General features: G+C 41.0%; 1 protein-coding gene across 1 annotated transcript; it reads right to left on the reverse strand.

The window, feature by feature from the left end:
* Nucleotides 1-14,763: 14,763 nt before the first annotated feature.
* LOC142150594 (NXPE family member 3-like) lies at nucleotides 14,764-59,477 on the reverse strand. The gene is made up of 5 exons (XM_075205793.1): nucleotides 58,983-59,477; nucleotides 57,801-58,021; nucleotides 36,243-36,313; nucleotides 27,430-27,645; nucleotides 14,764-15,296 (listed from the first exon to the last, which is right to left on the reverse strand). Exons 1-5 carry the CDS (start codon nucleotides 59,475-59,477, stop codon nucleotides 14,764-14,766), a joined length of 1,536 nt encoding a protein of 511 aa, XP_075061894.1.
* Between the last annotated feature and the right edge of the window lie 10,606 nt (nucleotides 59,478-70,083).

Here is a 70,083-nt window from a genome sequence, read left to right on the forward strand (position 1 = left end):
GGAGGACACCCCAAAAACACTGAGGTGTGCTACAAATTATTTAGTAGATACTGCTGACAGATATGACTTTTGACAGCCAGAAATATTAATGCACAATTAGGGAGGACACCCCAAAAACACTGAGGAGTGCTAAAAATTATTGAGTAGATACTGCTGACAGATATGACTTTTGACAGCCAGAAATATTAATGCACAATTAGGGAGGACACCCCAAAAACACTGAGGAGTGCTAAAAATTATTGAGTAGATACTGCTGACAGATATGACTTTTGACAGCCAGAAATATTAATGCACAATTAGGGAGGACACCCCAAAAACACTGAGGAGTGCTAAAAATTATTGAGTAGATACTGCTGACAGATATGACTTTTGACAGCCAGAAATATTAATGCACAATTAGGGAGGACACCCCAAAAACACTGAGGAGTGCTAAAAATTATTGAGTAGATACTGCTGACAGATATGACTTTTGACAGCCAGAAATATTAATGCACAATTAGGGAGGACACCCCAAAAACACTGAGGAGTGCTAAAAATTATTGAGTAGATACTGCTGACAGATATGACTTTTGACAGCCAGAAATATTAATGCACAATTAGGGAGGACACCCCAAAAACACTGAGGAGTGCTAAAAATTATTGAGTAGATACTGCTGACAGATATGACTTTTGACAGCCAGAAATATTAATGCACAATTAGGGAGGACACCCCAAAAACACTGAGGAGTGCTAAAAATTATTGAGTAGATACTGCTGACAGATATGACTTTTGACAGCCAGAAATATTAATGCACAATTAGGGAGGACACCCCAAAAACACTGAGGAGTGCTAAAAATTATTGAGTAGATACTGCTGACAGATATGACTTTTGACAGCCAGAAATATTAATGCACAATTAGGGAGGACACCCCAAAAACACTGAGGAGTGCTAAAAATTATTGAGTAGATACTGCTGACAGATATGACTTTTGACAGCCAGAAATATTAATGCACAATTAGGGAGGACACCCCAAAAACACTGAGGTGTGCTACAAATTATTGAGTAGATACTGCTGACAGATATGACTTTTGACAGCCAGAAATATTAATGCACAATTAGGGAGGACACCCCAAAAACACTGAGGAGTGCTAAAAATTATTGAGTAGATACTGCTGACAGATATGACTTTTGACAGCCAGAAATATTAATGCACAATTAGGGAGGACACCCCAAAAACACTGAGGTGTGCTACAAATTATTTAGTAGATACTGCTGACAGATATGACTTTTGACAGCCAGAAATATTAATGCACAATTATGGGGGACACCCCAAAAGCGCTGGGGAGTGCCAAATATGAAGAAAAAATAATAAACCTCTATCCTCCTCTCTGCACTAGCGATTTTGGTTAGAGCAATTGCAAGAACAATATGGTATTCTCTGTCCCTGCTCTAATTAGCCTATGACTACACCCTGCTCTCTCCCTCTGTCAAATGGCGATGGATTGCTGTGGAGGCGTGTATTTATAAAGTTGAAGTATCGCGAGAACCGAGTCCCGAGATCCGACGACGTCACAATGACGTTCGGCCTCGATTTGGATTCGGAATGGGCGGGAGAGTACCGAGCTGCTCAGCTCGGTACTCGGATACCCAAAGTTCGGGTGGGTTCGGTTCTCGGAGAACCGGACCCGCCCATCTCTAATCACAATAAAACTAAGGTGTAGCAAAATAAATCTAAGACACACACCATGACAGGCAATGTCTGATTTAAATTACATACATAATAAATGGCTTAATGCTTTGAGAGTATGGCATAATAAGGTACTAAAAACATCAAACAGTAATGACAAGCTTTGGAAATTTTTTACTTTGTAGGCAATATATGTTATTCGACATTTATTATGTAAACATTTATTTTATATCGATTATATTTATTGTAAGCATTTGTTGTGTTTTATTTAGGATTTGAGGGCAATATATGTAATTCGAGATTTGGTGTTGTGAGGGTATAAAATAATTAATAGTTATTAAGATGTACAAATATATGTGTGAAATGCCTTAAAATACTACATACTACAGATGCAGGTCTACGCCTTGAAGAAAAACAAGTATTTCCTATAGAACACATAATAGCAGGATGCCAGACTGAAGGAAACGGCCGGGAGGAAAAGCACGTAATGCTGAACAAAAGATGTTGCCTTATATGTATTATTGTTGCAAAGAAATATTTGCTGAGCTAAAGAGATTTCCTTATATGTACTTGTTGTTAACCAGTTAATGCTGGACCCTAGGTATAAATAAAGGGCCAGTCTGCAAAGACCCTCAGAGCTGATTTTGAAACTGCAACACCATGTTTGTGTTTCACTTCTTCACTCTGCTGTTGACAGCAAAATACCACATAGGAAATCAGGTTATCAGAGATCGATAATGAGGGCACCATGCCTTGGTACCCCGACAGTGTGTAGGCATTTATTTTCTGTAGATTATATTGATTATAGGTATTTGTTGTGTCGTTCTTTAGGTTTTGTAGGCTTTATATGCATGTAGGCATATTATGTGTAGGAATATTTCAAACCTTTTTATATTGCATTTAAATTATCTCTATCATCATTATGTCCATGTCGGTATTCTCGCAGATTTCTCTCTGCATTCGGTCTTCCCAGTGCCAGATTTTCATACCCAAACCACACCAGGTACCTCTTTATAAGCACACACCTTTTCATTAACACAGTTGTATTATTATAAAACAATCCTGTTCTTTACACACCAGAGTACAGTGTACACTCTATACTAGAGCCAAAAATCATTGTAAGTATGTAAATTCTGCAAAAGTATGACATTCTACTCTATTCTTATATTTAGAACATTTATTTATTATTACTAATATTATTATAATTTGTCACAAACACACTCCCCGGATAAAACTTGACCTGAATATGCACCATGATAATAAGCTGCATAATAATGTTCCTCATGATATCCCTTATTAGAGTGTCTTTTGTGCTGGGGACAGAAACTATTCTCAGGTCAACTGCTCTTGAAATTAAATAGGCAGGGTTCCCACCTAAACTTATCTGCGGAGTTCATGCTTCACTGGCCTCCAATGAGCATGCATGATTAAATAAGCATGACACTCTTACCCATCCATCCTATAAATACTCATTGTAAAGATGCCATAAGTATGTAACATTACTATTATGTATCCCCTCATCTCACAGCTCAGTCTTACTATCCACAACATCCCCCTAGTACTTACCATTCCGACACACCCCATACAGAATAGCAGCACCCACCGTTGTATCATGCTTGATGGCAAGGTAAGAGGTAAACGTCCTGTGTAACGCAGATGTGTTGTGTTAAGGAAGTTTCTTAGCTCCACCTGTATACCTCTCCCATTTAGAGATAATTATCTGCAACATACGTGTTACAGACTGCAGAATAGCGATAAGGACTACAAAAACAGTTTATTGCAGCCAATCCAAATTAAAGGGAACTCCACATTAATTAAAAGAATATAAATCATACCCCAAATTGATAATAAGATAATTTTATAATAATTGATATCCATGTATCTGATGTCTTTTGGTGTGAAAATGAGCGAGTGAAAGGTTTATTTGTGAGCTGAATGTTTACATGATCAGTACAAAGTTATTACTCACTACAATAGAGATTGACGGGGAGTCTGACTACAGTTTTTTAGGCTACATGTAAATGGACAGCAATTTTACATCTTGAAGGAGGGCAAGACAGTGATAGAAACCAAATTTTTCGTGATCCAATATAACACTTATAAACCATTGACAACAGATAAGAACCACTCGGACTATGTTTATTCCTAAAACCTCAGAAACTTTTTTATCTAGATTTAGGATCACCTTATGCTTATTCTGAGCATGTTAAATTCTCCCACCATATTGGCATCTACCATCTGTGTTAGAAGGTTATTATATCTATCTACTACCCATTCTATAAAGTATTTCTTCCTCAAATTTTTCCAAAATCTGCCACCCTTAAGTATTAGTGCATGTCCTTTTGTTCATGCTCTGTATAAAACTTTCCTCCTCTATCTTGCTAAAACCCTTTCATATTTAAAGAATTTAACATATTCTTATCTCCTTTCTTTGTTTCAACCTATACATATTGAGATCAGTTAACAATTTTGGTAAGTCTTGTTACATAGATGATATTCTTACATCAAAGTGAAGTGCCAGAAAGCTGTGTACTCAGAATTAGTTCCTGTCAGCATGCCCCTCTCATCGAAAATGTGCACATTCCGTTTTTAGGTAAGTCTGTATTATATTATAGTCGCTTTTGTAGTAATTGGATTTTTTTTTGTAGGGATCTTGGTTGTCAGGCTTTTGGTAATCGGGAAAGCGTACCCAACCTCTTCAACCAATATCATATCTATTTTGAACCCAATTATATGCATCTTATGTATTTATAAGCTTTCCAGATGGAACATCATTAATGAGTTTACTAAAATTTAGATAAGCTACTTCTACACCTTCACCTTGATCATTATCCACCTAAAAAATCATCACCATCGCCATCTTCCACTAGTAAATCCATGCTGCTTAGGATCTTGTATGTTCCTGCATTTTAGATATTCTACAATTCTTTTTTTGCAGTATTTCTATTAATTTCCCCACCACAGGTGTCGGACTAACTGGTCTGTATTGACAGCCTCTACTCTACTTCCACTTTTGTGACGCAGGACTAAACTTGCTCTTTTTCAGCACTCTGAGACTATACATTTTAATAATGACTAAATTGAATATTTGTGTTAATAGCATAACCAGCTCCCCTTTCAGCTCTTTTAGTATTCTAGCATGTATCCCACCTGGCTTCATTGGCTTGTTTACAGTTTTGAGAGTTATTATTTTATTATTATTGCGGGTTTGTAAGGCGCCACAGTGCTCCACAGTACCGTGCAGTAGGAATAAAAGTACATACATAAAAAAGGGACATACAAGGTAGACAAAATAAATGCAGACATGAAAACAATAAGTATGAAGGACCTTGCTCATTAGAAAACTTATAAGTGGAAGAAGAGGGCACAGCTGAAACAAGAGGAGCAAATGTATTTCATATTGGATATTGGGACAGTTTAGAGGGTGCATTAGTGTGAATAATGTTATCAGGGATAATGTCACCTCCTAAAAAGATATGGGTTTTCAAAGTGCTTTCAAAGATTTTAAAGCCGTTGGAAAGACTGATTGAGCGAGTTAGGGAATTCCATAAGTGGGGAGCAAAGCGGGAGAAGTCTTGTAGGTGGGAGTGAGAGGTGATTATCAGAGACGAGACAATGCGCAGGTCACAGGTAGATCTCAGAGGGCAGAAGAAAGAGTATTTTGATATGAGATTTGAGATGTATGCAGGGGTATTGTTGTTGAGGGCTTTGTAGGAAAACGTGAGTAATTTGAATTTGATTCTAGAGGACACAGGAAGCCAGTGTACTGATTTGCAAAATGGTGCCGCAGATGTGGAGCGCTGAGAGAGGAAGATCAGTCGTGCAGCAGCAAGAGTTCTGTCAAGATCTTCTACTCTGTAAATGGACTCATGTCTACCTTCACATCTACATACCAGCTGCTTAATGGAATTGCCCTTCCTTCTCCTTCTACTGTAAATACTGATTGAAATTCATATTTATATGATCTGCCATGTCCTTCTGTCCAATCACAAGATTTTCTCCCCATCTCTACTCTTACTATTCCTGCTTTTGTTTTTCTCCTCTCACTTATATTTATTAAGACACTTTTTAGCAGAATATATCTAATACAAGTGAAGGGCTATATATAGTGGTGTATCAAGACAAAATACATGGGAATGGTACCCTAGTGAAAACAATGAATATAATAAATGACTGCTATGGAACATCATTAAGAAGATCTTTGTAGTACATTTGACCATATAAGAGCAACTATTCTCTTACCCTGATTTCTTTCTTGGTATCCCTGCACCCACTCATTTGATCATCTCCCATTCTATCCCACCCTACTCACTTAGTCTTTCACCATGTCTCCTTGCTTCTGTCCAATACTCATCCTTACTCCTTGCCATCATTTCTATCCCAGACACAGCCCACATCCACACATCAGCAATCTCATCTATGTCTTCCCACTTCCCTCTCTCCCTTTATTCTGTGCTCTCTGGAATTCCATATCCATCCACAACAAACTGCCCTCTAACCATGACCTCTTCATCTCCAACTCTCTTAAGCCAGATTTCTGTTATGGCAAAAAAGTTTCTTACACTGATACTGCTTTCTCTGCTGCTCTCTCCTATGGGGGCCTATCTTTCACCCACTCCATCAAACCTGATGACAGTCCAGGCGTCAGGATGAGCATCCTCTTATCCTCCAATTGTACATTTCGCGTTATGTCACCTGAGTCCTCCCTTTCATTCTCCTCCTTTAAAGTCCACTCTATCCATCTCTTCTACCCTATCCATCTCCGTGTCCCAGTCATCTACTGTCCCCCTGGTCCCACTTCCCAATTTCTTGATAAATGTGCTGCCTGGCTTCCCCGCTTCCTCTCCTCAGACCTCACCTCCATCATTCTAGGTTACTTTAACATCTCCATTTACAATCCCACAGACTCAACATCCTTGAAAGTTCTTGCCCTTTCTTCCTCCTTTGGCCTCTCCCAATGGACCTCTTCCCCCAGCCACTGCGTCACTACCTTGACCTTGTTTTCTCCCACTCTCCGACCACTATAATCGTCTCAGCATCTACCATTCTGACAACTCCCTCCTTGACCTTCTCCAGTATGGATTCCACCTCCTCCATGCGACAGATACAGCCTTGACCAAAGTCACCAACGACCTTCTCTCAGCTAAATCCAGTGGCCACTTCTCTCTGCTTTTTCTCCTGGACCTCTTTGTGGCCTTTGACACAGTTACTTCGGCCTTCAGTACCACCTCTATGTCGATGACACTCATCTCTACCTCTCATTTCCTTCCTTTCTCGGGTGTCCAGTTGCCTCTCATCATATCCTCCTGGATGTTCTTATGCTTTCTCAAACTTAACATGGCCAAAACTGAACTCATTGTCTTCCCTCCATCAAGAGTCTCCTCTTATCCCTTTCTAACTATCACTGTTGACAACACCATTATTTCCTCTGTTCCTCAACTCTGCTGCCTAAGACTTCTCCCTCTCCTTCTCCCCTTATTTTCAATTTCTTACCCAATCTTGTAATTTCCAGCTCTGCAACATTGCCCGTATCAGTCCCTTCCTCTCCCAGGTTGCCACCAAAACTCTAATGTACTCATTGATCATTTCTCATATCGACTATTGAAACCTTCTACTTACTTCTCTCGCTCCTCTTTGATCTATGCTTATTTCTGCAGCTAGACTTATCTTCTTCTCTCAGGGGCAGTAGAGTGGGAGAGAGCCTTGTAAGAGGTGGTGAGGAGTTTGAAAAATAATTCTGTAGGGGAAGGGGAGCCAGTGTAGGGCAAGGCAGAGAGGGGAGGCAGAGGAGGAGCGGCGTGAGAGGTAGATGAGTCTTGCGGCCGCATTGAGTATAGAGTGGAGGGGCGAGAGACGGGAGTGGGGGAGGCCAGTGAGGAGGAGGTTGCAGTAATCCAGGCGGGAGATGATGAGTGCGTGTATGATGGTTTTGGTGGCCTCCTGAGAGAGAAAGGGACGGATGCGGGCGATGTTGCATAGTTGGAAGCGACAGGCTTGGGCAAGAGAATGAATGTGGGGGGCAAAAGAGAGAGAGGAGTCAAGGGTGACACCCAAGCAGCGGAGTTGGGTGACAGAGGAGATGGTAGTGCTGTTAACAACAATGGAGAGGTCATGGTGGGATGGGAGGATGGGAGGAGGAAAGACTATGAGTTCAGTTTTGGAAATGTTGATTTTGAGAAAGCGCTCCGACATCCAGGAGGAGATGGCGGCGAGGCAGTCAGATACCTGAGCGAGGAGGGTGGAGGAAAGATCAGGTGAAGAGATGTAAAGTTGAATGTCGTCAGCATAAAGGTGATACTGAAGGCAAAAGGAGGAGATGAGGGCACCAAGGGAGGAAGTATAGAGAGAAAAGAGTAGAGGGCCGAGAACGGAGCCCTGTGGGACTCCTACAGCGAGAGTAGTACACATATTTCATTAATTAAGCACATTTAGTTTCTTAGATTTCTATACCAAAATAGTCAATCAAAGCAGCTTTTTCACACTCCAGCCAATAAAAAAGACACCGTTGATTGGTTACATCCGGACAGGTCCCCAGCCTATCATTTGCTTTGTGTCTCCGCTCGGAGTACGTCATGATCTACAATTATACATAGCTCCTACTCCTAGATTCACCCAATAATGGTCTACATAGGATAAAATCTGTATCCATATGTTTAACCTTCAAATGTATAACCTTACATTTATCCACCTTGAATTGTCATCCTGCTGCCTAATGGCCCAATTATTCAGGTCCCTTTCTAAGTATACGACAAGTTGTATGGACTGTATTATACTGCAAAATTTTGTGTCATTTACAAGCATAGAGAAAATCCTATTAATTCCAGCTACATCATTTATGAACAAATTGAGCTGCATTGGTCCCAAGTAAGTGTTAAACATAAAAAAGATATATAGAAGAGCGCTGATAATAAAATTAATATATATTTTATTAAGACAATATATTAAAAATAACGTTCATGAATATACATATACAGTCTAATATTTATGCTCAGCATAACAGAAAAGAATGATTGTAGATGTTTCCAAACAAAATATTGTCCTTAGGTAGTAGTGTCCATTGGTATGGCATACAAAAGTGACTCCAATATTCCCAGGGTAAATTGTTCCTATAATATACCGCAGAGCAGTCCTAATTAAGACTATAAATAATATAGGCAGTTCACAAGTGTAGATGACTCATAAGGAGAGCCTCAAAAAATCCTATTGAGTAGATCTTGAGAAAACACAGTCTCTGTATTGAAGAGGTTTGCAATCCTTATCCACATTATATGGACTCACCTGCTGTACCTTATAATACTAATCTGGTGTCTCCTTTGAAAATCCTGCTGGGGCCTGGAACTTGATGAGTCACAATAGCTTTACACAGATAGAACTCTCACAGACAGTGCCATAAGTTGACAATATCACTGTTATGCCGACAATACATTTTTCTCCACCTTCAACTAGGCAGTTTCATCAGAGGTAAATCTTGTTACATAGCAGCACCTTTAAATATCCTAAACTTCAGTCTTTAAACCAATCAGGTATTGACACACTCATTACATCATTGCAACAGGATACCATAGTACTTTCATTGGTTGCCATAAAAACTCTCATAATGAGCATTGACCTTTTCACAGGCAAACATGCAGGGAATAGCAGATGGCATAGCAGATGACTCACTCCTGATTTAAGTAGGGGCAGGTATTGTTCTGTGGCTATACAGCAGAATTTGTTTAAACAGGAGAGATCACAATCCAAACACATTTACATTTAAATACATTATGCAGTCCTCTGTAATTAAACATATTGCTCACAGCTAAACAGAGACAAGAGATCCCCTGGTGTGATATACATTCATACAGGACTGGTGGACAATAATCCTTTTTCCAAGGCTGGAACAATGGACTAGTCTGCAAGATAACAAACCATGTCGGCAGACATTACAACTACTTTCAAAATAAAATACATATATATAAGCTTAAATATGACTGACAAATATGGGTAACCAGAGGGCTAGAAAATTATATAGTCCACAGTTTGTGAGAAACGAGGTGCAGATAGGTTGAGGGGATATTAATACCTCGTTTCCCCACATTGTGGAAATGTTGTTTTGGGATAAAGTTCATTGTCATGGCAAAGAGGGACTTTGAAATTAATTGCAATTCATCTGATAATCACTCTTCATGACATTCTGGAGCATATGCACATTGCCACCATAAAAACTGAGGCAGCAGACTTTGTGAAAAATAATATTTGTGCCATTCTCACAACTGTTGGCCATGATTGTAGTGCTACACAGAAACAGGTCAGAAATCCATAGGTGTGGGAGCCCAATTCTTTGTTTGCCCCCTCTCCTCCCCCAATTCACAAGGCCCAATGATAAGTAGCATGGGATGTTGCAGAAGGGCAGGGAGGGTATTTTATTTGTATTGATTTTATTATCTGCTCTAGTTAATGTCTGATAAAACTGGATATTTTTAAGCCTAAATTGCAATTAATTTAGGGGCTATAAAACTTCCAATCTTTTTTGAAACTTCCGCACATTGCCGGTGATTTTGCCCTTCAAGACGTCAGATTTATTATCCAGCTGTATGGATGGTGAAAAGTGAAATGGATGGAGGAGAGACCACTCTTGATTGACTGCTCGTCTATTAAGTAGACTGGCTTACCGAACATTAGCCCATTTACGACGGGAGTTCCTCAGGAGTATATTGGTTGGTTTCAAAGGTTTCTTTTTTATATATGGCTTCATCTAAGGGGCTCTGTTAATTGTGTTTATATGTAATGGGTTGTTATTACTTATTATTTAATAGGCATTATAATTATCTATCAATTAAATGGGACACTATCACTAACAATTAAATAGCCAGGGTCACTATTGTTTATTTTGTACTAGGAGCGGCCCAATGCTACTCTGCAATGGTCAGGGCATACCTAGGTGAGTTAGCAATTATACACTGATGTCCACATTATACTTCTATCAGCATATAATTGCTAACTGCAGGCTAATAAATATGATAATGTTGTGTAACAAAAGGAGGCATTTAGCTGGCAATATGCAGAGAAAGCAGGGAAGTAGAGTAAAACATTTGTGCAGTAATGGACCTAGAGTGAAGACTTATGTATGAAAAGCAATAGTTTAAATTTGGTTAAACTTACATGATCAGAAATCCTTCCTCTCAGCAAACAGACAGGGCGTGTCTGGTTGTGCAAACAGAGCCAGTGATGGGTGTTTTCTTTTAAAGAGAAGGTGGGTGTGTCAACTGTCCATCAAGCTAAGGCTGGGGGAGGAGCATCATGTATAAAAGCTTGTTTGTTTCATTTGTTCAGAGAGACCAATTGCTGGGATAGCTGGCTGGTCCTGAGAGAGAGCTGGTCTATGTATAGCTAGCGTTTAGGGTCTCCATGATTGCTGTGCAAGTATACGGTGTCAAAATATTTACCATCCTGACAATAAAGCACCATAAAAAGGAAGAAATTGTTCGCGTGTGCTTCTGCAGTAGCGGGCTCTTGCCACAGTTGCTATTATTAATACTTAATATATTTGATCTATATTTTAGTATATTTTAGTACTTTAGCTATTGCATGATTTATATTATATTCTATGTATTCTGAATTAGTTTATACTTTCTCAAGATATCTGTCAGGCTAGCTCATGAATGGATGAGTGAGATCCTGCTGTCCCAACTGGTATTGGCTAGACTTCCCTTGAAGCGTGGAGTCTAACAAGGTGGAACGTATTCACTTGAAACTCCTGCAAAGGAATTTGGACTTCAGCGGCTTCCACCCTGCAGGTCGTGGCCCTCCAGGGAAGTTTCCTGTGAGACTGTTGGAGAACAGATTTAATAGCAGAAGAAATCCAACTCGGACATCAAATGGTGATAATAAAGATTACCACTTTATTGTAAAATATAATACAAAGTTCACTGAAAGTTGAGTAAACTGCAAATGATGATCATGATAGTATACTGAGAGTAGGAACCATCAATAAAGTTCAATAATGCAGACTGAATGCCTCATAAGCAAAGTCATCACTTATATCACTAAAGAGTGGAACATAATACAAAGCTCAATGAAGTTGATGAACTGATCGATGAAATGCAGATATGCAGCAGCAATGAATCACTGCTCACTACGGTGATGTAAAATGAGCCAGCATTAGACAACGATATTGATAACGTTAATTCAGCAATCACCACGGATAAGTGAAACAGGTACACTGAAGTCAGCAGAGTCAGGTATATACAGCAACGATGAATCACAGCTTACCACAGGGATGTGGAACGAAACAGCAGTAGTCAGCAGTGCAGACAGAGTAAATAACAGGCGTTGATCTTAGCGATTACCACGGTAAGTGGAACTGGTGCACAGTGCTCAGCAAAGTCCAAATATATACAGCAACGATGAATCACAGCTTACCACAGGGATATGGAACAAGGCAGCAGTAGTCAATAGTGCAGGCCGAGTAGGTAGCGGGTGTTGATCACAGCGATTACCACAAGTAGGGGAACTGGTGCACAGAGATCAGCAGAGTCCAGTTATATACAGCAACGATGAGCCACAGCTTACCACAGGGATGTGGAATGAAGCAACAGTAGTCAGTGGTGCAGGCCGAGTAGGTAGCAGATGTTAATCACAGCGATTATCACAGGTAGTGGAACTGGTGCACAGAGATCAGCAGAGTCCAGATATATACAGCAATGATGAGCCACAGCTTACCACAGGGATGTGGAACAAAGCAGCAGTAGTCAGTGGTGCAGGCCGAGTAAGCAGTGGGTGTTGATCACAGCGATTCCACAGGTAAGCGGAACAGGTGTGCAGAGATCAGTGGAGTCCAGAAACACAGCAGCGATGAAGCACAGCTTACCACAGGGATGTAGAACAAGGCAGCAGTAGTCAGTGGTGCAGGCCAAGTAGGTAGCGGGTATTGATCACAACGATTACCATAGGTAAGCGGAACAGATGCGCAGAGATCAACGGAGTCCAGAGACAGCAGCGATGAAGCACAGCTTACCACAGGGATGTGGAATAAAGCAGCAGTAGTCAGTGGTGCAGGCCGAGTAAGCAGCGGGTGTTTATCACAGAGATTACTACAAGTAAGCGGAACAGGTGCGCAGAGATCAGCGGAGTCCAGACACACAGCAGCGATGAAGCACAGCTTACCACATGGATGGAGAACAAGGCAGCAGTAGTCAGTGGTGCAGGCCAAGTAGGCAGCGGGTGTTGATCACAGCGATACCACAGGTAAGTGAAACTGGTGTGCAGAGATCAGCAGAGTCCAGACACAGCAGCAATGAAGCACAGCTTACCACGGGGGTGTGGATCACTGAGGAGGCATCAGAATCAGGTCAGAAATGACTTGCAGAACCAGCAATGAAAAGGTGAAAGGAGGGACCTTTATAAAGGGAGGCTGACCAATAGCGGAACTGACTAATACACAGGCGAAGTAATCACAGGTACAAGGCATAGCTGACAGCCTGTACTAAGAAGAGAGATATAAAGTGATAGTCAGTGTTTAGAGGCTCGGGTGGAGATACCTGGGGAGCGGAGTGTGACAGTATCATTATCCTAATTACGGTTCCAACAGGCAACTACTATCAACCACTATGTGCAAGATAAATTACTAGAGCTGGCATTGACGTTGTCTTCACCTTCAGCAACTCATCTTGCCATATAACGTTATGTGTTCATCAATACTTGGTTGTCCCCGGACTTCAACTTGAAGTAGTAGTTATATCCTTCTCCTTGCCTTATAAGGACAGGAAGCCAAACAGTTAGTGACTGTGGACCCACCTATGCCCAGCCCTTTCCTAAACTGCAGTCATGTGACTCAACAAAAGTAGAAACAGTGCCCATGCGGCAGTTGTTGATGGTGGCGACTCTCTGAGACCAAGGTGCCGCCAACTCAACAGTAACATGTGAGGATTTAGTGCTTATTACTGATTTTCAGCTAGTAAGACAATAAAAAAGATTTCATGAGTATAGAACAAATTTTTGTTTAACGGATTAATCTCAATGATTTCTGGCAAGCAGTTCAACTCATATTTTGAATATTAAAAGGTTTATTTTATTTTAGACTATGATTGGTTTATATTTCTACATGATCCCTTCTTATGTGAGCTGGTGATTTGAAGTTAGTTGTAAAGCAAGTGACACTGATTACTGATCACAGCTTTAAGATGAGCAGATTCAATGTTTACACTTGTGAATTCAATGTTCTCCCTGGTATGTTTTTTTTTTCTTTTTTTGGTCTAATTCTGCACCAAGGGATTATCTACTAAATTAAGGTATTTTAATATACCTGTGTCTCAGCATACTATGCAAATTGCTTACTTTTCATAGATATGTTATACGACCCCAAAAATTATTACTACACCCTATATACCAAATCCCACTTAACTTTACTTAACCCCCACCAGCTTCCAAATAATATTACTAGCCCTCCCACATCAGCTCCCATATGGCATTACGACACACTACCACACAAGCCCCCATATAAAATTAATACACCTCCCCAACACCAACCCCCACATAAAACTACTACACCCCCTAACCATCCCCACATAACAATAATGCAATGACACATAACATTAATATAGGTGGGAGAAGGAAGAGGTAGGAAGAGGAATGTAAAGGAGTATTGGTGCCATACTTTTATAATAGTAAAATTAATTCAGTGGTAATACAAATATGGACTTAGTTCCTGAAACTACAAACTTTGCCTCATAGAGAGAATGGTGGTAACTGATATGGGACAACATTGAGGTATCTTTAGAGTTGTCCTCTAATTATTGGTCTTAGAATGGTGAAGTTAAAATAACTCATTTAAGCTTTATCATTTACTGCAATAATTTTATTAGCTTTAAATCAGCATTAAAGAAAAAAAGTACAAAAATAACCAAATAGTTTAATAAAATGAAATAGTTGTGAAACATTTTATAGACAATAATTTATTTGAATCCTCTAAAAAAAAGGTCCCTCGACAAAGTACAAAGTGCTAATGTTGCTAAGATGCTAGTCTTTATATTAATTTATGTTTTACCTTGTTATTTTCAACTGATGTCCATAGCAAAATACAGGATTGTAGCATTTTTTGGAAAAGTGTCTTGTCCCTCAATGTGGACATAAGTAAGATAACATAAGGTCCACCTCATTCCTGACGACTGGTGGCCCTGGGTGGATGTTGTCAGGAAGATAGTGGCAGGATGTCATGTCCCAGGCATCCAGGATAGTGACAGCCATTCCCTTGAAGGCTGCCCTCAGTAAAATGTCCAGCTGAAGAGACAACCAGTCACTGCTATGAATTAATTTGTAACCTGTGTTAGCTGATTTTATTATCACAGTTGTCTGAGGGCTACGGAAAAGTAAAGATGCAACTGCCTGACGGACCCGGTCCAACCTTTCTAAATAGACCATTACAGGGTAGTTGGTGAAGTGGGCCCACAGGGTCAGCATAACAACAGTATGAGGCCCACCACCAATTCCAGCTATGTGGGCTGCTTCATAGTGTAGGTTAGAAATCATAGTCTTGCCGGACCTCAAGGGAAGTCCATGAGCCCTATATCGCAAGACCAGACCAGCATTAACATCCACTGCTATCAGAGGTCCTGGATTGTAATTTAAATGCAGGTCTATCCTCTTGAGACCTAAGGAGACAAAATAAAATAATTAATGTTAGCTGAACATCAAATTATAAATCTCTTTTACAACTCATTCATAAATTCTTCAACTGGCCTTGTAAAATTGGCTGTAAAATTCTTAACCCAGGTATTGATGGCAATTTCATTATGTTAACATTATTATTATATAAGTCAATCAAAAGCATTTTCAATTTTTAATCATGTAATTCATTTAATCAACATGATTGTACTTGTAATTAATGAATTTATTTACTGAGCTATATATCTCAGTATTTAGGAAGTCCTGGTGCTTCGGTGAGTACCAAGCCATGGCACATGTATAAAGGGAAACTATAAATTAAGACTTTGTTAACACAAGCAATTATGTGCTTTGAGAGGCTGAACTATCAGCACAAAGGCTGAAGTGCACCAGACTCTCAGAACAATTGTCCCTAATTCCTACTATGTGTATCTCATTCTTAGTGTTTGCATTCCAAGCCATGATACACATGGAAGGCTTGACATTGTGTCTATCTAGCGGGTTCTAGATAAGTAAACTAAATATGGGACCTTGAATAAAAGCTGTAGGCTAGTAAATACCAAATCTATAGTAGATTGTAAGTAATATGTAGATGAGCGACAAAAATATCTGTTATGAAACTTTGACAGTTTACATAGGAAAGTTGATTAGGCGGATCTATCTAAGAAAGTTTTATCACATCATTGAAGTCCACAATATATATATATATAAAAGGCAGGGACAGAGAGCAGCTTAGGTAACAACATAATGTTTCTCATCTAAGCCAAAAAGTTCTATTTTAGATTTATCAATCACACAGAACATTCTCCCATTCGTCTTCTGGCTCATTCAAGTGGTCTTTAGCAAACTTTATATGGGCGGTAATTTTGTTCTTGTAAAGTAGCAACTTCCTCCTTGCTATCATCCCATACACATTATTCTTGTTTAGTGTTTGCCTTACCTTATTTTTATGACTTAGATGTAGATCTGAACATATTTAAGGGCACATTTATGCAGAAATTCAGAAAATTTGAAAGGGATCTCAAACATTCTAGCACCACTATATATATATATATATATATATATATATATATATATATATATATATATATATAAATAATGCACAGATGAGTCACAACATTAAAACCACCTGTCTAATTGTGTATATCCCTCTCGTGCCGCCAAAATAGCTCTGACTCGTCCATCAAGGCATGGACTCCACAAGACCTCTCAAGGTGTCCTGTGGTAGCTGGCACCAAGATGTTAGCAGCAGATCCTCTAAGTCCTGTAAGTTACGAGGTGGGGCCTTCATGTCTCCAGCACATCCCACAGATGCTCGATCGGATTAAGATCTGGGGGATTTGGAGGAAAATTAAACACCTTGAAGTCGTTGTCATGTTCCTTAAACCATTCCATAATAATGATTGCAGTGTAGCAGGGTGCATTATCCTGCTAACAGAGGCCAATGCCATCAGGAAATACCGTTGCCTTGAAGGGGTCTAATTGGTCTGCAATGATGTTTAGGTATGTGGTACGTGCCAGGATCCAAGGTTTCCCAGCAGGGCATTGCCTAGAGCATCAGACAGTCTCCGTCGGCTTGCCTTCTGCTCTCACTGCATCCTGGTGTCATCTCAGGGACACAACACACACACACCTGGCCATCCACATGATGTAAAATAAAACGTGATTCATCAGACGATTGCTCCATGGTCCAGTCATGGCGCTCACATGTCCATTGTAGGTGCTTTCTGAGGTGGGCAGAGCATTTTGAACGGTCCTCGACTCCGCAGCACCATACTCATCAAGCTGCTATTCACTGTGTGTGTTGCCACCTTTCTATCATAGTCAGTATTAACTTTTTCAGCAATTTTTGCTACAGTAGCACTTCTGTGGGACTGAACCAGGTGGGATAGCCCTCGCTCCCCACACGCATCAATGAGCCGTGGGCACCCATGACTCTGTTGCCTGTTCACCGGTTGTTCTTCCTTGGACTACTTTTGGTAAGTACTAACCACTGCATAATGGGAACACCCTACAAGGCCGTTTTAGAGATGCCCTGTCAGCTAAAAACGTAACTCTCACTTGGAATCCTGTGGCAAACACCTCATTCATCATAATGTATATATATATATATATATATATATAATGTTGCCATCACAATTTGGCCCTTGTCAAAGCCACTCAGATCCTTGCGCTTGTCCATTTTAACTGATTGCAACACATCAACTTCAAGAACTGTCTATTCACTTGCTGCCTAATATGTCCCACCCTCTGACAGGTGCCATTGTAACTAGTTCATAGTATTCACTTCACTAGTCAGTCATTTTTATGTTGTGGCTTTATATCAGGGGAGGAGAATGTAGAAATTGGGGAGAGGTGGAAAACTGTTGAAAATGAGTTAATATTCCTGTGAATATGAGGAGGCTTGGAAGAGTTTGATAGCAGGGAGGTTAAAGAGCTGGGAGTGAGCAAGTAACTAATAAGGTGGTGATCGAAGAGGGGAAAAGGAGTGTTAAGGAAATTCAATCCACATGGAGAGGTCAAGTGAGGAGATAAGAAAGAGCAATTTTGAAGCAGCATTGGAACATGGATTAGCAATAGAGATGTTTAAATCACCCATGATGATGGTGGGGATGTCAGAAGATAAGAAGTGAGGGAGCTATGCAGAGAAGTTTTCAAGAAATTGTTGGTTTGGTCCAGTTTTTTTACAATTTGGTAAAATATGCCCCATTTTAAAGATAGGGGATTTCACAGAATTTCATAATGTTGCGCATGTCAGATAGAGGTGTGTTCAGGGTGTACTCAGAATGGCTTCACTTGCGAGTACAAATATGGCTGACCCCTCTTTCTAAGAAATGTCCTTCTACTTGCTGGAGAAATTAGCCATATTTGCGGGGTACAGGGAGGATGGCTGGGGTTTTGGGATTTTGGGGAAAGCACACTTGCATTTTAAGCCCTGGCACCGTACTCATTATAGAGTGTAATTGGTCAGTGCGGTGCCAGAGGTGACTTTTAAAAAAGCCCATTTTAATCTAAAATCCCTTCCCCCACCTGTTACTATGGAACTTGAATACCCGAGAAACAAGGTTTGATAGCAGTTGGTCAAATTAACATGTGAAAGGCTGTGGTCTGTTTCCTGTGGAAAGGTAAACTCCACCCACAAGAAAGGTTTTTGATCCAATGTAACAAGGGAAGTGAAGCTTACTTGCTGGCTGTTTTTCTACCTGGGAGGACACACATGGCCAAACTGCTGGAATGGAATGGTGGTTTATATAAAGGGCCTGGAGAAACCATTTATATTAGAACCTGGCTAGCAGGAAAAATTGAGTTTTGGTAGGTTATTTGAGTGGAATTGTCTGAGTTCAGATAAAATGGAGTTGGTGAAGTTTTGGTCATGGATGCATTTGTGTTATATTTATTTTTGTGTGGTTCTGTGCTGGTTTAATGTTGTAATGGAATTATGTTAGGTTATTTTAATGGTATTGTCTGAGTTCAGATGAACTGCAGTTTTGAATGGAAGGTGGTCGAATCTGGGCGCATATGTGGTACAGTATATGAGAATGAATGATCATTTGTCATTGGTTATATGGAAGTTTGTATACAGATGATAAATGTGAATGGAGTTGTCTGAGTTTAGTGCAAGAGTTATTTGGAGCTTGTGTTGGTTTTAAAAGTTAGACTTCGGTTTGGTATGGATAGTGTTACATAACTGCATGCCTTGTAATAATGTTGCAATGCTGTGTAGATATAACATAGATAATGGTATGGTGTTAGTCTGATTTGTATGTGATTATGTAGTCTAATAAGAACTGAGCCCTGCTCATTGATAGGATTATCAGGGGTCAGATTGTTTAATATAACATTTTAAATAGAATGTTGGTTTAAAGTGTAGTTTGAAACTCTGAAATAATGTGGTTTATTGCTGGAAATGTTGATGTAGTTAATATGGAAGCAAGGTGAATTACCATGTGTTTAAAGCATGCTGAGTTCAGACAATAGAGAAAATGTATCTAGAACCTGGCAAGTTTGTAAAATGGCTGCCATCTATAAGATTTCATGTGAAGGGAATGTGAATAGTGAATAATGGCTGTTGGACTTCGAGATAAGTGAAATGATAAATGATAAATGGTAGAAGTTTTGAGATAATGTGAGAATATTTGGAAGGTTAAAATGTATGCTTGAATGTGTGTCTCTCTCCCCCCCCACAGATCTCAACCCCCTCCCCTCCACACACACATATTCACACACCTTTAGACAATAGTTAGTCAAAACACACACACAATGACTTCATATATTTATAACAGGCAATAAATGTAATGTATTGCCCCAAAATCTATACTTTGTGTAAAATATTGTTACACTGTTTACTGTTTTATAATATATACATATGTTTTACAATTAGAATGTTAATAATGCAACATGTTTTAAATTAAACTATATTTTGTACGTAGTTTTGCTTTAAGATATGAGCATAAGCTATTATATGAATATTGGTCCTGTGGATTTAAGGGAAAATAAGAATTATATTTATCAGGTTAAATCAGAAGTACCTTTGTGAGGAGTTGGTTGCATAATTAATGGTATTAAATGGTTATCCATACATTTGCCAGAATATTAGGGAGATTAAAACACCAGTCACCATAGAAATCCTTTTACACCGTCCCTCAGTTACATCAGTTAATTTATTCACTGCACTGAGATGGGGGCGGGAGATTTGAAACTGCTTTGTGCTGTTGCTGGAGAGATTGGATTTATGCTGTAGTGCTCAGGAGCCAACAGCCAGCCAAGGGATTAATAGTAGTGTTGTTCTTACTGTACATACATATATCTGCCCCGGACCTGAGTAACTTTACACACTACCAAACATCGCCCCAGTTAATAGATCCCCCTTCATCCTAGGAAAAGCCCCTCTCTATAGACTGCAGCCTGTGTCAGTGTCATTCATAGGGAATGACACCTATATGTTTGCGATCCCGATTTCCCCTCCTCCAGTAGTGTGTTTTCGATCCCAATCCCCCCTCCCTCCCCCAGCAGTGTGTTTGCGATCTCCCCTCCCTCCCCACAGCAGTGTGTTTACGATCCCGATCCCCCCTCCCTCCCCACAGCAGTGTGTTTGTGATGCCGATTCCCCCTCCATCCCCACTGCAGTGTATTTGCAATCCCGAATCCCCCCCTCCCCATAGCAATGTGTATGCGATCCTGATAACCCCCTCCCTCCCCCAGCAGTGTGTTTGCAATTGCGATCCCCCCATTCCTTCCTTCCAGCAGTGTGTTTGCAATCCCGATTCCCCCTCCCTTCCCTTCAACAGTGTGTTTGCGATTCCTGACCCTCCCCCAGAAGTGTGTTTGTGATCCTGACCCCCCTCCCTCACCACAGCAGTGTGTTTGCGATCCTGACCACCCCTCTCCCCACAGTCTGTACGTTCAACATGCAGTCCAATGAGAGTTTCAAGTGAGGCACAAGTAAATAAAGAAGAGAGGAGTCAGCAGAGAAGCAATTGTGATTGGGAATGTTCTAAGAGAGAAAAGTGGGAAGCAGAAAAAAGAAATGAGTGAAAGAAAAGAAATCTTCAGGAGGATAGGTATGAGGAACAGGGGGAAAGGTGAGGGGGGTATGTTGTTATAACGTGTGGGGGGTATGTTGTTATAACGTGTGAGGTGGGGGCATTCTGTTGTTACAACATGTGAGGGAGAGGGGTTATGTTGTTAAAACATGTGAGGGAGGATGGGTATGTTGTTATAATGTTGTGAGGGGGGTATGTTGTTATAATATTGTGAGGAAGGGGGAGTAAGTTATATCGTTGTGAGGGAGGGGGGATATGTTGTTATACGTGCAAGAGACGGGAGGGGTATGTTAACAGAACGTGAGAGGGGGGTATGTTGCCAACTACCCCGACAACACTTACCCCAACATAAAGACTATGAATGGCTCCTTCAAAACGTTGAGCAATGACGACTGTTCTTGAAAGTGACTTCAACAAATCACGATAAAGCAAGAAGCCGGCTCCACTTCATGATGTCAGTGACCAAGGGAAAGGTATTATCGCTGCTGTTAAGGGGGTAATGTAAATATGCATCCACGTACAATGTAGAAGGCTTTGTAAACTACATTGTACATGGGCGCTTACACACCATTACATTCTTGTAAAAGAATGTAATGGCAAACATTGCTCCCTGAAAACCAAACTAAGCAGAGGCTTATACACCATTTTAATATAATTTAACTTTAATGTTATTTTGTAGTTCTACTTTTTTATGAAGTTGCTCTACTGTCTCTTTCTGAGACACGCAGGCCCTAAATTACGATAAAGCTAAAATAAGAAAATGTAATAGTACTGTATGTGTGTATTCCAGTGAACACACAAATCTGTGAATTAGCAGCTCCACCATTTTGTGAGTGACAGCAATCTCACTCCATGATAGCACTGAATCTGCAGCTAACCACTGGAGGTGATGGCATACCATGTCTGTATTGCGCAAGTAACACGTCCATTAGGGTTTCTGCCTTTAACATCAGAATTTCATTGCTTTTTGGAGTTTGAGTGGAAGAAGCAGATACTGTTTGGTGATGAGTTATGTCATGCAGGTATCTTTTATGAACAGGCACAGTCTTGGAGGGACGAATGCTCTGCAGGGTTTTTGTAGTTCTACTTTTTTATTGCTCTAATGTCTCTTTCTAAGACACCCAGTCCCTAAACTACGATAAAGCTAAACTAAGAAAATGTAATAGTACTGCATGTGTTTATTCCAGTAAACATAAAAATCTGTGAATTAGCAGCTCCACCATTTTGTGAGTGACAGCAAACTCACTCCATGATAGTGCTGAATCTGCAGCTAACCACAGGATGTGATGACATACCATGTCTGTATTGTACAAGTAACACATCCATTAGGGTTTCTGCCTTTATCGTCATAATTTCATTGCTTTTTGGAGTTTGAATGGAAGAAGCAGATACCGTTTGGTGATGAGTTATGTCCTGCAGGTATATTTTATGAACAGGCACAGTCTTGGAGGGAGGAATGCTCTGCAGGGGGACCTCAAGAGCAAATATTGTGTTTTGGGGGAGGGATGTTCAGCAGGGATTTGTTGGGAGCAGGTACCGCATTGGTGTGAGGATTGCTCTGCATGGATCTGTCAGGAGAGGATAGTATGTTGAGTGGAAGGAGAAATGCTCTGCAGGGTTTTTGTAGTTCTACTTTTTTATGAAGTTGCTCTACTGTCTCTTCCTAAGGCACGCAGATCCTAAACTACGTTAAAGGTAAAATAAGAAAATGTAATAGTACTGCATGTGCGTATTCCAGTGAACACACAAATCTGTGAATTAGCAGCTCCACCATTTTGTGAATGACAGCAATCTCACTCTATGATAGTGCTAAATATGTGGATAACCGCAGGATGTGATGACATACCATGTCTGTACTTTGCAAGGAACACGTCCATTAAGGCTTCTGCTTTGATCATCGTAATTTCATTGCTTTTTGGAGTTTGAGTGGAAGAGTTTCAATAGTTTTCCTACATTTTAGATGGTGTGTAAGTGTAAGGAACCTTAATTGGACATGTTAAACCGTAAGGTTTTTTTGTCTATGGTATATATATATATATATATATATATATATATATATATATATATCTCAATACAGTTAGTGCTAGAGTGTGTCATTTATTTCAGGGTTTTTTCCATGCCTGCATTAGCAATAATAGTAGCGAGAAAACTTTGATAGCAACTATACTTTTCTCCAAGCACTTACCACTTTCCAATACAGAAAGACACCAATTGTAGGATGGCTAATTATTATTACTTTATTGCAAATATGCGAGGTATGTCTATTAAATAACGAGACTGATTAAATAACTCACCTTTATTTATTGGTATTACAAATTTAAAGTTTGTCCCCTTCAATATACTCCCCATTTGCACTAATATATTGCTGTAGTCTTGTTTTCCACTGGTCGAAGGTATGGAGCAAATATAATTTCTGTCAATTGTTTCAACATATCTGTCATTTTCTTCTTTACAGCATCATCTGAATCAAAATGTGTATTTTTAAGCACTGATTTAACTTTTGGGAAAAGATAAAAATTGCAAGTTGCTAAATCAGGCAATTATGGAGGATGTTCTAGTGTAGTAATGTGTTTGTCGGTCAAAAACTGCTTCACAGAAAGTGCTGTGTGAGCAGGAGCCTTGTCCTGGTGAAGAAAGAAACCATTTTTCCATAGTTGCGGTCATTTCTTTCTGACGGTTTCTCTCAGCTTTTGCAAAATGTCCTTATAATAATGCTGATTAACTGTTGTGCCTTCTGGAACCCATTCTTCCAAAATTACACCTTTGATATTGAAAAAAACAATAAGCATTGCTTTAAATTTTGACATGCCCTGACGAGATTTTTTCATTCTTGGTGATGACGGTGTTTTCCAGTGCATTGACTGTCTTTTGGTTTCAGGATCATACTGGAAGATCCAGGTCTCATCACAAGTGATTACTTTATGAAACAGGTTTGGATCTGTGTCAAGTTGCTGCAGAATGTCAACACAACATTCCTTGCGACGTTCTTTTTGCTGTTGTGTGAGATCCCTTGGGACCATATTTGCACAAACTTTCGTCATGTTAGGATCCTCATGCAAAATTTTCCATATGGTGTCTTTGTCAATGTTCATGGATTCAGCTATCATTCAAACACTGAATCGGCGGTCTTTTCGAACATTCTGACTGATATTTTCTAAATTTTCTTCGGTTTTGGAAGTGCAAGGTCGTCCAGGGCGTTCATCATTTTCGACATTCTCACTTCCCTCGCTAAATATTTTGTGCCACTGAAACACACGCGCACGAGACAGGCAGTCATTCCAATAGGCCGTAGTAAGCATTTGAAAAAAAATTCTGATGGTGTTTTGTGCTATCTAATATATAAATGCTTAGTGGCGTCTGCTGGGCAGAGTTATACACTGACCTACTAAATTCTTAGTGTGTGTGGGAAAAAAAATTCAAAAAGGGCTGAAATTTGGTAGGGCTTAAACTCATTTTTGTGAGGTAATTTTACCTCATGAACACACATGTGTAGAGGCGTGCGTTAGTGTGTGTGTGTGTGTGTGTGTGTGTGTGTGTGTGTGTGTGTGTGTGTGTGTGTGTGTGTGTGTGTAAAAAACTATTTTCTCAGAAAGGGCTCATCCAATTGACCTGAAATTTGGTATACTAAAATTATTTGACAAAAAAATTAGAATAGTGAAGTCAGTTAACTTCCATCATCCCCCCTTCCCCCCGTGGGAGGGGTAGTAAAGGCTAAATTTACGAGTTGAGGGGTCAAACTCATTTTCGTGAGGTAATTTTACCTCATGAACACACATTAAAAAGGGCGCTTGCGTCGGGAACCAACGCTCTTCCCCTGAGGAGGCCTGGGCTAGGTCCAAATGCATGACAAGTACCTTTTTAAGACCTTAAGTAGCTTGATTTGACTAGAATGCATGAGTATCATGCACGGGTTAACTTGTTTTACTACAAATTTCAAATTGACACGTTGTTCAACTTTTAAACTTAGCATTTTTTCGTCACTCTACAGAAAACACAACCAAACTAAATGGCAACTCACAATCAACTGAACATCATACAGTGTTGCAGCTTGTCATGCAGGTTCAGAAGGTTCAAGGTTACTATGTATGCAGTTATAACCGGTTCTGACTGCTTTGTTTACTAGGTGTAATCACAGTCTCGTTATATAATTGACATACCTCGTATAACCAAACAATGCACCTAACCAGGGCCAATCAACATTTCTTGTAAAGAAAATTGACTAGCCCATAATTGCTAAAATACATTTAGTGGTTGGTGTGGAGCTCAACTGGATGGCTTCACCCAGAATTAGACTCATCTAACAGGACTACCTGGGATCCCAATGAATTTTTCTGTAACGTAAGGTGAACTGTCCATGAATATCATCTAGTTAACAAGTGGAGACTTTGGCACCCTATAGACTGGCACTATACTTCTCACACCCACATGGAGTCTAATCTAGAATTAATGATATATTCCTGTCTCATAGAAATTAATGCAAAAATAGGCCACACTACCTCATTGGATCATGCCCCTATTTTTCCTAACTCTCCAACTTATCTACCTCAACCATAATCTTTGCTCTTAGAGACTCCTTATTCAGGACACCTACTGTAAAGCTCAGCTAGAAGTTAATATAGACAATTACATAGAATTAATTATCAACCAAAATTATCCAAGGTGCCTGTCTGGGAAGCTCATAAATGTGTCATCTGTGGCAAAGTTTTATACCTAGGCTCCTACATGAAAAAAGGAGCCTAGAAATACATGTTCCTGTAGTGAATGCCCCCCTGCTGTTCTCTGGAGCATGTTTTTAAAGCAGAAATCATCATCATTTATTTATATAGCGCCACTAATTCCGCAGCGCTGTACAGGGAACTCATTCACATCAGTCCCTGCCCCATTGGAGCTTACAGTCTAAATTCCCTAATATAGACACACACTCACACCCATAGACATAGACATATACATACAGACAGACAGACAGAGACTATGGTCAATTTTTGATAGCAGCCAACTAACCTACCAGTATGTTTTTGGAGTGTGGGAGGAAACCGGAGCACCCGGAGGAAACCCATGCAAACAAAGGGAGAACATACAAACTCCTCACAGATAAGGCCATGGTTGGGAATTGAACTCATGACCCCAGTGCTGCGAAGCACAAGTGCTAACCATTAGGTCACTGTGCTGCCAATGACCTTCTCTGGAGTTTGAGAACCTGCCTGACTGCTCCTTTTCTGTGTTTATCTTTTCACAGGTAAACATACAGACAATGGGACAGCAGATGAACCACTCTTGATATAATTAGGGACAGGCATTGTTCTATGGCTACACAGCAGAGTTTATTTAAACAGGAGAGATCACAATCCATACACATTACATTTAGATACACAATGCAATCCTCTAATTAAACATAGAGCTCTATCTGTGAACCTTTTCCCTATCTTAACACATGAGACCCCCTGGTGTGACCCCCTGGTGTGATGTACATTCATATAGGACTGATGGACAATAATCTTTTGCCTAGGCTGAAACAATGGACTAGTCTGCAAGATAAGAAAACCATGCTGGCAGACATTTTAACTACTTACAATAGAATATATACAAGTTTAAATATGATTGACAAATATGGGGAACCTGAGGGCTAGAAAAAGTATATGTTTTCATAGTCCACCAATTGTAAGAAACGAGGTGCAGACTGGTTGAAGGGATTTTAATACATCGCTTCATAACATTCCTCCCCCACTTTTTTAGCCCTGGTTCCCTGGTGGTTGTGGCTTAACCCAAACAAACTTTCTCCCCCAAGTCCAAAGTCTCTTGCCTAAGCCACTGAATTTATCCACTGGGGTGTCACCTGGGTCTGGGGGTATTGTAGGCTGCAGTCTATAGTTCCTGAGTTCCCCACCGGTGGACATGTCTGTACATGTCAATATATCTGCTGGCACTACACAAGTATCAGCCAGTGCAGTCCCTGAGCAGCACTGGGGCAAACTACAAATAACCCACTTTCTTTCTCCACTAGTCTGTGTTCAGGGAACTCACAAACCCCAGTAAATATATATGGGGAAACAGGGTCACCGAACAGCATCCTCCACTGGCCCTTCCCACCACCAAACAAAATGCAGTGTAGGCCCCATAGGCAGGAAAGCTTGCAATTCCAGAGGAATGCAATGGATCTGCTGAAGTCCCATCACCCAATGCATCCACTGACTGACCCTCCATGGATAGTCCAGTCAAGAACTGGGACTCCTTTTCTGGTTCTTGTTTCTTGAAACTCAACTGCCCCCTCCACAAACATCCAACCAAGTTACTGGAAGTGAATACAATATATATTACATAATATACTGTATATACTCTACAAGTTCACAGTTCATTCCATCAGCCAACTATGATGACTTCATGCTGATTAACGTGCCTATTGTACTTTACTGTGTTGTGCCTCTGAAAGAATAAAAGCTCCATGAAATATATTATTCAAGTTTGAATACAGTTCCAGTTTCCTACAACAAGAATACAGATATATAGAGGTATTTACATAGAATAATGTGCTCTACATATTGTCACAGATTTATAGTAGAAAACAACGTGAAAATCTTACTGGGAATGAACCTCTCCAAATATTGAAACCATTGGCGCAGAGTGGAGTCTCCGATCATGTGGATGTCTTTCCCTTTGAGACAGGCAAGAGCATCAGATGGCTGAGGAAAATGTCGGCTCAAACATATAAAGGAGGTCCAGCTGTCACCATAATAAAAGTCAGAAGGCTGTGGAGATTCCTGGCCAGGTCTGCAGACCGAGAGATTGGAGGTGAGTCCTGAATGAGAGCGTGTGAGTGAGAATGAGAAACAAAAGTAAGTGAGTGAGAATGAGAGACAAAAGAAGTTCTACTCAGTTTAAAGGGTGAGCCAACAACATTCCCATTTGAGCTATACTATTACACTGTTACAAACTCACTAGTCTAAAGGGGGTGTTAACAAATCACCTCCGGACTCCTATACTGGCTAAATCTGTTAAGGAATTCTCAATTTTCCTGTTTGTAACCAGATGTTTCTGTGGACACACACACCCTCACAATTTACAAATGAATGAATCTCACTTTCTGCACAGGACTCCTCCCACATGAACAGTTTGTCCTTGTTTTATCACATGGACATTTGAAGAGAAGACACCTACTTTCCCTCTCCCATCCTCTCCACCACCTTATCACATCCTTCAACATCGTGCAACACAATGATTAATTGACCATACACTCACATGGAAGGCGGAGAATATTATTAGATGGGAAAGATAATAAGATAATACTGAGGTTGATGTGATACATGGACTACTAGGATCAGTGTGATGTGATTGTTGTTGAATGACTTGTAATATGGATAAGGATTATAAATGTTAGCAAAGATTATTGTTTATCGTTATGATTGGAATAGTGATCAATATTGAACTGTTTGTGTGATATATATATATATATATATATATATATATATAGTGACAAAGAGGAGTGTTTGCCACGGGTTCCTAAGAGAACAGTTAGGCATTTAGCTGGCATTCTACAAAGATAGAAGTACAGGTGGAGACAAAATAATATCAAAATAATAGCAAAGAGTCTCATTCAAATTGCATATTTTGAAGTGGTTTTAAAAGCATCTTTCACACAGCTAGCAGCAGCCTGACAGGGTGTGTTTGCAATCAAACAGAGCACCTTCATATAACTAATTTTAAATGCAAGGTGGGAGTGTCACCTGATCTGTCCATCAAGTCAGTTCTATGAGAGGAGTGTAAACTATTTAAACCTGTATTTTCCTTTTATGTATTGTGACCGATGCCAAACAGTGGGCTGTGTCTAGGGTGTTGGTCTCTATTACTTTAGTGTTAGGATCACAAGAAAGTGTGTCCAACTTTATGTTATGAATTACTTTGCCATCCTGTATATGCCCGTGTATATTGTGACACGGGCATATATATGGGAAAGCAGAGGTTTTGTGATAAGGAATCTGCACATTGCTGTATCGTTTATAAGGAATCTCAGCTAGATTATTATGTTAGGATACCGCTGCATGATATATGCTGAGCTAATGTAGATAACATGGAAATTATAATGGAACCTGGGAATTATACGTACAGGGGGCAATAGGAACTTTATGATAGACACAGGGAAAGTTAAGTTACTGTACTTACACACCGATATTGTATCAACTATTAGCCGACTGTTATATGTACTGTGTGTATGTATGATTATAATAATGAAAATATGTTATAACATCGTTGTGAAACTAAAGTATCATCATCATCATAGTGATAGAGAGATTTAAACAGCATTGATAAAGTAGTTGTTAAACAAAGAACTCTGTGAGGGATTTATGTTGCTTAAAGTGGTTATGTCACGGGCACTAGGAGTCTTTACCCAGGGATCACCAGATGGTAGGCTTACCAGAGCAATGTAGATGGTAATAGGGTACTCTGGTAGCTGGGTGATCACGGAACATGAAATGATGGCCGATGAGATGCTCAGGAAAGTCTATGACTAGCAACACTGGTAGTAATGAGGTAATAATACACAAGGAACTGTATGGACAAGGACACGTGAAGGTAGTCAGTGGTCTGCGATAGCAAGTTGTACCACTGCTATAGTGAGGAGGAATGTCCAACAGAAACAAGGAGGTGATGAGAGTCAGCGGTCTGCGGGTAGCAAGTTGTACCGCTGTCTGAGTGAAGGAATGGAATCCAAGTGGAGGTATCCAGGTAGTCAGTGGTCTGCGGTAGCAAGTTGTACCACTGCTATGTGAGAGGATGATGGAACAGGTGATACCGGAAACAGGGGTCAGTGGTCTGACATCAGCAAGTTGTACCACAGAATATATATGTGAGGAGGTGCACAGGGGAAGACTGCAACACAGGATATACACAGGCACCTTATACACGATCCACAGTAATATGCACAATATAGATATATATATGGATATAAATGACTGAGCAGGTCAGCAATCTAGAAAGTCTCTTGAAGTAGTCCAGCACAATGATAACACAGTCAATGATGGCAATAGACTCAGCGGATAGCAGACTCCAGAGAGAACCAAACACAGTCCAGCAAGATATGCAATACACAGCACAGTCAATGAGAAGTATGCATACCGTGGTTCAGCAGTAGCAGTCAGATGGGATTGCAGCGGTACCTGAGCGGCTGGAGGCCGACTGGATAGGAAGTCCCTGGATAGGTGAGGCAGCGGTCTAGCAGGTGCAGCGCACAGGTGAGTAGACCAACAGGGACACGAATCCACAGGGGTCAGCAACACGTGGAACTGGACTCATAGGAGACCCAGGAGAATGGAGATGATCCAGCAGAGGGTAGTAGATGAGATACAAATCCAATGCTGACAGGAGGGTAGAGACCAGTGGAACACGTGAAGGCGTGGAGAGTGGATCAGCAGGAGATGGACGATAGCGCTGACCACAGCAGCAGGACTCAGCGGCACACGGAGGTAACCAGTAGCAACCACAGGAACCAACAGCGATGGGAAACAGGAGTGCAGCGCAGGGCAGGAGCTGTTGATCACGAAGTGTAGCAGATGGTAATGAAAGCGGCAGTCTCGAGGAAGGCACAGCAAAGATGAGATGAGACTGTAGTGCACGGAGGCAGCGGATAGTAATCAGCTGGCAGTCACGATGTTGAACACAGGCGAGTTGCAAGCAGGAGACTGGAGTGCACGGAGGCAGCGGATAGTAGTCAGCTAGCAGTCACGATGATGAACACAGGCGAGTTGCCAGCAGGAGACTGTAGTGCACGGAGGCAGCGGATAGTAATCAGCAAACAGACTTGATGAGAAGCAGGTGAGTGAAGTAAAAGCTGGAGTGCACGGAGGCAGCGGATAGCAATGAGCAAACAGTCACATAGATATAAAATAACGTTGAAGTGGTTTAGAAGACTGTAGTGCACGGAGGCAGCGGATAGGAATCAGCAACAGTCCCAAAGATATACAATAGCGATGAAGTGGTATAGAAGACTGTAGTGCACGGAGGCAGCGGATAGGAATCAGCAAACAGTCATGATGATACAGTTGATGGTAGAAGTGGTATGGGAACCACAGTAGTAGAAGTGGTTTGGAAACCACAGGAATAGAAGTGGCTTGGAAACCACAGGAATCAGCAGCGCTGAATACACGAGGAATACAGGAACACCTTCAGAGACTCATGAGGAATGAGACTCCAAGATCAGGCCACGTGGTGTTGACCACAGGTGCTTAATATAGGGAGGTTGCCTGATCTGCCAATTAAGTTAAAGGGACATACACAGAAGTATAGGAAAGGGCTGCGCATGCGCAGACCCTCAGGATAGAGGACGGCCACGGTTCCTAAATGTCCGGGAAGAGGCACTCACGGTCCGGTGAGTGACAGTACCCCCCCTTTTAAAGGTGGGCACAGAACGCCTGGAACCGGGCTTGTCCGGATTTTTGGAGTAGAACTTCTTCAAAAGGGCAGGAGCATTAAGATCTTCAGCTTTGATCCAAGAGCGCTCCTCAGGACCAAAGCCCTTCCAATGAACGAGGAAATGAAGACCTCCTCGCGAAAATTTTGCGTCTAGCACCTCAGTGATCTCGAAATCCTCCTCCTGATGGACTTGAACTGGCTGCGGAGCTGAGGGAGGAGTTGAGAAACGGTTGATAATTAGAGGTTTGAGCAAGGATACGTGGAAGGCATTAGAAATCCGAAGATTCTTAGGAAGAAGAAGTTTCACACATACTGGATTGATTACTTGAATGATCCTATATGGACCAATAAAACGAGGAGCGAATTTCATGGATGGAACCTTCAAACGAATATTTTTGGTGGATAACCAGACACGATCTCCAATTTTTAGTGGTGGAATAGCCCGCCTCTTCTTATCTGCGAAAGATTTATATTTGATAGATGTCTTCTTTAAACAGGTTTTGACCTGAGACCAGATATTTTTAAAGGTCTGACAAACAGTCTCCACCGCAGGAACTTGGGTGGGCGGGAGGGCAGGAAATTCCGGAAAAGACGGATGGTGACCGTGAACCACCAGCACTTGACTTTTTGAAGATGACTCCTGAGATCCATCTTCAACGTCCGATGACGTCACGAACGCCCGATGAGGAGGAAGGCGTTCAGACTGAACCTTATCACACAGATCCGTAGATGAAGGATCCTGTGGAGGAGGACCTGGTGGAATAGACGAATGCTGTCTTTTGATTGAAACCACTTGGGAGAGACAACGATGATGACATGCAGCTCCCCAAGATGTAACTTGAGAAGTGCGCCAGTCAATCTGGGGAGAGTGACACTGAAGCCATGGAAGGCCTAAGACAATCGGACTTGTAGTAACAGGAAGAATTAAAAACGAAATCTCTTCATGGTGAAGCCCACCAATCTGAAGCGTTACTGGAGACGTACTCTGGGTGATGAGACCATTGATGAGACGTGATCCATCCATAGCAGTCACAGTAATCGGTGTTTTCAAAGTAATCACTGGTAGGGACCATTGATTCACTAATGATTTGGAAATGAAATTTCCTGCTGCTCCGGAATCAATCAATGCCTGTGACTCAAAGGCTTTGGTAGCAAAGGAAATCGTAACATCAAAAGCGCAGGCTTTTAATTTCATGGAAGATGGAGAGGACTCCAGGAACCCTAACCTTATCTCCCCAGTATTGGTTAGAGCCCGGCATCTCCTGGGACAAGAATTGAGCATATGCGTAGAATCGGCACAATAGATACAAAGTCTATTCTTTATTCTTCGGTCCCTCTCCTCTAAAGTTAATTTGGAGCGACCTATCTCCATGGGTATCACCGGAGATGAAGCTGGGTGAAATTGAGGATTTGAGAGAAGAGGTGTTTTAACCGAAGTTGTTTTCTCAGGTTCTCTTTCACGAAACCTCAGGTCTACCCGATGGCAAAGAGAGATCAAATCTTCTAAAGAGGAGGGTAGTTCTTGTGAAGTCAGTGCGTTTTTAATTTTATCGGAAAGCCCCTGCCAGAAGGCGGCAACTAGTGCTTCAGTGTTCCACTGAAGTTCAGAGGCTAAGATCCTAAATCGAATGACGTACTGAGCCACAGTGCGAGATCCTTGGCGAAGACGGAGAATGCTGGATGCAGCGGAAATGACACGACCTGGTTCATCGAATACACTTCGGAACGTGGAAATAAACTCGGCACTATCCTGTAACAATGGATCGTTTCTTTCCCACAGAGGGGAAGCCCATGCGAGAGCTTGTCCAGAAAACAATGAAATAAGATAGGCCACTCTGGAACGATGGGTAGAAAAATTTTGAGGTTGGAGCTCAAAATGAACTGAGCATTGAGTAAGAAAACCCCTACAAGTTTTGGGGTCTCCATCGTATTTTGACGGAGTAGGCAGGTGAAGCGTGGAAGCTGTAAACACCTGGGATGGCACTGGGGAAACGGAGGAAGGCACAGGAGCATCAACAGTAGTTGTGGCATCTTGTACAGACGGTCTTTGGGAGGCTAACGCCTGGTAACACCGCAGTAAATGCCGTTGGCGAACTTCCTGTTGCTCAATACGAGTAACCAGATGCCGCAGCATCTCTTTGGCTGTAGGTTCCGTATCTGGGTCTGTCATGGCCTGATCTTACTGTCACGGGCACTAGGAGTCTTTACCCAGGGATCACCAGATGGTAGGCTTACCAGAGCAATGTAGATGGTAATAGGGTACTCTGGTAGCTGGGTGATCACGGAACATGAAATGATGGCCGATGAGATGCTCAGGAAAGTCTATGACTAGCAACACTGGTAGTAATGAGGTAATAATACACAAGGAACTGTATGGACAAGGACACGTGAAGGTAGTCAGTGGTCTGCGATAGCAAGTTGTACCACTGCTATAGTGAGGAGGAATGTCCAACAGAAACAAGGAGGTGATGAGAGTCAGCGGTCTGCGGGTAGCAAGTTGTACCGCTGTCTGAGTGAAGGAATGGAATCCAAGTGGAGGTATCCAGGTAGTCAGTGGTCTGCGGTAGCAAGTTGTACCACTGCTATGTGAGAGGATGATGGAACAGGTGATACCGGAAACAGGGGTCAGTGGTCTGACATCAGCAAGTTGTACCACAGAATATATATGTGAGGAGGTGCACAGGGGAAGACTGCAACACAGGATATACACAGGCACCTTATACACGATCCACAGTAATATGCACAATATAGATATATATATGGATATAAATGACTGAGCAGGTCAGCAATCTAGAAAGTCTCTTGAAGTAGTCCAGCACAATGATAACACAGTCAATGATGGCAATAGACTCAGCGGATAGCAGACTCCAGAGAGAACCAAACACAGTCCAGCAAGATATGCAATACACAGCACAGTCAATGAGAAGTATGCATACCGTGGTTCAGCAGTAGCAGTCAGATGGGATTGCAGCGGTACCTGAGCGGCTGGAGGCCGACTGGATAGGAAGTCCCTGGATAGGTGAGGCAGCGGTCTAGCAGGTGCAGCGCACAGGTGAGTAGACCAACAGGGACACGAATCCACAGGGGTCAGCAACACGTGGAACTGGACTCATAGGAGACCCAGGAGAATGGAGATGATCCAGCAGAGGGTAGTAGATGAGATACAAATCCAATGCTGACAGGAGGGTAGAGACCAGTGGAACACGTGAAGGCGTGGAGAGTGGATCAGCAGGAGATGGACGATAGCGCTGACCACAGCAGCAGGACTCAGCGGCACACGGAGGTAACCAGTAGCAACCACAGGAACCAACAGCGATGGGAAACAGGAGTGCAGCGCAGGGCAGGAGCTGTTGATCACGAAGTGTAGCAGATGGTAATGAAAGCGGCAGTCTCGAGGAAGTCACAGCAAAGATGAGATGAGACTGTAGTGCACGGAGGCAGCGGATAGTAATCAGCTGGCAGTCACGATGTTGAACACAGGCGAGTTGCAAGCAGGAGACTGGAGTGCACGGAGGCAGCGGATAGTAGTCAGCTAGCAGTCACGATGATGAACACAGGCGAGTTGCCAGCAGGAGACTGTAGTGCACGGAGGCAGCGGATAGTAATCAGCAAACAGACTTGATGAGAAGCAGGTGAGTGAAGTAAAAGCTGGAGTGCACGGAGGCAGCGGATAGCAATGAGCAAACAGTCACATAGATATAAAATAACGTTGAAGTGGTTTAGAAGACTGTAGTGCACGGAGGCAGCGGATAGGAATCAGCAACAGTCCCAAAGATATACAATAGCGATGAAGTGGTATAGAAGACTGTAGTGCACGGAGGCAGCGGATAGGAATCAGCAAACAGTCATGATGATACAGTTGATGGTAGAAGTGGTATGGGAACCACAGTAGTAGAAGTGGTTTGGAAACCACAGGAATAGAAGTGGCTTGGAAACCACAGGAATCAGCAGCGCTGAATACACGAGGAATACAGGAACACCTTCAGAGACTCATGAGGAATGAGACTCCAAGATCAGGCCACGTGGTGTTGACCACAGGTGCTTAATATAGGGAGGTTGCCTGATCTGCCAATTAAGTTAAAGGGACATACACAGAAGTATAGGAAAGGGCTGCGCATGCGCAGACCCTCAGGATAGAGGACGGCCACGGTTCCTAAATGTCCGGGAAGAGGCACTCACGGTCCGGTGAGTGGCAGGTTAAAGGACTGAAGTGGGCGTGGCTTATAAGGAAATGTGTGAAAAGCATGTAAGTAATTAAGAAAACTATCTAGGACCAGCACATTAAAATAGCTAGTGCATAATAACATATTCATATGTCCTATTCCCCTTAAGCAAGGTCACTCTCCCTGAAATGCCATAATTTCTGTAACACATATGCCTCCCAAAATTATATATATAGGTATCACCTCAAGAGAGTTTGTCTCACACAATGGTTGTACGAAAGACGGTACCAGACTGATCAAGTGCCATAGCCATTCAATCAGACATTGGCAATCATTCCAGCAAGGGATTGGACCACATGGCTTTCTCACAAGCTCTCTTGCAGTAATATCCATACTATGGATATTGATGCTATTGATTTTGGGGATTCACTCTTCAACTCATCTCAGTATCTGGTCTTATTCTGTATGAATTGACAACGATACGGAGCCACTTCCTTTGTATGCTGTATACAACTCCCTTATCTATAAGTATTCGCCAAGTAGATTGTAAGCTTGCGAGCAGGGCCCTCTTACCTCTCTGTCTGTCTGTATTACCCAGTAATGTTTTATTACTTTGTTTGTTCCCAATTGTAAAGCGCTACAGAATATGTTGGCACCATATAAACAAATGATGAAATTATGTTAATGATGATGAAGTGTTTATTATTCATACTGCTTAAAAAACAGTTTAATTGTGGAGCAATAAATGTGCTTTAGCATGTCAAGAGGAAAATAATAAAAGGAGGTACAGAGTGAATATAAGTCTATTGTCCTGCAAGTAACTTACCCAATGAGCTGTTACCTGACATTACATTGATTGGAGGAACCTTGCCAGTGATAATCTTGTCAGTGACAGAGCTATGGGAAGGCAATAATTGATTAAACATTTTGAAATGTGTCAGATGCATAATTATAATTAACAGGCTTAAAAGGCAAATTTTAATTTAGACCCTAACCTTCCAATATATTCCTCGCATCCAACTATCTTGTTGACCACCCAGAACAGGTGTTATTTCTCCTTTTATCCGGGGATCAGGTTATAGATCTATTGATGACGTATCCATAATTTCTCATTGTTCCAGTTTGTGCTACCTGTTTCACTGCTGTCCCTATGAATACCACACATGGCATGACATAGGACTTTATAGCTATGTGTGGCTGGATCACTTAGAAACTATTTATTGTAGTAATGTATCTGAATTAGTGGCGAAGGTGCCAATTTATATCATTGCAAATGTACTGATTTTGATACTGTGTTATATTTCTGTATTTGCAATGTACTGATGTTTGAGGTCATAGGCATATTCCAGGGGAGGAAATGTGTTTTCTGTAGCTGTCTGATGGCAGGTAATCTCATGTGAAGTAGAACTTTTCTTCTCAGTGTCCAACACATCCCTTAGCCTAATGGCACATGGGCGGTAATTAAACTTGTTAAGTTTTCTATGTCTGTGAGACAGGATGCAGGAAATCAAGAGATTGATGCAAATTTTGTTAAAGCTTAAATCGTGATAACTCCTAGTCTGGAAGATTTTACATCCTGAGATCTGATGTAATACTTCAGACATTGCGGAGCCATCTACAATCAGGGGACGGTGTTTCCCCCTGCAGGAGTCCAAAACTATGTAAAAAAGCACTGCCAGTCCTCCTCTTTCTCTTTCATTAATCATGCTGCCCAACTGCACTGGAGTCTGCCGAGAACCCTGCTACCCCTTCTGTGTCTCTCTGTGAAATGGCGTGGGATCATCGTGGTGGGCGGTACTTATAGAATCGTTTTCAGTTCCGAGGGTGCGCGAGATGGCTCAGTACTCAGATTGGCAATGTTTGGATGGGCTCGGTTCTCTGAAAACCGAGCCCGAGCATCTCTAATAACTAGTAAGTAGACCCCATAGTCCGGTCATATGACCTTTTACAATTTAATACATTTCATGCTGAACATTTTATACAGGCTCTATCATATTCCTGATGGTGTGACCCTCTCTAATTCATCCTCACTAAGGTAAAAGATGCTTGGACATAGATCCCAGTCATGCGATTGTGTCTTACTATGCTAAGATCAGTATTCTCTTTCTGTCCAATTCTGCTGCAGCTCGTAACAGTGATTGCAGTTCTTAGTACATTGTATTCTGTCTTCAGGATAATTGTTCCTCTGGCTCTCTTTGTAATTTAACATGAGACATTGTATTTTGGTGATAGCTAGCCAAATCTTGTTAATTCATTCTCATTCTAATACTTTCTATTTTCTTTTAATAACTTATTTATTAGTTTTATTTCATAACTTATATAGCTTTTAAAAAACAATTACTGAATGTGTTTTTTAAGAATGATTTTATGGAACTAGTGAGACATGAGAGTCTGGTGCATTAACTAATTGTATAAACGTAATTATATATTGTGGTGTTTTGTCAGGCTGGGTACACACTACAGAAAATTTCTCACAATGCGATATCCTTAACAATTTTACCACCGAAAAAAAACAAAAAAAGTCCCGATCAGCATGCCGATTTATGTGTACACATTATTAAAGTTTTACACAATTTACTGTCAGATCTGTGTACTTCATTTGTCATAACTAGAGATGCTCAGGCTCGGTTCCCAAAGAACCAAACCCACCCATTCCTGCGCCACCTGAATTGAAAATGAGGCAAAATGTCATCGTTACGTCATAGGATCTCGTGAGTTTTTGATTCTATAAGTACCGCCCTCCATGGCGATCCAGCGCCATTTCGCAGAGAGACACAGAAGGGGTAGCACGGTTCTTGGCATTCTCTAGTGCAGTTGGGCAGCGTCATAGGTAGAATAAAAAGAGGAGGGGTAGCAGTGTTTTTCAAAGTCTCCAGTGACATTCAGGAGAGCTCCATTGCTCCATTGCTAATTGTCATTCCTGAAATAGAAATAATAGGGCTGGTAATCTTGTTCTAAATCTACAGTCACATTGTACTGTGTTATATAGCTAACACACAAACAGGACAGCTCCATTCACTCCGATAATCATCACAGGTGTAGATTGGAAGAGCGGCTTTTTCAAGTATCTCCGGTGTTACTCACAAATATATACAAAAGAAACATAAACAGAGGAATCGTTTAGAAATGATCTCTCTCAATGTTAATAGTATACACTCTATAGTAGCCAAAATAGATGGAAACTTTAAGAAGCTGAGTGAAAGCGTTCAGAAGGAACTCTTATAATTAGCACCATGTGTGGGATATTTCAATGTGCAGCTCAAAGGTTAGCATGTAGCATAAAACAAATGGGTTGATAGTAAAGTTAGCAGGGTTATAAACCCCTTCCAATCTGCTTACTTTGAAGGTGTGGATCGTAGATCATAAAAGTCCTAATTTCATCGATCTCTGTTCAGCTCCAAATATCACATGTAAAAGTGAAAAGACAAAACAAGCACATAGTGCATTATCTATAAAACGAGTTTAATATTTCATAGAGCAGCATCACAGAACAACGAACTGATTAAAAACTTCATAAAGCAGCATCACAACGAGGTATATGATATAAAATAAAATAAAATAAAACAGCATCTAAAATAATCCTAGTGTGTACGTAGCAAGTTGACTCCTACCGAGTTTCGCAAGGACTATCAGCGTGGTTTAAAATCCTTTTGTTAGATGAAACCCGAGATCAGTGCTGATCAGCAAACTACAGGCAGGTAAGTGACTCCTCCGTAAAACACAGGATAAAAACCAACGCGTTTCGAACCCGAAGCTGGTTCTTATTCAAGGTGAATTGTTTGCACAGTCAACTACTCCTATTTAAACATCCAAGGACCAATCATATGGCTCAGCAAATAAAATACTTTTCTATTCTATAAAATGTGACAATATTATCTTCAAACACCTCTAACATCGAGAGGTAAAAGTGGATATCATCAAATAAAATAAAATAAACATTTACCATTAAAAGTAAATGAGTCAGCTGAGCTTTGAACAGACGCGCCCACCCACGGACTTTTCAAGGTTTCATCTCTCTATACCAGGGGTGTCCAACCTTTTAGCTTCCCTGGGCCACATTGGAAGGCGACAAGTTGTTTTGGACCGCACATAAAATACAATAGCACTAATGATAGCTGATCATCCAAAAAAAACACAGGAAACATTGCTAATGCTCCTTGTTGTTGCTCTGTGCTTCAATGACATGCTAATGGCTGCTGTCAAACATCAAATGATATTGTTACAACATTTTATGAAGGGCTTCAATACAGCAGTCATTAAGACAGGAAGATAAGGTTTGTGAGGCTCCAGGACCAGGTGAGTTTATGCACTGGTCAGTGTCCCTTGAAATAATAACAAAAAAAAAAAAAAACCTTAACTTACCTTTTAATCGGCATGTTCTCTGATTCTCTTCTCTTGTTTTTTTCGTTTCACTGCCGTTGATAGTTTGTGCGGGTGACTCCTATGTGCTGTGCTCCGCAATGGATGTCGGACGTGATGACGTCACGCCCGACAGTCACTGCGAGCGCCGCACGGAGGAGGAGACCAGGGAGGGACCGCGTGACCACAAGGTAAGTATTTTCTTATCTTTTTCTTTTTTTGCAGGATTTTTTTTTTATTAACAGCGCTGCCCCCTTGCCACAACCAAAACTCCTGCTGGGCCACATTTACAGGCATGCTGGGCCGCATGCTCTATACCATCATACAGCATGAAAAGGGGTTAAAAGCTATTGAAATGGTCTTACAGAATAACAATGTAAATAAGGATAAATGTGAGTTTATCATGGAAAGTATCAACTTTATCTTTACCAATAATTACTTTCATTTTGAGGAATCCTTCTATCTCCAGAGGGTAGGAACAGCTATAGGCACCAGGTTTGCTCCCTGCTATGCCAACATATTTATGAGTGTATGGGAAGACCAGCACTTGTGGTGTGTTGAGGGGTGGGGAGCAGGCCTGGTGTCCTGGTATAGATTTATTGATGATATCCTATTTGTCTAGAAAGGCGATAAGGATTATCTTAACATCTTTTGCGAATATCTGAATCAAAATGACTATAACATAAATCTGACATTCAATATAAGTCAAGATTCTGTTAACTTTCTCGATTTGACAATATATGTTAAAGATAACCAACTATGAACAAAAACATTTACAAAACCAACGGATAGCAACTCCTATATCAGTGAATATAGCCACCACCATAAAAACTGACTGGATATTATTCCAGCAGGACAGTTCTTGCGTGTTAAACGGAACTGCACGGAAGCACAGATATATGAAGAACAAATTTCAAATCTGAAGATGCAGTTTGCACAGAAAGGTTACTCGCAAAAAGTGTTAGATACTGCTCAGAATGAAGTTAATGAAGTGGAAAGAACATCTCTTCTAAAACCAAAAATTAAGGAAAACAACAATAGAGAAAATAACATGGCATTTATTACCCAATATAATAGACATTTTAAAAAATATGAGAATGTACTAAGTAAACATTGGAAGGTACTACTTAGTGATCCGATTCTTAGATCAATATTACCAAAAAAAAACAGGTTCATCTATAGAAGGGCTCCCAACCTTAGAGATAAACTTGTTAAAAGTAGCCTTCCAAATAGAACAACTACTAATCACATCCGTACCAAGGGATTCCATAGGTGTGGTACATGCTTGCCATGTAGATATATCAAAAGTGATAAATCTAAAATCACAGAATATTCATCATCTACCACTGGCTTGAAATATGAAATTAAAGATTTCATTACATGTCACTCAAAAAATGTTATATATTTAATAGAGTGTACATGTGGAAAACAATACATCGGCAAAACAAGTAGATCATTGAAGGTACGTATAGCCGAACATATTCGGAATATTAAGAACGGATTTATGAATCACTCTTAATCGATGCATTGTCGAGAAAAACACACATGTAAAGTTGAATCAATTAGATATTTCTGTGGTATAAAAATGTTAAAAAATAATTGGAAATGTAAAGATTTAGAAATTAGATTATCTAAAGCAGAAATGGAGAGCATATATACATTAAGAACTTTAACCCCATGTGGCTTGAATACGGACTTTGAATTGAAATGGTTTCTCTAACTATATAGGAAATCTTGATCATCAACAAAGAATCCAATGAGAATCATATGATTTTCAATGCATCTCTGCCACTGGGGAATCATCAGTAAATTATAGATACTTTAAAGATATTTTATAGATATTTCTTACATGCCCATGTTCTTATATATGTCTTGAAAGATTCTTTTAAAGGACTTAAAACTATGTATTTATAAGGGTTATACTGTGCTATATTGGATGTCTATGCCGGGGTCTCTCTCTTTTTGATCCACTTACATAGTATTTTATTAATAATTATGGGATGATTAAAATGCCCATTACGATTTCATTCATTCTTTTAGGAATTTCCCTGTTATTAGTCTAGGTGACGATAATCATCATTTCCACCTATGTATCAATATATGATCATTACTACCAACGTCTATGTATGACAATTACTATTATTACAAAAATCGCAATCATCGTTTATAACGAGACCCTGTAATAATAAGACCTTTGAAAAAAATATGCAGATCCTTTTTCTCTTGATGCAAGTTGTGTAAGACACCACTACATCTCAATATATATATATATATATATATATTGTCTATTGTAGCCTTGATAAACCCACTGTGGGGTGGGCGAATTAAAAATTAAAAATTGAAAATGTAGCCGACACATTTATTTCTGCAGTAATCAGTCATGTCAAACATTAACAATATATGTCAGAGAAAAAATCCCTTCAAAAGATTTAGAATCTGGAACTTTGAGAATTTTATCATACCTGATGACTATATTTGATGATATAGCATTAGAACGATTATCTTGGGTTGGCCATTAAGATTTCATATTGCTAGAAATCCTCTGTCTACTAGTCTGGGTGGTGTTGACATAGACACGTAAAAACTATTTTTCCCACCTGCTTATAAGTATAGTGCTAGTATCGCTTACATCTATGCACTATGGGGTATATTTAACAAAGTGTGATGGTGCACTAACGTGCACTTAACATACAATTCATGCCCCGATGTGTCCCCCGCATATTTATTAAAGATGCATCGCAGCAGATATCGTGGATATCTGCTGCTTTGCATTCTGCTTCGTTTTGGGGAGCAGTCACCATTCAATAGTATGGTGACTGCTCCCTTTTGCAATCTAACAAGTTCCGAAAAATAGTTTTTTTCGGGAACTTGTCTTGATAATGTACGCCAGCTGGAGCTGGCGTACATTATCATATATGAGAAATCTCAGTGCTGTCAGCTCTGCTCCGAAGAGCAGAGCTGAACAGCGCATGTGTGGAGGGATCATGTGATCCCTCCCTGTCAATCACAGCTCTCTCTCTGCAACGATAGTTGCAGAGACAGAGAGGGGATCTTTGTGCGCATGTCCAGTTCTTGGAACTGGACATGCGCAATTGAAGAATGAAGAGAAGACCCGGAGACAGCACTTCCGAAGAGGGGGGTAAGTATAATTTTTTACATCACAGAAACAGCAGTTTTTCAGAACTGCTGTTTCTGTGCAGCGCTGTACATAAATGTGAGAAATAGTTCAATCCTTATCATTGCGATAAGGATTGAAAACTATTTTTCACTTTATGTGAATATTGATAAATGTGCCCCTATAATTGCAAGTATAGTGCTAGTATCACCAACATCTATGCATTATAATTGCTACATAGATACGTAAATACTATTTTCCCCACCTACTTATAAGTATAGTGCTATTATCGTTAACTTCTATGCACTATAATTGCTACATGTATATGAAATACGTTCTTTAGGAGAATATATGTTTTCTTTTGGATGTATGATATGTTAAATTCCTACTGCATTTTGCTTTATATGTATTAAATCACGCTATACATTTTGTATTGAAACCTTGAAAAGTCCGTGGGTGGGCGCGTCTGTTCAAAGCGCAGCTGACTCATTTAATTTGAATGGTAAATGTTTATTTTATTTTATTTGATGATATCCACTTTTACCTCTCGATGTTAGAGGTGTTTCTAGATAATATTGTCACATTTTTTAGAATAGAAAAGTATTTTATTTGCTGAGCCATATGATTGGTCCTTGAATGTTTAAATAGGAGTAGTTGACTGTGCAAACAATTCAATTTGAAAAAGAACCAGCTTCAGGTTCGAAACGCGTTGGTGTTTATCCTGTGTTTTACGGAGGAGTTACTTACCTGCCTGCAGTTTGCTGATCAGCACTGATCTCAGGTTTCATCTAACAAAAGGATTTTAAACCACACTGATAGTCCTTGCGAAACTCGGTAGGAGTCAACTTGCTACGTACACACTAGGATTATTTTAGATGCTGTTTTATTTTATTTTATTTTATATCATATACCTCGCTGTGATGCTGCTTTATGAAGTTTTTAATCAGTTCGTTGTTCTGTGATGCTGCTCTATGAAATATTAAACTCGTTTTAGAGATAATGCACTATGTGCTTGTTTTGTCTATTCACTTTTACATGTGATATTTGGAGCTGAACAGGACGATGAAATTAGGACTTTTATGATCTAGATCCACACCTTCAAAGTAAGCAGTTTGGAAGGGGTTTATAACCCCGCTAACTTTACTATCAACCCATTTGGTTTATGCTACATGCTAACCTTTGAGCTGCACATTGAAATATCCCACACATGGTGCTAATTATAAGAGTTCCTTCTGAACGCTCTCACTCAGCTTCTTAAAGTTTCCCTCTATTTTGGCTACTTTAGGGGCACATTTATCATTAATCGGCGAAAGTGAGAAATAGTTATCAATCCTTATCGCAAGGATAACTATTTCTCACATTTATTAAAAAGAGAACACAGAAACAGCAGTTCCGAAAAACTGCTGTTTCTGTGATAGAAAAAATCACACTTACCCCCCTCTTCGGACGCGCTGTCTCGGGATCTCCTCTTCGTTCCTCCTCTTCCTTCAATTGCGCATGTGCAATGCACATGCGCACAAAGTCCCCACTCTGTCTCTGCAACTATCGTTGCAGAGAGAGCGCGCTGAGTGACAGGGAGGGATCATGTGATCCCTCCACACATGCGCTGTCCAGCTCTGCTCTTCGTAGCAGAGCTGACAGCAGTGGACTTCTTCAATTCAGATGATGTACGCCAGCTTCAGCTGGCATACATTATCAAGACAAGTTCCCGAAAAAAAAAATTTTTCGGGACTTGTTAGATTGCGGCCAGGAGCAGTCACCATTCTGTTGAATGGTGACTGCTCGCAAAAACGATCAGGAGTGCAAAGCAGCAGATATCCATGATATTTGCTGCGATGCACCTTTAATAAATTTGCAGAGGGCACATCGGGACTTTAATTCCACGGTAAGTGCACAATAGTGCACTACCGTGATTTGTTAAATATGCCCCACAGAGTGTATACTATTAACATTGAGAGAGATCATTTCTAAACGATTCCTCTGTTTATGTTTCTTTTGTATATATTTGTGAGTAACACCGGAGATACTTGAAAAAGCCGCTCTTCCAATCTACACCTGTGATGATTATCGGAGTGAATCGACAAAGTTTTGAAAATACTCTAAAGTCTGTCAAAGACATTGATGTATTACCATCTATTATGGAGGAATTATTTCTATAAGAACATAGTGATTTATGACAGTTTAATGGATGAAATAATTTGCTAAATTTGTTTAGTTAGAACCCTATAAACTCATAAGCACCTGATATATACACATTGGTATATATTTTAGATTGTTTCTAAAGGAAAGTGGTTTCCTCAGTGTTATATTTAAGGCAGCTGTATATGAGAGCGCTTAGAGAAAGTCACTAACCATGTTTGCTTAATAGGACAGCTCCATTGCTTCATTGCTAATTGTCATTGCTGAAATAGAAATAATAGAGCTGGCAGTATTTTTCAAAATCTGCAGTTACATTGTACTGTGCCATAGCTCACCCAGAAATAGAAGAGGTGGCAGTGTTTAGTGCTGAAACAGAAATTCAATTAATAGGTCTGGCAGTGTTCTTAAATGTCTCCAGTCACATTTTACTGTGCATTAGCTCACTTAGAGACAGGAGAGGTGGCAGGGTTCAGTGCTGAAACAGAAATTTTAATACTAGGGCTGTCAGTGTTCTTAGAAGTCTCCAGTGACATTCTACTGTGCCATAGCTCATACAGAAACAGGAGGGGTGGCAGTGTCCTTGTCACTCTCCAGTCTTCAGTCACGTTGTTTTTGTCACTCTCCAGTCTCAGTCATGATGATACTAATCCCTCTACCTCATGAGCTAAAGCCTATGTTCAAGTGCATAGTGGTTATCAGGGAAACAAAAATCTAAATAAAAAGCTTGTACCTTTGTCAAGAAAAAAAACACCTCTTTACTGGAGAAAAACATAAAATTGCCAACATGCTATTCTACCCAATATATTACCAAGCATACCAGCATCAGCTAGCTCCCTTCTCTCAGCTAGATCTCAGCACCTGTAATCTACACTGTCATCTTATTCACCCTCATCAGTGTGTACATCATCCTCAAACAATACTAATTCATCCCACTGGAATCCACCATCACAGAAGTCTGTGTACTTTGATGTAATTGCCGGTAATGACCTTCCTCATGGAAATTGAAGTTCATTTTACGGCAGAGCTGTCACGATTTTTGGACAATTTTTTTAGAACCGACCAAATTTAAAAATGTTGTGCTGACTCATCTGCATCACCACTGGGTGCCTTGAGAGAGCTTCCTAGCAGCTATTTTCAGAGAAACTGAAGGAGGAGATGTCATTGTGTCATGTACCACTTGAGCTGTCCGCTTGCTGACCAGGAGCTCAATGCATCTCTTGTGATCTGGGTCAGTTGGAAAGAAAGAGAAGACATAGCTCTTAAACCTAGGATCAGGCACAGTTTCCAAAATGCAATTATCCGATTTCAAGATGTTGATAACTCTTGGATCCTGGCGAAGCGTATAATGTACTTAATCTACAAGTCCAACATAATTAGCGGTATTGCTTTGTTTAATTTCCTCCTTCAATTTCTGTAGCTGCTTTTCAAAAAGTCTAATTAGGGGAATAACTTGACACAAGCTAACAGTGTCTGCACTCTCTTCACCGGTGACTACTTTGAGTGGTTTCAGCACCTTGCACAACACAGAAAGTATTTTCCACTGCGCTGGACTAAAGTACATTTCCCCTAAATTCTATTCTTCTTGCAGCTGCTGCATTCTCCTACATGCTGTTGCAGAATATGACCCTAAATATTTCTGGACACAGACAGCATCTCTTGCATGTCACTGTCATTTTTATAAAAATTTCTGTGCCACCAAGTTGATTGTGTGAGCAAAGCAGGGAATGTGATGGAATTCCCCTCGCTGTAATGCTCTAACAATATTGGTGACGTTATCAGAAATCACATATCCTCAGGAGAGTCCAAGCAGGAAAAGCCATGTTGTAATGGCATCCCTTAGTTTTTCAAACAGGTTGTTAGCGGTATTACCTTTGACCTGCCCTTTGTCTCATCTCTGATAACCACCACTCACTCCCACCTACAAGACTCCTCCCGTGCTGCTCCCCACTTATTGATTTCCCTACCACGCTCAGTCAGACTTTCCCACAACCTTCAAATCTTTAGACGCTCTTTGAAAACCAATCTCTTTTTTTAGAGGAGGTGACCTTATCCTCGATAACACTATTCACACTAATGCACCCTCACAACTATCCCAATCTCCTCTCTGAGCCACACTCGCTCCTGTTGTTTCAGATGTGCCCTCTTCCCTTTAGAATGTAAGCTCTGTAATGAGCAGGGTCCTCCATACCCTTAGTTTTCATGTCTCCATTCATTTTGTCTGCCTTGTCTGTTTTTATTTTACGTATGTCCTGTTTTATGTATGTCCTTGTCTTTCCTACTGTACGGCGCTGTGGCGCCTTTCAAATCTATAATAATAATAATAATAATAATAATAATATTAGTATGCCCCTTAGTGAAGAAGATGATACACAAAGTAGCCTGCCTCTGAAAGATCTGCCATTGTTTGATATATGCTGCTGCTGTTCCTGTTGCTGTGGGCGATTTACCAACCCAGTGGGCTGTCACAGTCATATAATCTTTAGTTTTCCCAGTTCCACTTGTCCCCATATCTTTGGTTAAGTGTACAGTGGGTAGAATGGCATTTTGTAGCCCAATAATTTTCTTTTTGGCAACCTCCTGGTACAGGTGAGTAATTGCTTGTCTAGTAAAATGGTGTTGAGATGGAATTTGGTAGCTGGGACACATGACCTCAATTAACTGTCTTATTCCTGCTGCATTAATGGTGGATATTGGTCGCAGATCTAATACTAGTATAATCGCCATGGCGCCTGTGATCTGCTGTGCGGCTGGTTGACAGTTGCCATACTTGCATTTGTCACTCACCGGACCGTGAGTGCCTCTGCGCTGGTGCGTGGCTCCCTAGCCTTCCTGCCGGCACCTGTCCTAAACCGCAGCCGTCCGCCATCCTAATGGACTGCGCATGCGCAGCTTCCAAGAACTCTTGTGACTGTTGCTTTTAATCCAAATTGGTTGATCAGGCAACTCCCTATTTAAGGCACCTGTGTGCATTACCTCATTGCCTGATCTTGGAGTCTCATTCCCTGTGAGTTTCTGAAGGTGTTCCCTGTGTTCTACCAGTGTCTTCAGTTTCCTGCTGAGTCCTGATCTACTCATCGCTGGTTTCCATACCCGCTACTATCTCCTGTGTACTCCTAGTGTCTTCAGTTCCTGTGGATTCCCTGTGCTACTCATCGCTGGTTTCCATACCTGCTACAGTCTCCTGTTTCCTGCCTGTGTCCTCAGCTGGACTCTGATTACCGGATCTACTCACCTGTGGTTCCTACACTCGTCTCTGCCGTCCAGCGTCTCTGCAGTTCCTGCATCTCCCTGTGGACAGACTGTTCTACTGAATAGCGGTATGCCTATCTGTTATTGACTTTCTCCGTTTACTCTGCATATCCGCTAGGACAAGTTTCCACGCTCAGCAGCGGTATCCATACCTGCTATAGACTGTTATTGTTACGCTGCATACCTGTTTGGAATTAACCGTACTACTCAGTCGTTATATGCATAACTGTGATTGACTATCCATTATTGGCCTGCATATCTGTGCTGAGCAAGTCTCTACCAAGCAGCGCCACACATACCGTTATATAGACTTTGTTGGATACGCTGCATACCTATTGGGATCAAGTTCCTCTGTGCTCTCAGTGTCTGCATCCTATTATCTTTGTATGCTTCCAATCATCAACACTTGTACACATCCTCACCTATTAAGCAGTGGTACAACTTGCTATACGCAGACCACTGACTTCCCCGCTACCTACCTGCACCTGGACAAGTCTTCTCACCATAAGCAGTGGTACAACTTGCTATACGCAGACCACTGACTTCCCCGCTACCTACCTGCACCTGGACAAGTCTTCTCACCATAAGCAGTGGTACAACTTGTTATACGCAGACCACTGACTTCCCCGCTACCTACCTGCACCTGGACAAGTCTCTTCACCATAAGCAGTGGTACAACTTGCTGTACGCAGACCACTGACTTCCTTGTACCTCCCTGCATCTACTCACGTCCATCCTGATCTCAGTGTTCAAATCTGCCTTTCCACTATATCAGCTAGAGGCTGAGTCATTGACCAAAGATTGCTGCAAGTCACTGACTTTCCTATTATTTTCTGGCATTCTCTCTCCATCTGCTGTGATATCTGTTCCGCTAGTCACCCCGCTACCAGAGGACCGTTGTGTGAACTTCACGACTCTGGTAAGCCCAGTCATCTGGTGAAATCCTGGGCAAGACTCCTAGTGCCCGTGACAGCATCCTTGTCACACGCCGGTCCCATAGATAAGTGCCGGCGTTGTTACCTCCTTCCTGGAAGCTGTGATCCAGGCTAATACTTTGTGTCAAGGCTCCTATGTAGTTGGTTCTGCGCATGTGCTGCCTGTTGCCCTTATTTGTTTCCTCCTACCGGTTCCTATTATTGCATAGGATTATGGAGCGCTATTTAAACCTCCCATGGTCCCTCTGTTAATTGCCTGTTCTTTGAGTTACAAACTCTTCCTATGGGATTAGGCTCCTGTTGGTTTATCCCCTCCTGTGTGCCTTGCTTCGTTTGTTTGGATCAGCCAACTCTACGCCGCTACTACTTCCACGCTGGGACTGCCGCTCTAACTAGCAAACTCACCTGTTACCAGAATCGCTATTCACCGATCAGCCGGTTCAACTCCACTACTACTTCCACATTGGGACTGCCACTGTAACAAGCAACTCACCTGTTACCATAATCGCTAGTCACAGATCAGCCAGTTCAACTCCATTACTACTTCCACGCTGGACTGCTCCTGTAACAAGCAAACTCATCTGCGGCCAGAATCGCTATCCACGGATCAGCCAGCTCAATTCCACTACTGCTTCCACGCTGGGACTGCCATTGTACAAGTAATTCACTTGTTATTGGAATCACCATTTATGGATCAGCTAAGTTCTCCTTTCTTATTATGTGCATATTGAACTGTCGCTGTAACCAGTAACTCACCTGTAGTTACAATTATCATGTATGGATCAGCTAAAGTTCTATTCCACGTCTGCCCTGTTTGAACTTCAGCTGTATCAGTGATTTCTCTGCTATTAAACTAAGTTACCAATTGCAAGCCAGCTAGTTTCATCTATCATCTTCATTGACTATTTGAGCTGCTGCTGTATTATGATTCTACTGCCTTTACTCTGAGTTACTAACTGCAAGCCAGCTAGTCTCATCATCTCCATTGACTATTGGAACTGTTTGCTGTATTAATGATGCTCCCGTTGTCACCCTGAGTTACTAAATTGCAAGCCAGCTAGTTCTATCATCTCCATTGAACTATTTGTACTGTTGCTGAATCAATGATGCTCTTGTTGTTACCCTGGGTTACAAAATATAAACCAGTTATTTCTAAACCATCCTCATTGATTGTTTGAACTGTTACTGTACCAGTGCCATTAGCTTGAATTATCAAAACCTGTAGTTTCAAGCTCCACCACTTCTCTGTCACTCATTTGGGAGACCGTGACCTGTGGGATAGGGGCAGCAAAGCCCATACCTCCTTGTGGGGGTCACTGGTAAAAATCCCCTACCCGTTAGACTCCGCACTCCTGAATGAGTACCATTCATTGACAGAGAACAGGGATCCACTAAATATTCTACAGATTCGTGACAATCCTCTTGCAAAGGATTGTTTAACAGTCAATTGTCATAAACTACTAGTAATCTTCTTCTTGGTCTGCTTCTGGGTTGAAGATCAACCCCCAGCAGCAGGAGCAGCAGCAGTGGGCCAAAGGATTCTTTCGAGGAGTCCTGGCTAGGGGAGGAGTCATCTCGCCTTAGCAACTTGGATGTAGGACTAACTCTGATCACTTGTGAGGATATTGATGATGAAGGTGTTGGGGTTGTAGATTGCAGGTGCTGGGATCTAGCTGAGAGAAGGGAGGTAGCTGATACTGGACTGCTTGTTGTTATTTTTTAGCATAAGTTTCTGATTTTCAGAAAAGCTTTTCATGAACTCGCTTCAAATGGCGTAACATGGATGAGGTTCCTAGATGGTTAAGGTCCCTACCTCTACTGACTGTGGCTTCACAATGCTACAAATGGCTAGACAACTGTTGTCAGGATTTGTGTAAAAATAATTCCACACATAAAAAGTGATTTTTTGACAATGGCCTACTTGTTCTCACTGGCAAGAACTGCTGCCACTGGTGCATGACTTGCCACAGTAGAGTTAATTAACAGCACTGTTGGCTTAGGTGCCTTAAGCCCATTGTCAGCTTGTTTTGTGGGGGCCCAAACAAACCAAGCACTTCAGCCAGAAAAGTGGCACTGCTTGTCACTGGAATGCTTGTTTTGTTAAACTGTACATGTCCTTTTTAATATCTTACATAAGGGTGGGTAGGAAGGCGCAAGAACAAATCCATCTTTCACCACTTTTCTTTTCTGCCACTGCTGTGTGACCAGTGTCGGACTGGGGCATGAAGGGCCCACCGGGAGACTGCAATGCTAGGGGCCCACCAGAGGGAGTGTGGCCTGCCATCATAGAGGCGAGACCAGACACTAGAGGGGGAGTGGCCAGCCCTCAAAGGACAGCTAGCACCATAGTGTAGTATATAATGAATGCATTGTGTATATAAAGAGTACACAGTCTTGACCTGCCCTTTAGATTGGGCAGAACAGTCACCAAAAATCGGGATTGTCCCACTAGAATCAGAACATTTGACAGACTGTCCTACCTGTTCTTGTCACCACCTGTGGCTGCTGGTTTCTTTAGTTGCGGCTTGTCTGGATCCTGGAATGTTGGGGCCCTATTTGGAAAAAAAATGGGTACATTTAGAAAATTCCAACCAGCCCCGGCATTAAATCAATAGGACCCATGATTAATACTTAGGCCTTCCTCCAGCCCAAACATTAAAATAATAGTATTCACATTTAATAAGTAAATCTATCTCCCTCCTCCAAACAAGCCCAGCAATAAATTAATAGCATTTACGTATAATAAATATACCTATTTCCCGCGACCATCACTGCCATTAAATAATTTATATTCACATTTAATAAATAGACCTCATGCTCCTCAAACTCAGCCCACATTCAATTAATAGTCCCCAAACCACCCCATCTAAAATGAATAGTCCCCACTATAAAATTAAATGGCCCCAATATCATCCCACAAACAAATAACCCATTAGTTAGCCACCACCCACCTCACATACATTACATTTCCACAAGTCCGCTGTGCCATCACACACACATTACTGTGCCCCTTCATCACCATGCTGTGCTCCCTTATGAACAGACTGTGCCCTCCATGCTGCTTTTGCTCCCCCCTTCTCCTGGCCCCCCTTTATCACACTCTGCCATGCTGCTTTGGCCCCCTTCACCCTCTGCCATGCTGCTTTGGCCCCCCTTCTCCCTCTTTCATGCCATGCTACCTTGGCCCCCCTTCTCCCTCTTTCATGCCATGCTGCCTTGGCCCCCCTTCTCCCTGTCATGTCTGCTGCCTTGGCCCCCCTTCTCCCTGTAATGTCTGCTGCCTTGGCCCCCCTTCTCCCTGTCATGTCTGCTGCCTTGGCCCCCCTTCTCCCTGTAATGTCTGCTGCCTTGGCCCCCCTTCTCCCTGTAATGTCTGCTGCCTTGGCCCCCCTTCTCCATGTCATGTCTGCTGCCTTGGCCCCCTTTCTCCCTGTCATGTCTGCTGCCTTGGCCCCCCTTCTCCCTGTCATGTCTGCTGCCTTGGCCCCCCTTCTCCCTGTCATGTCTGCTGCCTTGGCCCCCCTTCTCCCTCCTACATGCCTGCTGCCTTGGGCTTGCACTTACCTGTGCAAAGCTCTGGCGTGCTTCATTCTTGGTCCTCTGGGTGGCTGTATAACAGGACCTCCTCAGCGCTGTCTCTTCATTCCCCTGCTGAAACTAATAAACACACTACCGCGCGGTAGTGTGTTTAACACAAGTGTCGCCGTCGGAAGTCAGCCGCATGGAAGCTCCGCCCTAAACAACGGAGGGGCGGAGCTATATGCGGCAGGGCCTACCAGTGGTTAGTCCGGCTCACCGGCAGGCCAGTCCGAGGCTGTGTGTGACAATGTTTCCTAGATGTGCTATGAACTGCTGTGGGTTTGTGTTGTTGCTCTTTCGTTTAACATCTGACCAGCTCGCTGCACTCTTTGTCTGAAAGTGAATGAAAATAATATTGTGACCTGTGCGGTGTTCAAAATTGACTGGAAATGACTGGAAGTAAGTATTATTGAGGGTAATAATAATTTAGGAACTAAAAAGAGCAAAATTATGTGATTTTAGCATATTTTAGCTAATTTTTCTAAAAATCCAGATCTAAAACCAAAACACAAAATTAATCCATATCCAAAACCAAAACCAAAACACGGGTTTCAGTGAGCATCTCTAGTCATTAGAGATGGTCACTGACCCCCGTGTTTTGGTTTTGTATTCGGTTTTGGATCTGGATTACCTTCGTGTTTTGGTTTTGCGTGTTTTGGTTTTGTTTGGTTTTGTTTTGCTATTTTTTTGGAAAATCAATGTTTTTGGGCATAAAAATTACCAAATTTAGTGCTCCACCTGTTTCTTGGATAAGTAATGTAATTGTAAAGCTAATAAATTAGCCAAAAAACAGGTTAATTCCTGGTAGGTAGACCTTCATTAATTCTATACACAAACCAGATTGTTTTCCTCTCCATCTATGCATATTGGCAATGCAACCGTCGTCTTTGGGTGTATATTACACCCTACACTTATAGTTAAATATCTAAATAAATGGGCAAAGGCAGTTTGGTATCTATCAGGAAAAAGATGGTGAGAAGAATCACCTAAAGAGATTGTAAATTGAGGCACTCCAGTCCCTTGGAAAGTATTTAAAAACAAATTTTATTGAAAGTTTATTAAAAATTAATATGTCAGATAACATCACAGTCAGCGAATATTAAAATAAAGAGGTGATGAAAAATAAAGATAAGTGATAGAAGTAATTAAAAATACCCTTCCGGGAAGCCAGTGGTCACAAAATTGTGACACTTATAATTTACTGGGAATACTGCCCATAATTATGGACATTATATCAATGAGATTCAAAATAACACAATTTATTGGGATTCAATTATATTCCCTATATTCATCGATACATAGTATATCTCATATAACCAGCAAGTGTGTCCACTCTGAATTGAATAATTGTAGTGTAGGAATGCACTTGTAGGGTTTATAATTTATCAAAAACACTCAGGTATAGTAATCTGACATAGACATACAAAGGAACTTAAGTAAATGTATATATAGTTCTAAAACCTTGGTGCTCTAACCTAGTATCCTCTCATACAGTGTATAGAGGAGAGGGATTAACTAGGGCATGACCACAGAGGATTTCTTTCTAGCACATATCTGCTACATAGGAAATTGAGTCAATTCAGCCTATGAAAATGTGGCTGATAAGGGTCTGACTAGCGATATGAAGGAACCTCAATCCTCCTCTTGTTGTCAGACAGAATTACCCTGGTGCTATAGCCCTAAACAAAGCGCACTACTAGATTCAAAATTGTAACATTAGAACATTAGATAGAGTGTGACACGATCGCGGCTATCTCCGCTGACCGGCTTCACACTTCCGGGTGTGTGACGTCACGCGTCACACGTGGCCCGACGTACGTTTCGCCGTAATCGGCTTAGTCATGGGAAATTACCCATCTTAGATAGAGCTATTCCTTTATACTATAGGCGTCCAATGGTATTAGGTGATTGTTGATTGATGGCTTTGCAAGCCAATTGTGTGTTGGATCACAAAAATCCCATTATACTGGGGACAAGTACATCCGTTTCTTCAAAGAAAAATAGTAGCTGACTTGGGGATAAGGTGATTATTAATAGGATTATGTACAAATACATTATTGACTAATTATATGGATAAAAGGATTGTGAGGTATGGATGAGGATAAGATGTGAGTGCCATGTGAAGGGAAATACAAAATTATACTGAGGTGAGATATAAATCATAAAGGGACTGGGATTATGGTGACAGATAAAGTGCAGAATAAATATGAAAAGCAAAACCCTAAGACTCTGAAAAGAGATAAATATGTGCAAAATGAAACCCCAGAATATAAGGTGAGTAATTCAAATCAGTGATTAAATTGTAGTGTATTAATTCTCTATTTTGATATCCATTCTTCATTTATTATTTCTTGTTTATTCACTTCTCTTTCATACATTGACCATTATATGACTTATAATTAAGTATTATCTTTTGATTGATTTTCATGTGTGTTGATTATTTATTACACGTTTTATTCTTCGAATTATTATTAATTATTTATTATTTATTGTTCATTATTTTTATGAAAATTCTTTCGTCATTATTTCATTTTAGTCTTCTTATTTATAGATTATTTATTCTGTATTTAATTATATATCATTTTATTGTTTGTTATTCGTATTTTTAATTTTTTGTTATTTTCAATTTTTATCTTATTTTATTTTTTATTTTGATTATTTTTTATTTTTTATTATTTGTTATTTTTTATTATTTATTCTTATATATGTTACAAATTATTTATTAAAGTGAAATATAAATTATAATACCATATGATATATGTTAGTGTGTAAACTCTTTCAAAATGAATAAACTAAATTCTATTAAAAATTATAAGGTGAGTGTCTAATATTTTATTCATTAATATTTATTTGATATTGTTCATTAATTTTTTATTTTTATAATTTTTTATAATTTTTGTAATTTTTAATCTTTTATTTATTGTGTCATTACTTATTGTGACTAAATAGTTATACATATGTACCCATTATAAAATAATAAACATAAAAACATATTGTAGAGTGAGCTAAATAAATCCAAACATGGACATGATTCGTATATGAGTATAAATGGAGTAAAATGATGAAAATTATAAAAATAAAAATAAAAATAAATATAAAAATAGATCCACAAATACGATTAGGATAAAATAAAGATATACATAGTCCTATTCGCCCATCCTTTCTAATGTATAGTGAAGAAAAATATCCCCAGTATATTGTAGTCATGTAACAGTATAGCTACACGTATGTAACTCCCTATTGCACATCTATGGACTCATGTTTCTACAAAGATATAGAGAATATAGAGAATGGTTTTATTTCCTTTACAGGAAAAATGTTCTTTTCTCTTCGGGATCTCCAAAAAGTGTTTCTACAGAAAACAAGAATAATTAATATTTTCATTGAGTCCATACGGCATGATGGAGTGAAGTAAGAATATCCACCTGCTTTCTCTTTTCAACAATTCCTTCATAATGTCTCCTCCTCTTATCCCTATTGATACTTTTTCTATGCCAAATGCACGTAGATGTTCAAATTTTCCTTCATGTACTTGTAAAAAATGGCGTGCTACCGTGGTGAGTTTGGTATCTGTCTGCATCCTAATCATCCACATCATCTAATGCCCCTAACTTGTGGCCACGGGCCTAGCGCCCGACTTTGCCCACTGGCCTTGTACCCGACTTAATGCTGAATATACTTACCACGATGTCCTCTCTTCTCTCCGCTGGCAAACTTCTGACTAAATGGTGCTGCTCGGCGGCTTATATAACCGCCGGCACTCATTGGCTAGCCGCGGCGCCAATCTTTTGAACGGCCGGAGGTGAGCCGTGATTGGCTCACTCATCCGGCCGCCGATTGGCCAGCGGGGGAAGGCGAGCCCTGATTGGCTCATCCTCCCTCCGCTGCCATGACCTGCAGAAAGAAGAAAATGCTTACCAACGCTGGATTGCAGGAATGGTAAGTACCTCTCCTCTTCTTTCTTCGCACTCTTCATGTGCACAGCAGCCAGGGCCATATTCTGTCCCTTCAGGGGCACAGCGGCAGTCTTCATATTCGCCCTCTTCACGGGCACCGGATCCGGAGCTATTGGGCACATCTCTACATAGGCACACCCCTGTTCTTCACACACCAGTGACCTCATTATCACCACACAAATGTTCTTTATTCACAAGTGAGCTCTTTATAAGCACATTCCTGCTCTTTACACACCTGAGTCCTCATTATAGGTACACCCCTGTTCTTCATACAACAGTGACCTTATTATAAGCACATTCCAGTTCTTTGCACACCTGTGACCTCATTATAGGTACACCCCTGTTCTTTTCACACCAGTGACCTCATTGTAACCCATACCTGTTCTACACACACGTGTGACCTCATTATAAGCACACCCTTATTCTTTACACATCAGTGAACTCATTATAAGCACACCCCTGTTCTTTACACACCTGTGACCTCATTATAGGCAGACACCTGTTCTCTATACACCAGTGACCTCATTATAAGCACACCCTTATTCTTTACACATCAGTGACCTCATTATAAGCACACCCCTGTTCTTTACACATCAGTGACCTCATTATAAGCACACTTCAGTTCTCTACACACCAGGGACCTCATTATAAGAACATGTGTTTGCAATTAGGAACAACTACAAAAAGTAATTTTATGATCAGTAAGAACATCTCTATAAATGTAATTGTTTTTACCCTGAGTTCTGCTCCATATTCCACATATGTGTTGTATGTATCCTGTAGTGTGTTGTATCTGTCTCAATACGGCAAGTGCTGTATATGCAGAGCGCACCTACACCCGTATTTAAGACATTTATTCAAATCCACTTGTAGTTGACCACAGACATACGTATGCCCGAATTACGCATTTAAAAAAAACATGCCTTAATGCATCAGGCATTTGGTGTATGCATGTTTCTCTTTGCTTGATGTTTTATATTAAACCTGTTAATTGTAAGTATTATGGAGCAGAACTTCTAAGGACAGACTCTCTAACATATAGAATTACTCACCCACTCATCAGCGAATCCTCCAGGTTATTTGTTACTCTGCGGTATCCACCCATGGAGTGATAGATCAAGGAGTCACACGGCAGCTCCCGTGGCCTCACACACTGCCACGTGTTACCAGAGACGGGGTCCCTGTATTTGCAAACGTGTTTTCCCGGCATTTCTATGTTACACTCCATCACCTCGCTGCTACCGTTAAATTGGAAATATCCATGGAAATATACCTGCAAAACAGAACTGTATATTCTTTACCAAGAGTGTGGCAAATAGTTCCGCTGCCTGGGGTGAGAATTGGCACTATCCTCATCCCTTATGCAAACTATCAGAAACATTTATAAAATATACCATGGAATACAGATATTAATAATTAACTCATTATTAGCTCTAACAACATGGGAGAAATCAACAATTTAAATTTAAATTAATTATCTACATTTTGTTCTTGCTCTTTACACACTAGGGACCTCAGTATAAGCACACCCCTGTACTTACTAGAGCCAAACATTATTGTAAGTGTGTAAGTTCTGCAACAGTATAACATTCTACTTTATTCCTATATTCGGAATAGTATTAGAATAATTAACTATTAATTATTATTACTATTATTATTATTATTATTATTATTATTATATTATTTTACTTCTTTTGGTCAAAAGTACTTCCCATCCATTTTTAAGCCTCATATTTATGTTATGCATTTATTACATGGTCCCATCTTTTGTATTGAACTTATTAAAAAAAACAAGATATTGAACATAATATTGGTATTCAACTTTTTAGGATACTTTAGAAAGCCTAGGTCCTATTCTTGCCATGGCGAAACACACAAATATAATTTCAGGAACACATGATCAGTGGACAATCTCTTTATCTCAAGTTAAAACAGTCAATATTTGTTAAAGAGTAAAGTAGAAGATTATTGCAACCACAGAACTTTATCCTGATCAATGAGGTCATCCTAGGATAGGATTGATTTACATCCTACCTCGGGGTGACCTCTTCAGCCTGGTACACCCTGCTGGGAATCCCCCAGCCACATTATAATAACTATTGACTAAATTAACCTCGTAATGGGATTTTCCTTGTGATACTGTAACAACACCAACACACAAATAAAATATAATAGTGATTGAATTGATTGATGGATTGATAAGTGTTAGATTAGTCAGGGCTACTCTGTATCACCTTTTCTGGATGGCTCTCCCTCTTCTTCTTCAAGACGTCCACAGCCTCACTGGAGTGAATGAGTCTGATGTGTACCTCTGCTTTTCCTGGCCATGGGAGCAGTAATGTGGCCAAATATCTGCCATTACCGAAGTCCTTTATTTGTCCAGTCACTCCAGCCTTAAGTGCCAGAGAGTGCAACTTGATTCGGAAGAAGTCTCCACCATATTCCTTTAGCCGACCATTGTGATCCCGAGCTGTGATGACCACTTCCAATGTTTCTCCAATCCTATATGTGTCCCGTGCATTCAGCAGATGGTAGTCACAGTTTCTGGGGCTGGTAGAAAAATTAAAATGTCCCACAGTCGATGGAGGTTCAGGCCAATCAAGTAGTCTTAAAAGTCTTTTGAAGTTGGGATCAACAGTTTTGTTAGAAACAGACATAGCTTGAGGGGTATCTGTGGGACGTGTCTGCATCTTAGGGAAGGGCGACTTATAGTTTTTCAAAGAATCCATTGTGAGGATCCTGTAAATGAACTGAAAATATCACAAATTACAAACACGAGCCATTTAAAAATAAAAAAATAACCAACTGTAGGATAAAGGGGTTGGGTACTGAACAGTGAACATCACTACCATGGTAACTCTTACCCCAACATCGTCACAGCGAATCTCGGAACCTCAATATGCTCTTAATATTGATTGTTTAAAAAACTGACTTTCAATCATTCCGACCATATAACAGGCCGCCAGCACAGAATCACGTGACTTAGAACACCTGGACTATTATTTTTGCTGTTAAGGGTGCAATGGAAGGAGGCAGTGCCTGTATATTATAGAAGTTTACTTAACAACATTCTACAGGCGGAGCTTCCTTCCTTCCTTCCTGACGATGTCGGGGTAAGTGTTGTCGGAGTAGTGATGTCCGGGAACATGACTACCCCTGCAATAAAGCATGCTATAATACCAAACCGGGTCTGTGCAACGTAAAAATTGGGTGGATGTCCCTCCCTGTGGAAAACAATTGTACAGTCCATTGTATAGAGGTAGAACGAGTTTAAAAGTATTGAGATCTAATACACTGCTAGCAATGTCAGCAGTCACACCTCAATTCTGAAGGTGGTCCTCATTTTTAGCACTGTGTCATATACAATTGTTTCTCCAGTCGCTCATCCTGCTTCTACTCAATACATTGGAGCTCAGAGCAGAGATGAATTGTTCAAATGAGATTTAAGAATTATTACTATTATCTTTAAGTTATAAGGCGCCACAAAGCACCGTACATGACATATACAGAAAACAATAATCCATAACACAACATGATGCATGAAGAACAAAACACAAAGATCAAACATACTGAATTTAAAAAAAATATTACAGGTAACATGTTAATGCAGATCAAAATATTTGTGGGACAGTGAGTGAGAGTAATCAGCGAGAAGTAGGCCGAAGCTGAAGAAAACAGGGCTAGGTAAGCAGACCAAGAGGTACAGAGGGTGATGGAATAGTAGAAGGAGAACACAAGGACAGAGGACCCTGCTTGTGAGAGTTTACATCCTAAAAGAAAGGGGAAGACACAAATAGGCTGGTACTGACTTAAGGAGAAAGCTGAAATAAGGGAGTTAGGAGAATGACTGATAGACTTGAATAAAGAAAAGAGTCTTAAGGGCACGCTTATAGCCTTTGAGAGTTGAGGGTGACCAGATTGAACGTTGAAGACCGTTCCACAGCTTGGGAGCTGCTCGGGCAAAATCCTAGTGGTAAATGTATCAAGGTTCGATTTTAGTCCCCAAGTTGCCAGATGTATTAAGCTGCAATTTTTACTCTGATGTTCAAAATCACTTGACATCTCTAGTGATTTACTGGGATTTCAAACACTACCATATTTAGCTAGCTCTCCTGTGTTTAGCAAACACTCCTGTGTTTAGGTTAAAAATGCCATAGACAACAGGCTGCATCCTAGCTGCGAGATTAGTAAACACACCACTGTTACACTGCCCTGCCTATAGAGCTGGAGGTCCAACGGCTGTCAAAAGATTAAAAATAGATAAATGTTCAAAAAATAAATGTGTGGTGTCCCCCCGTCCGAGCACTATTAACCCTAGTGCTGCCAGCCTACTGCTGGTTGCGTGAAAATCAGGAAAAAATTTGCGTGGGGTTTCCCACGATTTTCAAGCAACCAGTACTAGGCAAACCAGCCGGGGTGGATGGCACTATAGCAGGGGAACACACGGCAGGGGTTCACCTGCCATAATGACAACCAACCCCAGGTTGTTCAGCCCTGTGCTGGATTCCCTAGGGAGTGGGGTCCGCCTGAAAAAAGGAGAGGGCCCCCCCTCTAGGAATAACCAGTGCTGAAAGCATTCGTCCTCTTCCTACCCCTGTGGGCTGTGGGTAGTTGAGTAATAACGGCAATTTTTTTATAACAAAACAAACAGACGCCATTTTGTTTTGTGAAACTACAAATCCCAGCCATGCCAGGGTGACATAAACAGTGTGGGCATGCTGATGCTTTTATAGCTACAAGCACCAGCATGGCAGCCAGTTCATGTTGGCACTTGGAGAACAACAAGTGCCAACATGGCCTGACACCCATGGCTGGCTCAGACCTGAAGTTCCACAAAACAAAATGTTAAAAAAAAAACACCCGCCAACACTCCAGATGGTCTGCAGTCGGATCTGGCATACTTACCAGATGGAACAAATTACTAGCAAAGTATGGTCCTCATGGGCCTTATATGATCTTCTGGTCATCAAGACCCCCTAGTTGCTTGCAATCTTCTTATCTTTAGGCAACAAGGGCCCCCATATTTGTAAATCCAAATCCGGAATATGCTTGAATAAAATAAGAAACCCAATTTACAAACGACTCAGTCTCTGCTTGTACAGTGTACAAACAGACTGACGCTACTGAATTGAATCCAGCTGCGAGGTCTATTTATACTCTATGGGGATTTCCCACGCTGTCATGGGTATTACTCATAGAGTATAAATAGACCCACCTCATTGCTGCCAGCTTATGCTAGTACTAGCAAAATCAGGGTGTCAAAAAGTGTGCGGTCTCCCGATTTTACTTTTTTACTAGGGCTGGTGGCACTATAGCAGGAAAACACATAGCGTGGGGTCTCCCTGCCATAACGATAAACCAGTCCCAGGTTGAATTCCTCAGGCAGATCAGGTCCACCCAAACAAATTTTGAACCCCCCCCTTCCCCCTCTCCATTAGACATACCCAGCCCTGGGTATGGGGTAATAAAAAAATATTTAATAGTAATAAACCATTTTGTCCCTGGTGCACTACAGGTCTAGGCATGCTGCCAAAATGGGGACCCATAAGTCCCAGCATGTCCTGGCACCCAGGGACTGCTGGGACCTGTTGTGCACCAAGGAAAAAATTATATACAACACACACATTATTTTTCAAAAACACAAACTTTTTGAATTAAACTTAAATTAACAAAAACATTCTTATTCTAATAATATTTTCTGAGTAATTTTAGAGTGCCCAGTGCCCGGTTAGCTGCTTCAATTAGATTAATTGCTAGTCTTGTATTATCTGCTCCCTGACGAGCGGGGATGAAGCCCACCTGGTCAGTATGAACTGGAGCAGGAATCACTTGGGCCAGCCTGTTCGCGATCAATTTAACAAATAGCTTTAAATTTACATTCAGTAGAGAAATGGGTTGGTAGCTCTCACAGTGATTAGATTCTCGGCCCTCTTTGGCAATAACAATGATATCCGCTCTGGTGGTGTCCCTTTCAACATTTTTACCACTTAAACTTGCTCCAAAAAGGGAAAATGAGCATAGGCGCCAGGTCGGGAGCTAGCAAATTTTTTTATGATATAATGCTGTAAGGCCATCTGGACCCAGAGCTGCCGAGTGTCTAAGTGTCTTAATAGTCGTTATTACCTCTTTCAACGTAATCTCAGCATTTAGTACTGACAGCTGCGTTTCTGGGAGGCGTGGAAGAGAACACGTTCGGAGGTATCACGTATTCGTTTATGAAAAATATCTGGGGGGTCTGCAGGCGGAGGGAGGTAATATAATGAATTGTAATAGGTGCGGAATCTATTTGCTATAGCCTGGGGATCACATAGAAATTGCCGTGCCTGATCTCTAATGGCCACTATACGATTGTGAGCACATTTATTCTGGAGCCTATGTGACAGCAACGTGTCAGCCTTGTCTTCTTTTTCATAATAACGCTGCTGAAGCAATTGAAGTGTCCTAGCCACTTTTCAACAAGCAATTTGCCTAGCTGTCCTCTCAGGGCTAGTAGTTTGAAATAGGTTGCGCATTTGGGGTATCTCTGGTGTCGGATAATAAGGGTTTGTATTTGAGATTCTAAGTTGGCTACTATCTGCCTGTTTACCTTTTCTCATGGGAGGCAAGGCTAATCAAACAGCCTCTAATGGGCTTCCTATCTAATCGTAGGGGTAGTTTCATCTGGACTATTGTCTGTTTGAAAATCAAGTAGGGCTTGTCTTATCGTACTGGGGTTTTTCTTATTTATAATCAAGTGGTCATCGAGTCTCCACCGGTATCGCGGCAGGAGCAGTGGCAAGATGTCAAGTTGCAAAGTCATAGTCGAGTGGCTGGAACAAGGAACTGGTGTAATGATAGCCAAATTCAGGTTCTGCGTCGTCTGAGCATCTACAAAGTGCATATCTAACCTAGAGTATGTACCATGAGGCATCGGGTAATGCGTATAAGCTCTGTTGTTAGGGTATAACACTCTTGATGTGTCATATAGATTAGCATGTGTGAGTAGGGAGTGCAATTTAAAACCTTCATGAATGGTACAACTGCAGCATAACATAGGTTGAATTTAAATTTTTAGAGATATTTAAGTGAAAATATCAATATTGATTGTCTTTGAAAAGGAGAATAAGCATTAGAGATACATCTCTATTGCAAGCATAAGGACAAGAGAGGCCATAAGCCAAACACACTTAAACACATGTGTTGTGTCGAGTGTCATGTACTTGCCCATTCAGAGTTAAGTTCCACTGCAGCTTCCAGCCAATAGCATCGACTGGAAGGGTCCTCGCTCATTTATAAATTCTCCTCCCAGTGGTAGCTGGGCCTCTTTTTTGCTGAAGGAAATCTCTCTTTCCCTCCCTTCATATGTCTCTGTGACATTTATATTTGTATGTGTGTATTTAACAATTTTGTTCGCCCGGGTACAGAGCAGGCACAGTTCGTCAGGAAGTCATTTGCAGTCAGCAACTAATTCATACAAAGCTTCCACCAATTGGCCGTAGGTCATTGCCCTCTTCAAAGTAAAGGGGCTCTTCATCCTTTTGTGTGGGAGTTCCCTTGACCTGCTTTGTGTGGGCACGTCATTGAGTCCAGAAGGGGTGTAGTCACTATGATGCCAGATTTAGCACCGGCCAATCATAAAGGATTATATCCTGGGACCAGTGCTTAGTGACTGTTGGCCATGCACTGTTTGGTTACTGCTATTAGTTGTAGCTGACTTGCAATTTGCCTCCTCCGCCACAATGTCTTGTTTCAACAAACTGTGACCTTTGTTGCTGAAGACTTTACTGGTGTCAGTGTTTTTATTAATTTGCTTACAGTGATAAGTCTTAGCACGTGAAAAGGGTTTTAATGCAATGAAAAAAACAGTATGCAGTTTATGAGTCACGACATAGATTGAAAATTTACAGCTCATGTGCAAATAAATATTAACCTCTGTTTGTCGATACAATTAATGTAGAAAAATATTTATACAACTATGTATTGTAATGCTGTAATGTACCTTGTGATTCATATTAATACAGTTCAACAGATATCCTGGACAACTACTACTTAGTAGAAAAATATCTATATTAATGTGGATAAATTCCATTCCAAGATGGTCCTGTATCATATAATATTTCTAGGAGAGCAGCCCTGTCCACTATTTGCTAAGTAAACAATCTACTAGAAGTAATCAATAAGACCTGTTGTTATGATGCATCTAAATAAAATGTTTAGGTGCAGGGCACTAAGCAAAACTGGAACTATGATATCTACATGGTAAACATTTATAGTCTAATATGACAAGGGAAAAAAATCTGATCTATAGTAAGAATAATGGAATCAAATTGGGTCCTAAACCATACTTGCCAACTCTCCCGGAACGTCCGGGAGACTCCCGCATTTTGCGTGAGTCTCCCGGACTCCCGAGAGAGTGTGGAAATCTCCCTGATCTACCCAGAAGTGGGCAGAATACGTTCAAACGCCGCGATTCACCAGGAATCGCGGCGTTTGGCTGGGGGTGGGGCTAAAATGACGCAATTTTGGGGGCCCCGCCCTCTACACGCCTACCTCCTACTAGCAGCTCCCGGAAAAAAAAATTAAATGTTGGCAAGTATGTCCTAAACATCTCAGCAAAGTGTATGTCTTCCATTTACCAATAAAAAGAAAGCACAGAACATATTAGTTCAAGTTCAATTAATCACAACACAGCTCACCGTTCTCCATAACTATAACAATATACAACCATATTCAAAATCACCTCAGCATAAAATTTGATCTGAATCGGCCCCATGACAATGAGCTGCATGGTCATTTTCCTTGTCATATCACTAGTTTTTTTTCGGCTGTGGGCAACCTGCTTTTGAGCACAGCTTAAAGAGTCAGGTATCTCACCTTAATACATGCAGAGTTAGGGATTTACTGGCCACTAATGAGCATGCATGAACCCCCTGTACATAAATAAAGGATGCCCTCGCCCCTTCATCTCATGGATGTATGTTACATAACAACTATATATCTTTTCATATCACAACCCAAATTCAGTATCCACAGTACTTACCATTCCAGTGCACCCCATAAAGATCAGCAGCACCCACCGTTTTCTCATGCTTAATGTTCAGTCCTCTCCTGTCTAATGCAGATGTATTGTTTTCAGGAAATTCCTTAGCGCCTCCTATGTACCTTTACGTTATAGATATAAAATCTGTCACATAAATGCTGGTTAACAGTAAAACAGTTATATATGTTCAAAAACTGGTTCAGCTGGTATTGGAGCAATGCTGAGAGCTGCTTGAATGTAGAGTAGCTATCAAAAGAGTTAAAAGAAAACACAATAAGCAAACTCTGGAATTACCGTAGGGTTAAGTCATATGTTGGAAAGAGCTGATGATAACAAATTAAAGTTCAAGAATAAACAATAATTCATTGTTGAGACAGTTCAATAGGAGTAATGTCTTAAAGATGGTTTATCTAGTGTCTGTGTGTTACTCAAAGGGTTCTCCTCTGGTAGTATCCTATAGAAGGTTTATTTTTAGTCTACAGTCATGGCCAAAAGTTTTGAGAATGACACAAGTATTTGTTTTCACAAACTTTGCTGCCTCATTGTTTTTAGACCTATTTGTCAGATGTTGCTATGGTATACTGAAGTAAAATTACAAGCATTTCATAAGTGTCAAATGCTTTTATTGACAGTTACATTAAGTTTATGCAAAGAATCAATATTTGCGTGTTGACCCTTCTTTTCGAAGACCTCTGCAATTCGGCCTGGCATGCTGTCACTCAACTTCTGGGCCGCATAGTGACTGATGGACACCCATTCTTGCCTAATCAATGCTTGGAGTTTGTCAGAATTTGTGGGTTTTTATTTGTCCATCCTCCTCTTGAGGATTGACCACAAGTTCTCAATGGGATTGAGGTTTGGAGAGTTTCCTGGCCATGGACCCAAAAAGTCAATGTTTTGATCCCCAAGTCACTTAGTTATCACTTTTTCCTTATGGCAAGGTGCTCCATCATGCTGGAAAAGTCATTGTTTGTCACCAAACTGTTCTTGGATGGTTGGGAGAAGTAGCTCTTGGAGGATGTTTTGGTACCATTCTTTATTCATGGCTGTGTTCTTAGGCAAAATTGTGAGTGAACCCACTCCCTTGGCTGAGAAGCATCTCCACACGTGAATGGTCTCAGGATGCTTTACTATTGGCATGACATAGGACTGATGGTAGCGCTCACCTTTCCTTCTCTGTACTAGCTTTTCTCTAGATGCCCAAAACAATCTGAAATGGGATTCATCAGAGAAAATGAGTTTACGACAGTCCTCAGCAGTCCAATCAATGTACCTTTTGCAGAATATCAGTATGTCCTCAATGTTTTTCCTGGAGAGAAATGTTTTCCTTGCTGGCGTTCTTGACACCAGGCCATCCTCTAAAAGACTTCGCCTCACTGTGCGTGCAGATGCACGCACATCTGCGTGCTGCCATTCTTGAGCAAGCTCTGCACTGTGGAGCCCCGATCCCGCAGCTGAATCAACTTTAGGAGACAGACCTAGGGCATGCTGGATGTTCTTGGGTGCCCTGAACCCTTCTTCACAACTATTGAACCTTACTCCTTGAAGTTCTTGATGATCCGATAAATGGTTGATTTAGGTACAATCTTACTAGTAGCAATATCCTTGCCTGTGAGGCCCTTTTTCTGGGTGTCCACTCAGACTCCCTGGAGAGCAGAGCAACCTTCCGGGTCCTGGACACACTTAAATTAAACGGTAGGGGCGTGGCTTATGACGTGAAATACACATCATTGTGGCCCTGCCCCCTGCCATAATAGGCTAGAACCGATTATGTATTTTTAGGGGTGGAGCCAAGTGATGTGATTCACCATGCCCCGACCCCACATGTCCACCAGCCCTGCCCCCCGCATCTCCCAAGGCAAACTTGCCAAAATTGACAAGATCTGTGCTGTAGAGACAGGAGCTGTACATATTTATTTTTGTGTCATTTGCAACTCAAGTATTATAATGTAGTGAAGGAGGGTGTAAATAAAGTGGTATAATTTGCAATATTGAGATCATCTGGTGCAACACTTGCTGTGAAATCTATTGCATTGCATCTTCAGAAAACAATACTTGTGTCATCATCAGCAGCAGCTATTTATATAGCGACACTAATTCCGCAGCGCTGTACAGAGAACTCACTCCCATCAGTTCCTGCCCCATTGGAGCTTACAGTCTAAATTCTCGAACACACACACACAGACACACACACACCCATATTGTGACCGATGTAAATTGACTGTGACCAAGAGGTTGAGAAATCATCTATCACTGATCTATTATCCAAAATACATGGGACTATGCTTTCTGCAGAAGGTTTTTCTCTATATTTTGAAGCATTTTTCCTTAAATATGATAAATTATAAATGGAAACTACCCCAGTCTTTCCAGTTACTACCCCTGGCATTCCTCTTCTCATGAGAGTTGTCAAGTAGAGCTCCTCACAGTAACTGAAGGAGACACTTTCTGATCATGTCTGTGTGCATGACATTATCACCATATGGCAACAATTATTTACAGTCTTCCTTTCTGATTTTCATTATTATCTGGTTTATGGTTTTCCAGGTAAAAGAACCCATAACTGTACCTGTATTCATAATGATTAACTTGTACTCATGTGACATTTCCTTCCATTCTTATTTCCATCTGGTAATTTTACAGAATAAACCACTTTCCCAGAAATCCTTACATGAGATATCACCAAAGAGTATTGCAGCATGGGGACGGCTCATGTCCTGCTCACCCACTGATTGGTTATATGCAAACCTCCGTGTATCAGCTGGTAGTCTGTATCCATAGTACTCAAGGCCTCCAGTAGGACACCAGGGCCCCTGTGCCTGTGCTTCTTATGGGCACCCCCTAGTCTTGGCTTATGGGGGTGACCATGCAGACCAGTAGGAAATTATTCGTTCTCCAACTCACTCTCCCCAGAATCAGGCTCTGATGGGAACGGAGTTGTGGCCAGAGCCCTATCCGACCTCTCACAATCATTACCTCTCCTGGTAGAACCACATTGATAACCAACCTAGTCATACATAATTTGATAATTGTGTTTAAGTGTGTGTAGCTAAATTTAAACAAGAATCAGACAGTTTATTTTAAAAAATATATATATATATTTAACAAAATTTTATTTATTAACGAACACTGCTAGCGCCCAGGGAACCCCATTATCTAGGTGCAGTAATTTTGAGCATTTCACCAAATAATTTCTGTAATAATTGCCATTGTTCTGGTTATGTTTGGAGCTTCCTGGGATCTGATTTCAGAGTTACTGAGCCAGAGGAAGGGGAAGAAAACCGCCGGAGACATTTTATTCTTCTCAAAGAGGGAAAAATAATTCCTCCCTGACTCCACTTATAGCGATCGATTTTCATCCTGGATCACACATTACACACACACACACACACACACACACACACACACACACACACACACACACACACACACACACACACACACACACTCACACACAGCTGTAAAGCTCTGAGGGGACATAAAGGGGAGGGGATAAATGCTGCCCACTAGGGCTTACAATTTGATTCATCTATATAGAACAGGGGTGGAAGCCCTGCTTGTAAGCGATTACAATCTAATGAGCGCAATCTTGCCATATATTGGAACTGGGTACAATGTGTGGGCAGCACAGTGGCTGAGTGGGTAGCATTTCTCCCTTACAGCACTGGGTCATTAGTACAATTCCCGACCATGGCATTATCTGTGTGGAATTTGTATGTTCTCCCCGTGTTTGTGTGGGTTTCCTCCGAGTGCTCCGGTTTCCTCCCACAGTCCAAAAACATAATGGTAGGTTAATTGGCTGCTAACAAATTGACCCTAGTGTGTGTGTTATCTTGGATTTAGACTGACTGTAAGCTCCAATGGGACAGGGACTGATGTGAATGAGTTCTCTGTACAGCTCGGTGGAATTAGTGGCGCTATATAAATAAATGGTGATGATGATGATGATGATGACGATCAGGTCTAACAATGGTTGAAGCCTTGGCGTGGTGATACAGCTCACCTGGAGGCTATCCATGTGCTAATTGAACCTGTTAATACAGCTGGTTAGTGCAAGCTCTATTTAACAGGTGGTGGTAAGCGATTTAATTGAGCTTGTGATTTCCACTGCTCTTTGATTTCAAGTGCTGTTTGTTTAAAGTGTGGAGTTAGATCCAGTAAGGAGTTGAATCCAGGAAGGGGTTTAATCTGGTAAGTGGTTATCAAAAGGTTAGTACTCTTGAGTTCACTGTAGGCTATAAGAAGTTAGGTTAGCCATAATAAGATGAGTAGTAGCAGGCTTGATGATCTCATTCAATGCATATCTTGTCATATGT

The sequence above is a fragment of the Mixophyes fleayi genome, chromosome 4 (assembly GCF_038048845.1).
Source record: "Mixophyes fleayi isolate aMixFle1 chromosome 4, aMixFle1.hap1, whole genome shotgun sequence".
Lineage (NCBI taxonomy): Eukaryota > Metazoa > Chordata > Amphibia > Anura > Limnodynastidae > Mixophyes > Mixophyes fleayi.

Excerpts from the sequence above, each read along its gene's own strand:
- LOC142150594 (XM_075205793.1), bottom strand. The coding sequence starts at position 59,477 with ATGGATTCTTTGAAAAACTATAAGTCGCCCTTCCCTAAGATGCAGACA. Across the intron at positions 58,022-58,982 it reads GGGAGAGCCATCCAGAAAAG|GTATATTTCCATGGATATTT; the intron begins GTGATACAGAGT and ends TCTGTTTTGCAG. Across the intron at positions 36,314-57,800 it reads GAGGATTCGCTGATGAGTGG|CTCTGTCACTGACAAGATTA; the intron begins GTGAGTAATTCT and ends GCCTTCCCATAG.